The 70262-nt window shown below is 46.9% G+C and overlaps 6 protein-coding genes across 11 annotated transcripts; 4 read left to right on the forward strand and 2 right to left on the reverse strand.

Annotated features, from left to right (window-relative positions):
- Window positions 1-17919: 17919 nt before the first annotated feature.
- LOC125553480 lies at window positions 17920-18832 on the forward strand. Its single transcript, XM_048717257.1, has one exon. It carries the CDS (start codon window positions 18078-18080, stop codon window positions 18657-18659), a length of 582 nt encoding a protein of 193 aa, XP_048573214.1. The 5' UTR covers window positions 17920-18077; the 3' UTR covers window positions 18660-18832.
- A 4450-nt stretch (window positions 18833-23282) lies between these two features.
- On the forward strand, window positions 23283-26554 carry LOC125550494 (ribosomal RNA small subunit methyltransferase E). The gene is made up of 8 exons (XM_048713503.1): window positions 23283-23598; window positions 23889-23962; window positions 24850-24992; window positions 25123-25169; window positions 25246-25354; window positions 25515-25576; window positions 25672-25789; window positions 26226-26554. The coding sequence occupies exons 1-8, from the start codon at window positions 23425-23427 to the stop codon at window positions 26390-26392; spliced, it is 894 nt and encodes a 297-aa protein (XP_048569460.1). The 5' UTR covers window positions 23283-23424; the 3' UTR covers window positions 26393-26554.
- On the reverse strand, window positions 26393-29447 carry LOC125550493 (G-type lectin S-receptor-like serine/threonine-protein kinase At5g24080). Its single transcript, XM_048713502.1, has one exon. It carries the CDS (start codon window positions 29106-29108, stop codon window positions 26598-26600), a length of 2511 nt encoding a protein of 836 aa, XP_048569459.1. The 5' UTR covers window positions 29109-29447; the 3' UTR covers window positions 26393-26597.
- Window positions 29448-31161: 1714 nt separating this feature from the next.
- Window positions 31162-35343, forward strand: LOC125550497 (thioredoxin-like protein AAED1, chloroplastic). 6 transcript variants are annotated; one of them, XR_007301656.1, is made up of 9 exons: window positions 31162-31605; window positions 31892-31938; window positions 32062-32176; window positions 32507-32551; window positions 33920-33979; window positions 34079-34174; window positions 34286-34424; window positions 34651-34757; window positions 34825-35343. XR_007301656.1 is itself a non-coding variant. In XM_048713506.1 (8 exons), exons 1-7 carry the CDS (start codon window positions 31315-31317, stop codon window positions 34403-34405), a joined length of 774 nt encoding a protein of 257 aa, XP_048569463.1. In that variant the 5' UTR covers window positions 31162-31314; the 3' UTR covers window positions 34406-34424; window positions 34651-35343. The 6 variants fall into 6 exon arrangements, 2 of the variants coding, with proteins under 2 accessions (XP_048569463.1, XP_048569464.1); XR_007301658.1 differs by having other exon boundaries at window positions 34836-35343; XR_007301657.1 differs by having other exon boundaries at window positions 34684-34757.
- An 867-nt stretch (window positions 35344-36210) lies between these two features.
- On the forward strand, window positions 36211-40023 carry LOC125550496. Its single transcript, XM_048713505.1, has 5 exons — window positions 36211-36663; window positions 36757-36884; window positions 36979-37091; window positions 38973-39158; window positions 39744-40023. The coding sequence occupies exons 1-5, from the start codon at window positions 36326-36328 to the stop codon at window positions 39771-39773; spliced, it is 795 nt and encodes a 264-aa protein (XP_048569462.1). The 5' UTR covers window positions 36211-36325; the 3' UTR covers window positions 39774-40023.
- Window positions 39742-42491, reverse strand: LOC125550495 (probable zinc metalloprotease EGY3, chloroplastic). Its single transcript, XM_048713504.1, has 4 exons — window positions 41735-42491; window positions 41217-41639; window positions 40890-41128; window positions 39742-40705 (listed from the first exon to the last, which is right to left on the reverse strand). The coding sequence occupies exons 1-4, from the start codon at window positions 42293-42295 to the stop codon at window positions 40195-40197; spliced, it is 1734 nt and encodes a 577-aa protein (XP_048569461.1). The 5' UTR covers window positions 42296-42491; the 3' UTR covers window positions 39742-40194.
- Window positions 42492-70262: the final 27771 nt, after the last annotated feature.

Consider the following 70262-nt stretch of genomic DNA (forward strand, 5'->3'; position numbering starts at 1 on the left):
TCTATACTATTAAGTTCAAAAGAATAGAGTAACGCTTTAAGTAAGATGAAATGATGTAGAGGGATAAACTCGTGCAATATGATATAAACCCCATCTTGTTATCCTCGATGGCAACAATACAATACGTGCCTTGCTGCCCCTAACTATCACTGGGAAAGGACACCGCAAGATTGAACCCAAAGCTAACCACTTCTCCCATTGCAAGAAAGATCAATCTAGTAGGCCAAACCAAACTGATAATTCGAAGAGACTTGCAAAGATAACCAATCATACATAAAAGAATTCAGAGAAGATTCAAATATTGTTCATAGATAAACTTGATCATAAACCCACAATTCATCGGTCTCAACAAACACACCTCAAAAGAAGATTACGTCGAATAGATCTCCACGAGAATCATGGAGAAATTTGTATTGAGATCCAAAGAGAGAGAAGAAGACATCTAGCTAATAACTATGGACCCGAAGGTCTGAGGTAAACTACTCACACATCATCGGAGAGGCTATGGTGTTGATGTAGAAGCCCTCCGTGATCGATGCCCCCTCCGACGGAGCTCCGGAAAAGGCCCCAAGATGGGATCTCACAGGTACAAAAGGTTGTGGTGGTGGAATTAGGTTTTTGGCTCCGTATCTGGTAGTTTGGGGGTACGTAGGTATATATAGGAGGGAGAAGTACGTCAGTGGAGCAACATGGGCCCCACGAGGATGGAGGGCGCGCCTGGGGGGGTAGGCGCGCCCCCCTACCTCGTGCCTTCCTGGTAGCTTTATGGAGTAGGGTCCAAGTCCTCTGGATCACGTTCGTTCCAAAAATCACGTTCCCGAAGGTTTCATTCCGTTTGGACTCCGTTTGATATTCTTTTTCTGTGAAACTCTGAAATAGGCAAAAAACAGCAATTCTGGGCTGGGCCTCCGGTTAATAGGTTAGTCCCAAAAATAATATAAAAGTGTATAATAAAGCCCAGTAACGTCCAAAACAAAATATAATATAGCATGGAACAATCAAAAATTATAGATACGTTGTAGACGTATCAAGGGATCAATTAGACAGTGTTCACGAGCAGTAGCGAGATGTGTGAGGTAAGATACACCGCTGGCGCTTTTAATTTTTCTTATTAATTTGTTTGTTTCACCCTCTTATTAATTTTTCTACGTGGAGAGAGGTAAGGTGACTAAGGCTGCATTATTTCTGTACTACCAACACTGCTTTAAATCCCAAAAGACCTTACCACCAGAGCCACATGACATGATTATAATTTAAATCCCAATGACTCCCACTCAAAAAAAAAACACGGCATGCTTGTCACACGAATGCGGGAATGTATAAAAGGTTCCTCCATCGGAACGCGACGAAATTTTACAGGGTTGTTGTACACTCAATTCCGCACAATTCTGACGAAGCAATCATCAAAGCCACGCTCGAGGAGGCGGTGGCAGCGGATACAAGTTTGATGTCCAAAAAAACAGCACGGTCGTCTGAGGGCAATGTTGACGTTGAGCCCCCGAGCTCCATCGATGATTCCTCCATGATCTTGATAGAGATTAGAGTTGATGATGAAGGCCCTCGTCTGAACATAATGATCTGAGATAGAGTGCAATCCTCGGTCGAGCCAAGGTTACTAGTTGAGCCGGCGACAAAGATGCCGACATCGACAATAAAACTCCGTTCTGACACGTAAATCGCGTCGGAGATGAACTGAATTCCCATCGCACCGTGGAGGCTACCAGTAGGCTCTCAATGAAAGCACCAATGTCGGTTCTATATCTGGTGTATCTCATAGTAGGGGTCCTAAGCTAGGCGTCTTGGAACGATGGTAACATGGACACAGAGTTTTACCCAGGTTCGGGCTCTCTCGAAGAGATAATACCCTACATCCTGCTTTTGATTGTATAGATATGGGTGTAGTACAGAGTACATGTATCTACCACGAGATGATAGTAATGAATATGAGATTGTCTATTGACTAGCCTGGCCTCGCTTTATATATGCACCGTAGGCCTAAGGTTTAGAGGAGTCCTCGTCTTGGGCGCCAAGTCTTTGTGGAATCCTCCTTGTATTCGGCATGGGCTGCCCGAAGTGGCCCAATAGTGAACCGCCATGGGGGTCCTTGGCCCGACCCATAGGTCGGGAGACGACGTGGTGAGTACCCCCTAGTCCAGGACACCGTCAATGGTCATGGTGCAATGCACCGGCGATGATGGCGCGGAGGAGGGGGTTGACGCCGGATCGTCGACTACCATGTTATCCATTGGGACGTCGTCATCCTCCGGCTGCCTGCCGGCCAGCCAGTCAGCAGTAATGGCTGCCATCTCCTTGTGCTTCGTCGTCCACCCGTCCTGAAGAGCACTGGACCATGAGGAAGCCATGGTGGACAGTAGTGGTCTGGATAGGAAAAGGGAATGGAGGCGGATGACTGCGGCTATGGCCGGTGCAGCAGTTTATATAGCAATGGTGGGCAGCGGAGGGACGGACGTGTGGCGGCGGAGGGACGGACATGCGTATCATTAATGTGGGCGTCAGACGGATGGACGGACGGCACTTGTGTCGTTTGAAGGCGGAGCAATCGCCTGCACCAGGAAGCGGGGCGGGCGACGCTGACCGTTTCGGGCGGAAAGCGCGCGCGGGCGAGGGAGGCGGTCTGGGTGGGCCAGGGCAGTCAGAGTCGTGCATGGTAGCGGGTCGGTCCAGCAGCCGGACATGCTGGCTTGCCAGTGAGCTCGCCGAGCTGAGCATCGACAATTAGACGATGGACGTAGCTTCCGACGCCACTGTCCAAGACGGTTCATGTCGTGTTCATCATAGAGCAAGTGCGACCGCACTTCGACGCCCTAATGGTGGAAGAGCTACCAGCGCAAGAGGACCTGTGCTGCAACATCCATCTCCTCAACGAGCACCGGTGAACAAGCGAATGAAAATGTCATCGCAGACATGTGCCCTATGATCCTGTCTTCCCGAATGAGCAGCGGGCGCTGTATCAGACCATCCGTAGGGCCCGCGAGGCCCTCTCCGTCGTTCTTCGAGTTGTTGCGCTCACCGTGGCACCGCCGTCTCGCGTTGTCAACATGGTCAACGGACATGAGGAATGAGGAGATTACTTTACTTAGAGAGGATGACAGTGGGGACCCACCAGGGCCCTGGCCGCACATACGCAAGTGCCTCCTTATTATATACAACTATAATTTTTTTTGCTTCCTCCTGGTTTCCTAACATCACGATCCCACACCATTGTCCATCTATGTAGTCAATAAACGAGAGAATTGCACAAGGAGAGGTCGACAGCTGGGACCAAGCAGCTCGAGCAGTATTTGTGTTTTTGAGGTGTGAGCACTGCAGAGTTTTTCTTGAGCGATGTTTTCGTTGTTCTTCAGAGGAGAGCGGGGTATTAACTGGGCGGGTTGTGGCCCGTTTAACCCAGGCCAAATATCCAGCCCAGATATTAATTTTTTTAAGCTGAAAATGGCTAGCCCAACTATACTTTTTTTTAGGAATATCCAGGTAAGGTCAGCTTGTTATTCTCCGCCCCGCTAGGCTGCAAATCTTTCCAAGGAGGGTTGCATTAGGCTTAACAAGAAAATGGTCTTTAAGAAATAATAAATGAGATGTAATTATAAACCTGGGCAGTAACTATAGAAAAATGCACCAAACACGTAATTAGTTTATAATTTTTTTTGGATTTTTAAAATTTTAATTTCATTAATTGTTGCGCGCGCAATGGTTGGATTTTTACATAATACAAATTTATATTGAAATTGTATTTAATTTAACTAAAAATTTCAGGATAAAAATATTTCGGATCCCATCAAAATGTGGGATATTTTATTATGAACGGTTGATTGAAATCATTAATCATTGTCCTAGCTAGAAAATGGGCTATACTTTTAACAAACTGTAAATGGGCTGTAGTAAATTCCATTAGAATTCAAAAATGGGTTGTACATTCTTACAAATCACAAATGGACTATAAGTTCTCTGCCACACACTTGTGGGCCTACTAAGTTGACGCGCCCCCTCAAGAAAAAAGTAAGTTGACGCGTATGCAAGACTTTGTCAACTTATAGTCAACACACGGTTCTAGTAGCAGTGGCCGTTGGATGTCCATCCAACGGATGTCGTGCTTCTTCTTCAATCTCGGATATTCTAGCTTCAGCCGCCCAAAAAATGATTCGTACCCCTGACATCTGGGGCGCACTGTTTTGGAGGCTGACCTGTGGTCCTACTAAGTTGATGCGTACCAAGGGCTTTGTCAACTTTAGTCAATATAAACGATTCTAGTTGCAGAGACCGTACGATGGCCATCCAACGATCATAGTGCTTCTTCAACCTCTGGTCTTCTTGCTCCGGCCGCCCAAACCAACGCCGGTGGGACTGCCTGCTCCCGCCTCTCGTGGCCGGTTGTGCTGCCGCACAGGCTGCACCGCCCCACACTACTCCATTGCTGGCCAGGCCATTCCTCAACTCACCCACACCTCCTGTTATTTTCTGGCAACGGCAGCCAGGCCAGTAAACCCTCGTACTCCCCATCACGTGGGCAAACACTGTCGAGTCTTCCCCGGCTCCATGTCGTTCCCTACTTAGGCCTCGTCGTCGTCCACCGCCCTGGTGCTATCGGCGCGTCGTGGTCAACATGGTCAACGAACGACATCCATCGGACGTGGACTGTATGTGGAGAGGCTGACAGCTGGGTCCACGGCCGCACACAAGGAAATGCCTCCTTATTACGCGCAAAATAATGATTCCTCCACCTGACAGCAGGGACCCATGGACGGGACACCGTATTTCATGAAAAAATGTTCCCCCCTGACTTCTCGGACCCACCAGCTACATCTTCGCACGGAAGGAAGTGTCTGACAGTCAGGACCCACCTGGTCGAAGCATAAGTAGCATTGTCATTCTGGTCGCGAACATGTACGTACATATTGGTCGATGTAGAGACACGCACGTGTCGTAGTAGAGGCGCGCACGTAGCATGTACACGTACGTACAGCGGCCAGGGTGCAAGAAAGTAAATACGGCCACGTACGTACATATGGGCAGGGTCTCGAACGCCTACTCATGCATACGTACGACCAGGGCTCATGTACATGGCTGGGTCGGAATGGAGAAACTGCATCGTCATCGTGTTCATGGGGGGGCAACGGAATGCGCCTTGTTCATCGGGAGGCAACAGAACACGTGTTGTTCATCAGGAGCCAACTGGCTTGGACGGAACATCCGATGGAAACGAGGCCTGGCGTACCGCAGAACGGAGGAAACGGCCTTGTGTTCGACCGACCACGGTCGAAACGGGATCATGTTCATCGGGAGGGGTCTGGCGTACCGCAAAACGGAGGAAACAGACTTCTCTTGGACCTTCTACGGTCGAAACGGGGTCCTGTTGATCGGGAGGGGTGTGGCGTACCGCAAAACGAAGGAAACGGACTTGTGTTGGAGCGCTACGGTCGAAACGGGGTCCTGTTCATCGGGAGGGGTGTGGCGTACCACAAAACAGGACTCCACGGGATACTGTTCATCTCCACCATCGACCTCCTCCACGGGCTACTGTTCATCCACCGTCGACTTCCTCCAGCCTACACCTGCGACTATTCATCCACGAGCTCCTGTTCATCCAGCCTCCACCGCACTCTCCTCCACCGACTACTGTTCAACCAGCCCTCTACACGGGGTCCTGTTCAACCACCCCTCCACGGGCTACTGTTCATCCAGCCCTCCACCGGCTACTGTTCAACCAGCCCTCCACGGGGTCATCCTGTTCATCCAGCCCTCCACGGGGTCCTGTTCATCCACCCCCAACCGGCTCGATCGGGGTCCTGTTCATCCAGTGGCAACAACCTCTACTTCCACGGGGTCCTTTTCATCCAACCCCCCACCGGGAACTGTTCATCCAAGCCCCCCAACAACGCTCCATTATTCATCAAGAGGCAGCATCGATCGACTTCAGTTAGCAGCAGTAGCGAAGGAATCACTCTGGTTCGGTTAACAACAAGGGATCGATCGCTCAGGTTCAGTAACGCGTGGCCTGGAGTGCAATCGCTCGGGTTCAGTTAGAGCCCAACACCTTGCTCGGGTTTAGTGAGAGCGGAACGCCTCGCACACACGCGCGTAAGTATGAGAGAAACGCGCATCGCTCGGCCCCCGACCACCCACCGTAACCGGGAACTCCCCTGATATTTTCCTTGCCCTCGCTTCTACCACGGTTTTTTCCGTCATGCACGGCCCAAAGAATTTCATGCAGCTGCGTCTCCGGCCCGCCCAGGACGAAAAGCCCATTTTCTGTCATGATTCTTTGTCATAGAAATAGGAGCCACCACATCTACGATGATACCGGGTTTTGTCACAATTATTGTCATAGAAGTGTCATAAGCATGATAGGAAAAAATTCGTTCGGCCCAAAATGTCATGGATGTGTCTTTTTTTGTAGTGGGCCCAGGCGTGCCCAGGTGGGTTGTGCCCACCTCGGTGGCCTCCCGCACCCCCTCTTCGCCCTATAAATTCCCAAATATTCCAAAAACCCTGGGGGTAACCCTAGATGAGAAGTTCCGCCACTGCAAGCCTCTACGGCCACTAAAAACCAATATAGACCCCATTCCGGCACTCCGCCGGAGTGGGAAATCATCACCGGTGGCCATCTTCATCATCCCGGCGGCCACCATGATGAGGAGGGGGTAGTCCACCCTCGGGGCTGAGGGTTTGTACCAGTAGCTATGTGTTTAATCTCTCTCTCTCTCTCCGGTGTTCTTGAGATGTCACGATCTTGATGTATCGTGGGCTTTGTTAATATAGTCGGATCATATGGTGTTCCTCTCTATCTTGTTGTGATGAATTGAGTTTTCCCTTTGAGATTTCGTTTTATGAATTGAATACTTTTATGGATTTGAGAGCACTTGATATATGTCTTGCATATGAATACTCGTGGTGACAATGGGGTATTGTATTGATTCACTTGATATATGTTTTGGCACTCAACTCGCGGATCCCCGAGGTGACATCGGGGTAATCTACACATAGGGTTTGATGCACGTTCTTGTCTTTGTTTCTCCGGTAGAAATCTTGGGGCACTCTTTGGGGTTCTTTGTGTCAGATTGAGTGTTATGAATCTGAAATTATTTGGTGTTATTTTAGTATGAACTCTTGGATAGATCGATCGGAAAGAATAGCTTCGAGGTGGTTTTTGTTGGGGAACGTAGTAATTTCAAAAAAAATCCTACGCACACGCAAGATCATGGTGATGCATAGCAACGAGAGGGGGAGAGTGTGATCTACGTACCCTTGTAGATCGACAACGGAAGCGTTAACTTTGGTTGATGTAGTCGTACGTCTTCACGGCCCGACCGATCAAGCACCGAAACTATGGCACCTCCGAGTTTTAGCACACGTTCAGCTCGATGACGATCCCCGGACTCTGATCCAGCAAAGTGTCGGGGAAGAGTTCCGTCAACACGACGGCGTGGTGACGATCTTGATGTACTACCATCGCAGGGCTTCGCCTAAGCACCGCTACAATATTATCGAGGACTATGGTGGAAGGGGGCACCGCACACGGCTAAGAATATGATCACGTGGATCAACTTGTGTGTCAAGGGGTGCCCCCTGCCCCCGTATATAAAGGATCAAGGGGAGGAGGCCGGCCGGCCCTCTATGGCGCGCCAAGGAGGAGTCCTCCTCCTAGTAGGAGTAGGACTCCTACTAGGAGGGGGAAAGAAGTGGGGAGGGAGAGGGAAAGGGGGGCGCCGCCCCCCCTCTCCTAGTCCAATTCGGACCAGGGGGGAGGAGGCGCGCGGCTCACCTTTGGCTGCCCCTCTCTCTCTCCACTAAGGCCCATATGGCCCATTACTTCTCCCGGGGGGGTTCCGGTAACCCTCCGGTTCTCCGGTTTTCTCCGAAATCACCCGGAACACTTCCGGTGTCCGAATATAGCCGTCCAATATATCAATATTTATGTCTCGACCATTTCGAGACTCCTCGTCATGTCCGTGATCACATCCGGGACTCCGAACTAACTTCGGTACATCAAAACTCATAAACTCATAATATAACTGTCATCGAAACCTTAAGCGTGCGGACCCTACGGGTTCGAGAACAATGTAGACATGACCGAGACACGTCTCCGGTCAATAACCAATAGCGGAACCTGGATGCTCATATTGGCTCCTACATATTCTACGAAGATCTTTATCGGTCAGACCGCATAACAACATACGTTGTTCCCTTTGTCATCGGTATGTTACTTGCCCGAGATTCGATCGTCGGTATCCCAATACCTAGTTCAATCTCGTTACCGGCAAGTCTCTTTACTTGTTCCGTAATACATCATCTCGCAACTAACTCATTAGTTGCAATGCTTGCAAGGCTTATGTGATGTGCATTACCGAGAGGGCCCAGAGATACCTCTCCGACAATCGGAGTGACAAATCCTAATCTCGAAATACGCCAACCCGACATGTACCTTTGGAGACACCTGTAGAGCACCTCTATAATCACCCATTTACGTTGTGACGTTTGGTAGCACATAAAGTGTTCCTCCGGCAAACGGGAGTTGCATAATCTCATAGTCATAGGAACATGTATAAGTAATGAAGAAAGCAATAGCAACATACTAAACGATCGGGTGCTAAGCTACTGGAATGGGTCATGTCAATCAGATCATTCACCTAATGATGTGATCCCGTTAATCAAATAACAACTCCTCGTTCATGGTTAGGAAACATAACCATCTTTGATTAACGAGCTAGTCAAGTAGAGGCATACTAGTGACACTCTGTTTGTCTATGTATTCACACATGTATTATGTTTCCGGTTAATACAATTCTAGCATGAATAATAAACATTTATCATGATATAAGGAAATAAATAATAACTTTATTATTGCCTCTAGGGCATATTTCCTTCAGTTTCGTACCCTATAAATGATTTCTTCTTATGTTCTCCGCTAGATAGGAACTTTGGAGTGATTCTTCGTTGCACTTCGAGGGATGGTTATATGATCCAATTATATTAGCATTGTTGAGAGATTGCACTAGCGAAAGTACAGACCCTAGGCCTCATTTTCAAGCATTGCAATACCGTTTGTGCTCCGTTTTATCAATTGCTACCTTACTATTTTTTATTATTCTTATGACAAAAATCAATATCTACTGTCATTACTACGCTTTTATTACCATCTCTTCGCCGAACTAGTGCATCTATACAAATTACCATTGTATTCGGTGTGTTGGGGACACAAGAGGATTTTTGTTATTTGGTTGCAGGGTTGTTTGACAGAGACCATCTTCATCCTACGCCTCCCATGGATTGATAAACCTTAGGTCATCCACTTGAGGGAAAATTGCTACTATCCTACAAAACTCTACGCTTCTAGGACCAACACGAGTCTACAAGAACAAGTTGTGTAGTAGACATCATATATAAGATAGAAACTTGATAACCCAATTGACTTGGCTTGAGACAATATGAATGATGAAGATCTCTTAATTCTTCATGATGTAGCCAAGTCTCCAATGCCCTCCAGCAACACCTATTGATCACGTTTGAGCTAGTTGGCCCCCAACCAAGTTGGGTCCTAAGAGGTTAGTCACAATAGGCTTGGCTACCCAAATGGTTCTTTTCTTGACACCACTTTGGGTACCAACAAATTTTGCAAACACATTGCCAACCTTATCCTTCCCAAGGGAATACACATCATCAATTATAATAGGGTTGGATAAGGTACCATTCGTGCATGAAGAAGTGACCTGACCTTTCTCACGACATAGGTAGCAACGTCTACTCTTCACTTTCTTCTCACTTGATTTATCAACTTGAGAAGCATTAGCTTGAGTCTTCTTGGGAAAAGTCATTTCTTCAACTTGAGGTTGAGCATGAGAGTGAACTTGTGGCCGCTTCCCTTGTTGCTTGTCACTAATGGGCTTCTTCATCAATGGGCAAGATCTAACATGATGCCCTTCAACTTTGCACTTGAAGCAAACAATCTTGGCTGAAATCTTGACTTGTTCTTGGCCCTTCTTCTTGTTCATCTTGGACTTGTTCTTGGCCCTTCTTCTTGTTCATCTTAGACTTCTTCTTATTGGAGTTGAATCCAAGTCCAACTTTGTCATTGGGGGATTTTTGCACACTCAAGATATTGTTGAGTGTGGATTTCCCTTCATGACTCTTTTCCAAGTCTTTCTTCAAAGAAGTGAATTGGGCCTTGAGCTCTTTGATTTCCTCTACATGGTTAGTATCAACACAAGTACTAGAGGAAGTATAAGCTTCATCATTAGAGCAACAAGGCAAGGAAAGCAATTCATCACAAGATGTACCAACATTGTGAGTAGATGAATTACAAGGACTAGCACATGGCAATATAGCATTTTGACTAGAAGTAGTGCTAGTATCCACATGAGGCTCACTAGATGTTACCTTAGCAATCATGGCCTCATGAGCTATCTTTAGCACATTATGGGATACTAGAATATCATCATGAGAGCTTGAGAGATTTTCATGACTTTCTTCCAATTTCCCATAATTGCTAGATAGAAACTCAAGTTGAGCCCGTAGCTCAACATTCTCCTTTAAAATGGATGCTTCACAAGTAATAGAGTTAGTAGCACAAGCATCATCAATAATAGAAATAGGAGAAGGCAACTTGGCAAGCTCTTTTGAATATGAAGCTTTAAGTTGTGCATGAGACTCGGTGAGTTTGACGAGCTCACTCTTAATGACCCTTGAGCCATTTTCGAGGTGCCCAAAGTCCTCAAGGAGTTTAGCATGCGCAACTTCAAGCTTCTTATTTTTAGTTTCAAAATCATTGGCCACCTCAAGAGCTCTGTCATGAGATTACTTCACTCTAGATAGTTCTAGAGCTAAAGTCTCCTCAAGAGATTCCTTGGTGGTTTGTTCAAGTTCAAGAGCTTGAGAGAGATCCGCAATCTCATTAGCGTAATCACGCTCATGACCTTCCATTTTTTCAATGGTGACCTGATGCTCCTCAATATGAGATTCCAGCTCCTCAATATGATTCTTGCCCTCAATGGCAATGGATATGATTTCCATGAAGTTGGAACGAGCAATTTTATTTTTATGAAGAGCTTTAAAATCATTTCCCCCTTAATTTTTAAGTAGGCAACATTATCATTCTCTTCATCATTATCCTCATCACCATTAGCACTAACATCATCATCAAGAGACATATTGGTTTTCAAAGTAGGAGATACCTTTGAAGCCTTAGCCATAAGGCATAAAGCAATAGATGATGATGTAGGATCCCTTGAAGCACCATTTAAGACTACATCTTGTTCCATGGAGTGTCGAGTTTCCTCTACATTGTTAGCACAACAACTCGAGGAAATAGATACATGTTTATCATGCCAACAAGAGATAGCAAGCATATCATCATGAGATTTGAGCAAGCAATTTCTACATGATATGCAAGGACTATCAACACAAGCATGTGAAACATGTAAGGTGCTCGAAGTGTTAAAGTCCAAAGAAAGACCATTGCAATAAGATAATGATGAAGGATCACCAAGAACAAGAACACTATCATCATTGCAATGACCAACACTACTCACTATAGCATTACCTTGTGGTAATCCATATGTAGGTGAAGTAGAAGAAGTTGAGAAGGCAACACGGCCGGAGGTGGAGGGAGAACAATCATCCCCACAAATCTTGGATACACCATATTTATCTTGAAGCTTTGTCCACAACTCATGAGCATCCCGGAATGGCATGATTTGAAATATAACTACATTGCTCAAAGCATCGAAAAGCACATTAGAAGCTTGAGCATTGAGATAAGAGTTTTTCTCATCCTCTAAAGATAATCTTTGGGGATCCTTTGGAGGAGAAAAACCCATATCTGCAATTCGCTCTAAATTTGGGTCCATGACTATGAAGAGATTAAGCATGTGAATTACCCAAACATCAAAATTTGTGCCATCAAAACTAAGAGTGTCAGAGAATCCTAATCCCCTAGTCGACATCTTTACTCTCTAGGAGGTAAATCCTAATAAAGAGAGACGAGGCTCTGATACCAATTGCGAGATCGTGGATGTCGCCTAGAGGGGGTGAATAGGCGCTTTAAAATAATTATGGTTTAGGCTTGAACAAAAGCGGAATAAACCTAGCGGTTAAATTGTCAAGCAAAAAACCTACAACAACTAGGCTCACCTATGTGCACCAACAACTTATGATAAGCAAGATAAACTACTAGGTGATAGCAACATATATGACAAGAAACAATATGGCTATCACAAAGTAAAGTGCATAAGTAAAGGGCTTGGGTAAGAGATAACCGAGGCACGCGGAGACGATGATGTATCCCGAAGTTCACACCCTTGCGGATGCTAATCTTCGTTTGGAGCGGTGTGGAGGCACAATGCTCCCCAAGAAGCCACTAGGGCCACAACAATCTCCTCACGCCCTCGCACAATGCAAGATGTCGTGATTCCACTAAGGGACCTTTGAGGGCGGTCATCGAACCCGTACAAATGGCAACCCTTGGGGCGGTCACCGAACCCGTACACTTTGGAAACCCTTGGGGGCGGTCACCAGAACCCGTCAAATTGCTCGGGGTGATCTCCACAGCCTAATTGGAGACCCCGATGCTTGCCCGGAGCTTCACACCACAATAATTGAGCTCCGAACACCACCAACTGTCTATGGCGCCCAAGCACCCAAGAGGAACAAGCTCAAGGGTACCAAGCACCCAAGAATAATAAGCTTCTCAACTTGTAACTTCCACGTATCACCGTGGAGAACTCAAACCGATGCACCAAATGCAATGGCAAGGTCACACGGAGTGCCCAAGTCCTTCTCTCCTAAATCCCACCAAAGCAACAAATGCTAGGGAGGAAAATGAGAAGAAGAATAAGAAGGAGAACACCAAGAACTCCAAGATCTAGATCCAAGGGGTCCCCCCCATAGAGGAGAAAGTGATTGGTGGAAATGTGGATCTAGATCTTCTCTCTCCCCCCCCCCCAAAAAAAACTAGCAAGAATCCATGGGTGGACTGAGAGATAGCAAGCTCGAAGAAAGGTGAACAATGGGGGAAGAACACGAGCTCAAAGGATAAGGTTCATTAGGGAAGAAGACCCCCCTTTTATAGGTGGGGAAAAATCCAACTGTTATGCTCACAGCCCGCACGAAGCGGTACTACCACTAGCAGGACGGTGGAAGCCCTTCGAAAAACAACAGCGAGGAGGCAAAAGGCCAGTAGAACCGCCGGAGTGGTACTACCGCTCATCCTCACGGTACTACCACTAGGGGTAGCGGTACTACGGCCAAGGGTAGCGGTACTACTGCTTGCGAGCGGTACCAAAAAAATACATCCGTGCCTACCACTTCTGGACTTAATACGAGATTTTGGTCCGGAGCAGAAGTAGCCACGGTAGTAGCCGCGATAGTACTGCTCTGGAGCGGTAGTAAAAAATTACATCCCCTCCAAGCGGTAGTAGCCGCGGCAGTACCTCTGCAGCCTTTTAAGGACACCAAAACTGCCACAACTTCTGCAAACGGACTCCGAATTCAACAAAACCAAGTTTGTTGGAAATATAACGACATGGACTAACACAATCTTGATAGAAATAACAATAATAAGCAAATGATAAAAGGCCCATAAGAAAATGGTGAGAACCCTTCCTCGAATAAGACTGGTAAAACCTCCAACACCAAAAACGTAATGGAAGAAGCATATGAAATCCGTTTTCGATGTACTAGAGCTTGTCACGAAGATAACCACAAGCTCTAAAACCTCAAAAAGAGAAAATACAAATAAGAATCAAGAAGTATGATGCAAGGATGCAATGGTTTGAGCTCTCGACGATCGATATGATCAAGTTACTCACTTGAGAGCCCCCCTTGATAGTACGGCTATCGATCCTATAACCCGGTCTCCAAACTATCATCATGAGACTGGCAAAATAGAAAACCTATCAAGGGAAAACCTTTGCCTTGCACGAAGTCCACTTGAGCTAGATGATGAGGATCTTGACTCCCTCAAGTTGGACCACCTTTCTTGATTGCCTTCTCTCGATGAAGACTAGTTGATTGCTCCCCCATACTCCATTATGTGTGAGCCACTCCTTGGCACATCTTCACAAGTCCATTGACACCACAATGGATGGCGAGCTTCAAGGATGGTCTCTTCATGATGCTCCACTTGAACTCGCACCGCAATCTTGATGACGATCACCACTTGATGTCATCCTCCATGGGTTGTTTGAGATCTTCCTCTTGATGCAAACCCATGGAAACAAACCGAACCCCACACAGAACTCACACATAGATCATGGGTTAGTACACAAAGCGTAATGGACAATGCTTACCATACCATGGTATCACTTGATCCCTCTCGGTACATCTTCTATGCTTTGTGAGTTGATCAACTTGATTTACTCTTGACTCAGTCTTGATTAACCTTGAACCTTTCCAACACTCTTCATTTGGATGATGCCTTGAAGGTAAGCATTAATGATCACACAATCTTCTTCTTCAAGACATGCTTGCAATAAGCTCAACTCTCACATGACCAATCTTTGGATAATTCCTTAATATCACCTTGGTCAACACATAAACTCCTTGAAACCAACACATGGACTTCAAGAAATGCCTATGGACAAATCCTTCAAATATAACTCAATGCAACCATTAGTCTATAGAGAATGTCATCAATTACCAAAACCACACATGGGGGCACCGCATGTCCTTTCAGATGCCACTGTTGGGAAACTTAGCATGCAATTTAAAAAAATCATACGCTCACGCAAGATCTATCTAGGAGATGCATAGCAACGAGAGGGGGAGAGTAGACCGAAAACGGAAGCGTTTGACAACGCGGTTGATGTAGTCGAACTTCTTCTCGTTTCGACCGATCAAGCACCGAATGTACGGCACCTCCGAGTTCTACACACGTTCAGCTCGATGACGTCCCTCGGACTCTTGATCCAGCAAAGTGTCGAGGAAGAGTTCCGTCAGCACGACGGCGTGGTGACGATGATGGTGAAGTGATCCACGCAAGGCTTCGCCTAAGCACTACGAAGATATGACCGGAGGCGTAAACTGTGGAGGGGGCGCCGCACACGGCTAACAATTGTTGGTGTGTCTTCTAGCGGTGCCCCCCTCCACATATATATAGGTTGGAGAGGAGGAGAGGCAACCAGGGGTGCCCCAAGTAGGAGGAATCCTACTTGGGGTCCTTCCCAATTCGCCCCCCTTCCTTATTAACCAGAGGGGAAAGGAGAGAGGGGGGAGGGAAGGAAGGGGGAGGCCGAATCCTCCCCTTTCCTTCTCCCTTCCCCTCTTTCCTTCTCCTCCTATTTCGGCCCATATGGGGGCGCACCAGACCCTTGTGGGCCGGCCTGTCCCTCTCTTGACCCATAAGACCCATATCTTTGCCGGGGGTGCCCGGAACCCCTTTCCGGTGACCCGATACGTACCCGGTACCCCCGGAACACTTCCGATGTCCGAATACTATCGTCCTATATATAAATATTTACCTCTCGACCATTTCGAGACTCCTCGCCATGTCCGTGATCTCATCCAGGACTCCGAACAATATTCAATCACCAAAACACATAACTCATATAATACAAAATCGTCACCCAATCAGACCCCGTACTCAGTCCATATGTCCAGACTATTCGGCATCCCTCCAAACTAGCCCATAGGGTGGATTTGGGTTGCCCAGATGCGTCCATGAAGTAGCATCCAACACACCAGACCCACGCCAAATCCCCCAAAATCGACCACCACCCTCGCCATACATGCCCTCTTCCTCTTTGTTCTGTCATGTTTGTGTCGCCTCCCGCTCCCCCTCGCCAGCTCTGCCGATGTCCACATATGTTCCCAACCCACTGTGTCATCACCACCGTCCCCCGTCCGCCCAAGACGTCCTTGCCGCTCCGGACATGGTTACCGCCCCGATACATCCTACTCCGCCCGCCATACACCTCGTTTGCCATGTGTTTAAAGAAATGTCGAAGATATTTTTAGGTTCTTTTTCACATTTGTATGCAAATGATGGATTCATCAGACGGTGAGTTTGCTTACCTAGAGCTTGACGAGTTCATTTTCAAGGAGTTAATTGATTCATAGGATTTGAATATCAATTATGACCTTGATGGAGATGCGGTGGTGATGATTACCATCCTTGAAGAAATGGAGAAAGGAGAGGATCATGGTCTCAACTTGAAGGGTTCGATGCCTGGCAGATAGTTTGTTCCCAGGATATGCTAAAGGGCCAACGGGATCTCTACGCCGACTACTTTAAACCCAACTCGCTATTCCATAAGGTGTTTTTTCAGCGTCACTTCCGGATGAGCAGTCATTTGTTCTTGCACATAGTGGAGGGTGTGCGGGCATATGATCCTTATTTCACACTGAGGAAGGATTGTTGCGGCCAACTATCGTTCTCTCCTATTTAGAATGCACAATTGTTTCCGACGATGCTTGCATTTGGTTTAGCCGGAGATGCCATTGATGAGGTCGTCCGGAGGCAATGATGAAATTTACCTATATCGTGGTATAGATGTTTGGAGCAGAGTACATGAGAGAAGAAAATGCTGATGACAGGGTAATGCTATTGGCAATTGGATAGAGAAACTATGTTATTTTTTTCTAATTTGAACTATTACTGTTGTATTGTTGTGTGTTATATTCATTGTTCTATGTTTTTTGTTTCATTCATTCATCCGCGGTCATGTGTTTACATGAAAATTAAGTTTTGTAAATGGCAGTTGTGATTGGCTGAACGAACAAATGGGGGTTCGCCATCTTCTGTTTGTGGCCACGTCCACAAACATATAATAGAAAGCTAGAGTTTCTGCCTCTCGCCGGCGCCGCCGCAGGTCCGCCTCGTCTCCGGTGGCCCTAGGGCCATGGGGCGCGGTGGATCCTGCCAAGGGCCGGCGTGAGGGCTTCGTTTTCAGTCGTTTTTTCCTGTCTTGTTAGGGTTTGTGTCATGCTCAGGAAGGCGAGACGGCGGCGGCTCCCTGAAGATGGAATAAAGGTCTCCCCGCCTAGCCTCCGTTTCGACGGTGCATCTAGCATCGTTGGTGGGCGTGTAGAGGTGTGTCTCCGGCGGATCTATCTTTGGTGGATTTGCTCGGATCTCGTCGTTGTTCGTCTACGTTCGTGTGTCTTCGGGTTGAATCCTTCCAACCTACGTTATTCTTCATCGGCGGCGGTTGCTATTCTGGTGCGCTGGTCGTATGGGGCCTTAGCACGACAACTTCCCGACTGTCTATTACAACAAGTTGTGCCCGGCTCCGGTGATGGAGAGGTGATGACGGCGGCGCGCCTTCGGCTTGCTTCAGTGCTTGTAGTCGTCGCTAGGTGGTCTACGGATCTGGATGTAATTTTTATTTTTGGTGTTTGTTATACTGCCATGATTGAAGATGAATAGATTGGAAGTTTTTTGTAAAAAAAAATAGGCAAGTGAGATGCACGCCATCTTTTTCCGACAAGGACATATTTATACCCTTTTTTGTGATAATACGAAAGTTTTTGTAAGAAAAATAAAACCTAGGCTTCATCTCGTTTTGTTCCAGTCGAGGGCGACGTGATGCACAACGTTGACAACTGATCGCACAAGACGCAACCTAGTTAAGATGGCGATGCGTGCACAACGGTCCGTGACACGACGGGACGATCGATGTCCTGTGAGCACGTACGCACGGAGTCGACCCCTTGGATGCCCATCCAATCGAACAGAATTCCCGTGGATCCTCTCCGTATCCGCAATGATTTTGCACTTACGCCTCGTGTGTTCAGTGTTCCTGGCATCGGACCGTGACCCAAATCCACACGAGGAAGGCTTAATTTGGACGAGCACGCACACCAGTCCACGGCCCGAACAGTAAATAGTGGAGCACTATTACTACGAAGCCACGAACGGTGCCTGATATCCCAAAGGAACACCAACCAAAAGCCTCCACGCCTCCTTGTTCACGTGCCACGGCAAAGGGTGAGATCGCTCACGGGCTCGCGCAGAGCTCCTAGATAAAATGCGTCCACGACGGCCGTCAGGCTGAAACCAGCACACCTCCTCGTGCCTCCGTCGCCCTGAGGATCGATCCAAGAGCCGGAGAAGCAGACGAGCAGCGATGAGCCGCCGCACCAGGCGCGGCGACCGGCAGCAGCAGCAGCCGCTGGCTCGTTCCACGACCGTGTCCAACAATCCCATCTTCTTCGTGCACGACGGCCTAGACGATGTGCCCGGTGAGTTCGCCAAGCCGCTCCCGCTGCCCCCGAGCAGGGCGCACCTGCAGCCTGCAGGCTCGCGGCGGGCAGCCAGTTCCACTTGCACGTTCATGGCGAGCCGGCACGGGAGCGGCTGGGTCCTGAGGAGGGTGCACCACCACGACCCGTTCCTCGCCGCCTATGTGGCCTGCACCAAGAGCGGCGGCAAGGTCGACGCCGCCGCTGCTCCGCCGAAGAGGGAGCAAAAGAAGAATAAGAACAGAGGCGATGCCGCTGTGCAGGGGTGCGGCATTTGGAGCGGTTGGACGGCGGCGGGAGCGAAGTACGCCGGAGCGATGTCGTGTAAGTACGGCTGCGACGTTGCAACCGCGCAGGGCGACGATCCTGCCGCGTCCCCGACGCCCAGACTGCACCTGTCGAGGCAACTGGTGGTGATCCCGGCCAGGAAGAGGGCCCTGCAGCCACGGGGGCGGCCGCAGGGCTGAGCGAGGGTGCTGTCCTTGTGTTTGTTTCTGGTGCTGTGGTGCACCCCATGTATACATAGCCAATGTAACGATACTACTCTACTGCAGTGTGTAAAATTGTGCAGAAACATATATGTAAACTTGTATGTGTATATTGTGCTGTGATCCATCATATAGACGAAACATGAAATCAACCGAGTTTTGCTACATCCACGGAGGGTTCACGGGGAATTTACGGGTTTTTTGAATTCAACCCAGAGTACACGAAGCGTTTTTCTCCTCCCTTTCTCTCCATTCTGCCTCCTTCCATGCGAGATCATGGGTCCCCTCTCTCTCTCCGTCCATCGCATCAGCAATACGAGGGATTGGGACAGTTTCGGACCGGTAATGGCACGGTCATGCTTTTAACTTAGGTTCTGGTATTCAGTCGTCCGTGGTGAGGCAATGGTACCATCATCAACATGGAAGTCCTCCCCATCTCGTCCTTGTTGCCATGGTGCTTCTTGGCATTATTGGGAGACGTGGGGTGATGCCCTCATATTTGGTTCTTCAGGTTGTGTTTTTTCTTCTACAGATTTATCTTGGTGGAGCTGTCTTGCGGAGCGGATGATGCAGTTGTGTGTCTTGGTCATCCGGCTCCAATTCTGACTAATGAATGTTTGGCAATTCCGGCCTCGTTGGCGAACGTGTGAGAGTTGTGTTTCCAGACTCCGTTTGGTTGGCCTGCGACGTCATACATGCCCTCTCCGAGGCGTCGATTTGTTATGCGGACCGACGGCGGCGGTATCTTCTGGTCTACATTGACGACTTATCCAGCCACTGCTTCTGCAAGCTCATGCCTTAACAAGTTTGCCTTGCCGAGATTGAGTCCCAAAGGCGGCAACGAGATTCACCAATAGCGCGGCATCAATGGATGCAGAGGGAAGAAGACTTCGGTATCCCAATTATTTGGATGTGTTTTTTTATTTTTGTAAGAGCATTTATAAGGGCCTATGCTACTTAATATATGATATTTGATCTTTTCGCAAAAAATATACAGACGAAACATGGCCAGCTCACCATGATTGATAATTGTAACTCATGTTCAAGATCTTACTTTCGCAAGCGAGCTTATGTGTAAAATTGCATCGTCCGAGAGTCATTCAATTGTGGTAGCAGTCACATGGTGACCAGTGAGGGCATCAGAAAAATATTATTTGAGCACCCGCCTCGTCCATAGGATGACACGACTGGTTTCGAGCTGATTACTTGATGGTGAAGTCTTCGAACCTATCATCAAGATGGCAAACTGAAACACCATTTCATGTATGGGGTTGAAAATTCAGGATCTAGACTTGCATTGTCACCTTATTGAATGTTTCGTCTTTGTCTTTGTACCGATGTACTCGTCTTGATTGGTTTGACCTGTCATTTAAGGTGAAAATCTTCGTGTCAATGTCACAACTAGATTCGGCGATGTCGGGGCGGATGCATAATTACTTCTTATAGGCATTGTGTGCAAACATATCGACTTGTTGGAGGTGTTTAGTTGTTATATCTTGTAAAAAAAATCTTTACGCAAGAGAAGGTACGATCCATACGACGTCAAAGTGGCACAATCCATCAAAGCGTCAACCTAAACAACCTAAGAGCATCTCCAGCCGTTCGGCCCTCCAGAGCGCCGAAAAATAGCGGCCTGGGGGCGAACCGGCGCTAGATTGATCCCTGGGGGCGACCTAGCTCCCAGCCACGCCCCCAGGCGGCGCCTCCCAAGCCGCGGAAAATTCAAACATGAACATTCCCGCTCACAAAAGACGCCACAAGTTCGGCGATCACATTGGCCTAGTTCGGCGATCATCAGTTCGGCGATCGTACGAAAAGTTTGGCGTACAAAAAAGAAAGGACGCGCGTGCAACGCATCACACAGCGAGGTCGGCCTCCAGCGTCGGTGAAGTCGGCATGCGCAGGCTTGACGGTATCGGAGCTGCTTCGGTGCTGGGCGGCGTCGGCGCGGCTTCTGTGCCGCTGGGCGGCGTCGGCGCGGCTTCTGTGCTGCTGGGCGGCGTGGAGGCATCATCGCTCGGGCTTGGCGGCGGTGTCGGCGTGGGCGTGGGAGTTGGCGTCGTCGTCAACGGTAGCCGTTTCAGGATGAGGCCGCGCTCCGCCAAGTACCACGCCTTGACCGCCTCGTCGTTGCTCTGGAGCATGTCGGCCCCGCCCAGCAGGAAAGCCAGGTCGGTGTTCCTCTTCTTCGCGGCGACGTTCGTCCGGAGTAGGTCGAGCTTGACGGCGCTGCTCGTCATCAACGCCGACCACCGCACCTCGATCTTCTCTTCACGCCGGGCGGCCCGGGCCTGTGCGTCGGCGAGGCAATGCTCGATGGACTCCTGCGCGCGCGGTAGCCGAGTCGGCGTGTTTCCCCTTCTTGGCCCTTTGTTGCCTTCGGGGCGCCCTCGCCCGCGCCCGGCGTCGGCTCGTCCGGCTTGTAGGTCTCCTTGGCCTTGACAAGGGTGTGCCGGACATCTGCCCACTTCTCGCACTTCTCGATCCGTTTGAAGACGCGAAGGTACTTGAATTCTTGGTCGCTACTGTCCTAGCGATACACGGCGAACATGCGCAGCAGCTGCGCCGAGGAACAAACAGTTGGCGGGGACTCAGGGCGAGAAGAAGTGGGAGGCCGGCGTGCCATACCTGATCCTCAACGCTGGCGCCGCTCTCCGGGCGAGCCGCGATCTCCTCGACGATCCCATGCCATCTGTTGCACGCCGACTGGATGAGCCCCCAACGGTTCGCCATTTCCTTCGACCCGCGCTGCATGAAGACGTCTTTAAAGTCGGGGTCGACGAGTTTGCGCTCGTCGAACTCGGCCTTGATGTGCTCCCAATACGTGTCGATGCTCTGGTTCGTGCCGGTGATCAGGTCGAGGCAGACGACTTTCCACGTTTCGGCGAGACATTCCTGCTCCTTGGACGACCACTTGATGCGTGGCTCGCCGGTCCTGGCCGCCCCCTTCTTCTTGAGTCTCTTCGCCGGAACCGGCGTTGGCTCCTTGTCCTCCTCCTCCTGCTCGTCCGGCTCCTCCTCGCCGTACTCGAGCTCGCCGTCCATGTCGCCGTCGAGGCCAATCGTCTCGTCCTGGGTAGTGAACACGGGGGACGCGGCGGCGGTGGCTGAGCCTGCCGTGATGATGTCATCCATGTCGGCTTCCGTCGCGTCGGTGTCGCCAAGGTGCGACGCGGAAGCTTGTGAGAAGGGCAGCGCGCCACGGCGAAGAGGGGGCGTCGGGGACGACGCGTAGGCCGGCGATGAGTAGTTGTATGGAGGGTACTGCACGCCCGCGAAGGCGAGCGACGGCGTGCGCTGAGCCGGGTGACCATGAGGGAAGATGATGTTGGGGTTGAACCCACCATGTGCGTCCCCGTCGGCATAGCCCGGCGACGGCGTGCATCCCCAGGGTTGTGGCGACGACGAGAAGTCGGCTGGAGAACCGACGCTTTGCTGGCTCCAGGGCGTGTACTGGGCGTGGCCCCCGGGAGGATTCATCATCCCCACGCGAGCCGCCTCGGCTTGTTCGGCCGCAGCCGCAGCCGCGAGCGCCGCGTTGTCCCTGGCCTTCTTGGGGTTGGCCCTGTTCCGCCGGTCGGTGGTACAGCCTCCCGACGCTGGACTTCCGCCCTCCAGTCGGCGTTGGACATGCCTGGCGGCTTGGACGGCGGCGCCCTCGGCTTCCTCTGCTTCGGCTGGGCGGCGACGGTGGTCGCAGCCGTCGCGGCGCGGGGGATCACGTATTTCTTCGGCGGCATGGCGGCCGACGAGGGGAGGAGAAGGGAGATTGGCGGGAGGAATGGAGAGAATGAGAGGGAAGCCAGGAGGAAAGCGGGAAGAAACGGCGGGAAAAGGCCCCCCTCTCACCGACAGAGCAGCCTCACTCCCCTTTTCGCTTGTAACGGCGCCCCCCAGCGCGCCGGGTTCAGCTCGGGTGCATTGACTGTTATTTCGGCCCAACCCAATAAAAAACAGACTCATGGAGGCGCGACTGGGCCGATTTTTGCCTGCCGACACTAAAAAAACGTCTGGGAAGGGCCTTTTGGGAGCGCGGCTGGATATGCTCTAAGAGCCGTAAACCCAAGAGGCGGCGATCCGTGACCTGAGACGACCAAAAACTGCCAAATGTTTATTTTATGTAGTTTGCCAATGCTTTCTTGTTTTGCATGTACTCTGCTTATTTCTTAATGTTTTGGCTTCAATGTTTCACATATGCTTTAAGAAACTAATAAGGTGAACGTCTGTGTGTATCTACATTGCGAAAAAAACTTCTTTTTACTTAAAAACTACTCCCTTCATTTTAAAATAGATGACTCAACTTTATACTGAGGGAGTACTTGCCATTTTGTAGTTTTTTCCCCTTTGAGAACAGTCATTTTTATTTAGGGAGGTTTAAGGACAGTCCTTTTTTTTCGAGAATCGGACAGTCCTTTTGTACGCTGGCGCCTCAGCCGAGCCAAGCCTGATATACCGCCCAACTGGGCCTCAACGGGTCGGAGTCAGTCCAAACCGGCTGAACAGGCCGAATCACATTGGCACCCCTCAAAAAACAAAAGGCCGAATCACATTGGCGCGAGCCTGCAGGTCCAAGGCCGACGTTGCCTAAATGCGGCCCGCAACTGCCTCCTCGTTCTCTTCCCTCCCCGGTGCTCACTTGGCTCCTGCTCCGATATCCACCTCGTCCGGCGCTTCCACCTCGGACCGGACCGACCACCAGCGGCGCAGGCCCGGCTGAGCCGCACGCGAGGACACTGCCGCAGCGATGCCACCCGCCGCCACCTTCTCGTCGTTCTCCGCGTTGATGCGCCGGCCTCCGCCGCCGGCCCGGCGCCTCCTCGTCCCCCCCGCCGCCGCGCGCGCGCACAGCACTGCCGGGGCAAGCCGTGCTCGCGGCGGCCTGCCGCGGTTCCACTCCCCCTCTCTCCCCTTGTCCAAGGTGAGCGCACTCGTCTTATCCCGTTCTCTTCCGCGTAGGCATTTCGTCGAGCGCTTTGCGTTCGTTTACGAAACCTGTAATATTTGTTCTCGGTAGCTTATGTTCTGGGAGCAGAAATGTCCGTGTTCCTCAATATGTTGTGGTGGCAAGACGACGTCTGTGGGATGAAACATTTTTCTTCCCATCTTGTAGACATTTTGTCGAGCAGCCCTCTTGTGTTGGGTTATTTGTGATGTGTGGTGTTCGGTGGCTTCATACTGATCGTAGCGGTTATTGATGTTAATCTGCAGGGTGAGGTGGTTCGCATCCAAGGCGACGAGTTCTGGCACATGACACGGGTGTTGCGCCTTGGCATCAATGACAGGTTTCACTGCTTCCATTTATTTATTTTTCTTGTGTAACTTCTATGTAATACTCGATGATGTCAAGCTTAATTTTGTTAAGGGTAGAATTTCCTAGATATTCACTTCTTGATATACCATGGAACCTACTCCACTATGGAGTAGAAGCTATAGACCAGAGAATTAGTTTTAAGATGTACCAGAAGGCAGAAGCCCTCTTTGGTTAGTTTAGTCCTTCTCCCCAACTTCTTGTATATGCAAAAGCTCCTTTGTGGTGAACCTTTTTGATTTACGACACCATTCACACACATGTAATGACTTTAGGAGATTCCAAAAAATGCTTTAGCCGGTATGCCCATGCACATAGTACAATTGTGTCTAGTATATCATTTTCTGGAAGACCAGTGCTATTTTTGGATATAATATAGGCTCCAGTGTGAATTAGCACTTTGAATCCGATACATTGAGATATTGAAAAGGGGCAAATGCTTCGTAAACAAAGCCATATGATGAAATGTTGTTTTTTCTTCCTGACAAATACACCGAACAGAAGATAAAAGGTAAAACATGCCTTGACCTAGATGTAAATCTTTTTAGACATTTTGTAAACTTGAGCATGTGCTTTTCACGCTTTATTTTGAGATTTGGACAAAAGTGCTTGTTTGAACATGATATTTCCCCTAGTGACATACAGTGAAATCTAATATTTCTACTTGTGATGAATACCTATTCACTTAAATTTCAGATTTCTACAGAAGTCTTCAATGGCACATGATATTTTACCTAGTCATCTAGCACGAAATCTACTCTTCGCTGTATCTTCAGTGGAATTTTACTCCCATTTACATGTTTTATAATGATTCTACAAAGGATTCTGCACATGTTAAAACTTTGAAACAATCTTTTGAAGGGTCGAACTATTTGATGGGGCCGGTGGCTTAGTTGAAGGATCCATACAAAAGGTTGACAAGAATGGATCAGATGTTGAGTTATTGGAGAACGCCAGGCTCATTGCTCCTCAAGGCATTCAATGGCATGTCTTTGCTGCATTTGGTGAGCCACATAAACTTTTCAGAGTTTTTCTTTTTCTTTTGAACTTCCGTAGATTTTCCTGAGTTGATCTGTACATCAGGAAAGTTTTTGCTACTCCATTCCTTGACAATTTCATAATCCCAACCCCCAGGGACGCTGAAAGGTGGACGTGCAGATTGGCTTATAGAGAAATGTACTGTATGTTATGTACTGCTTTATCTGTCCAGTTTCTTGTTTATCTACTTCTAAATCAGTTTATACTTCATCTGTGTAGGAACTTGGCGCTTCCAGTGTTACGCCTCTTTTGACTGAACGATGCCATACGATAGCGGAAAATAGAGTGGACAGGTTGCAACGGCTGGTGTTAGCTGCAGTTAAACAATGTAAGAAGTTTGAGCATCTGTCTATCTGTTCGACTGTTATATGCTGAATGGCTATATGGTAGCTGTTCAGTGTCAAGATACCATTTGTGGCTAAGATTTCAGTGCAGATGTAATAAATTGAAGTATAACTAACTAACTGCATTGCTCTTGTACTGTTTAGGCCAGAGAGTGCATGATATGTCACTGAAGCCCCCAATTCAGATACATGATCTTCCGCTGGCTGTAAGCACTCACAATCCATTCTTTGTGACCTTGCGCGTAACACCGCAACCAATCAGATACTCATGCATTGAGTGCTTGGAATTTTCTGTTATCAGGTGTCGCAATCAAAGCTTGCTTTCTTAGCATCTGCTGAAGCGCCTCCTGTTTTGAGCGTTTTGCCAAAGTGCAGCAGCGAGGAGGAAAGCGGGCTTTTAATCATTGGACCGGAAGGAGGTAACGTAGTAAATCTTGCGTGCTTTATATCCATCCATCTATCAAGGTGTTTCAACGAAAGTGACACCTGGTCAGTATTAGCATAAATCTTGCATGATTTGTATCTATCTATCTAAGTGTTTCAACGAAAGTGACAATTGGTCAGCATTAGCATACTAGCATTTTCACATAGATGCTTAATTACAACTTGCTTATCCCAAACACGCACTTATGTTTTTCATCTGATATGGGCTACTTGCACTTGCTGAACAAAATGGTTTTATGCTATGCAAAATAGCAACCCACATATAATGAACAATAGCAAGATCATAGAATTTTTTTTTGTAGTTCACCCATTTGTCGATTCCAGAGGTCGAGAACAGTTGAACACACGATGTAATTGCATTCAATTGAACTTGGTTAGTTTCAAATATGGCTGTTTTCCACGTTTGGTCAGACTTTACGGAGGAGGAGGTGAAGGTTTTGAAGGCGGCTGGTGCGGTCCCTGTTGGTCTCGGTCCATGCAGGCTACGCGTGGAGACAGCTACCATCTCACTCCTTTCTGCGCTCATGCTGTGGTCAGACGCCGCTCAGCACCAAGAAACTCAGCGGCAACGCGGATAGTTCGTACTAATTTGTATAACCATTTATAACATGTGGTTGGACTTGACTTTTCCAAGAGCATGCATGCATACGTAGTCCAATCAGTCAGTCAACTGAACTGGATCTGAGATGGTATAATACTCTAGTATTATACACGTAACTAACCACTTGGCTTTGTTTTTATATTACTACTAAAGTAAAGCAAAGAGAGAAGAAGACTTGTTAGTTAGTCGTCCTGGACGCAGAAGATGGTAGGCTTGACGGGGTCGGTGATCTCGACGGTGCCCTCGAGCATCTTGGCGACCTTGCCCATGGAGGGGCGCATGTCGGCGCGGTCCTGGAGGCACCACATGGCGGTCTTGACCATGCGCTCGACGGTGGCGACGCTGTCGGCGTCGTCGTCGACGGCGAGGAGGATGCGGGGGTCCATGATGTCCTCGATGCGCCGCTCCACGTACACCTTCTCGTACGCCCACTTGGGGAAGTACCAGTCCTCGCTGCCCACCGACTCCTGCCGGAAGCCGTAGTTGCGCCGCCCGGACACGATCTCCAGCAGCACCATGCCGAAGCTGTACACGTCCGCCTTGGCCGTGATGGGCTCCCGGTGGATCACCCACTCGGGCGCCATGTACCCGCGCGTGCCCCGGATCCGCGACATGGTCACCTTCTCCTTCTTGCTCGTCAGCTTGGACAGCCCGAAGTCCGACACCTTGGGGCAGAAGTCGTCCTCCAGCAGGATGTTCTCCGGCTTGATGTCGCAGTGCAGCACCCACTCCAGGCACTCCTCGTGCAGGTACGCGATCGCCCGCGCCACCCCCAGCGCGATCCGGTACCGGGTGTGCAGGTCCAGCATCACCGGCTGCTGCCCTTGCTGCGAGCTCTCCTCGCCGTCCTCGCCTTGAGCGTCGCCGCCGGAGGGCGCCGCCGACGAGGAGCTGGAGAAGAGGTACTTGTCCAGCGAGCCGTTGGGCACGTACTCGTACACCAGCATGCGCTGGTCCTTGTCGGCGCAGAACCCCCACATGCGCACCAGGTTGAGGTGGTGCATGCGCGCGATGATGGTCACCTCCGCCCAGAACTCCGCCTCGCCGCCGCCCACGCCGTGCAGCTGCTTCACCGCCACCGCGCGCCGGTCGGGGAGCTCGCCGCGGAACACCGTGCCGTACGCGCCGCGCCCCACCACGTCCGTGAAGTCCTTGGTCGCCGCCTTGAGCTCCGCGTACGAGAACCGCCGGGGCCCGCCGGCGGGGAGGTACTCCAGCCCCAGCGTGCGCGCCATCTCCCGGTACTGCGAGTACTTGCGCAGGAACGCCCAGAAGGACAGCACCCCCGCCAGCAGCTCCGCCGCGAACAGCGCCGTGATGATGGCGATGTTGCGGATCGTCGTCGCCTTCTGCTTCGGCGGCACCGGCAGCGCCAGCTGCACCGGGCACACCGTGTCGATCATGCTCGTCATCCCCGTGAACGGGTTGCTGTCCCTGTCCGCCTCCGCCACCCGCACGAACGTCGACATCTCCGTCCCCGGCGACCAGTACCCGTCCACCAGCCGCGACTTGTACAGCAGGCACGTCCGGTCGCCGCCGAACTTGTAGCCGAACGCCGGGCAGCCGGGGTCGTCCCGGCACATATTCCTGCACACCGCCAGGTTACTGGGCGGCTGGATAGACATGTACGGGCCAGGATCGGAGGAAGATTTGGGCGCGCCGCTGGAGAAGGACACGAAGTCCAGCCGGACGAACTTGCCGCCGGCGCCCGCCACGCTCTTCTTGGCCTCGCAGCCGTCGTCCCCTGCACCGGTCCTGTTGCGGAAGCCGGGCGGGCAGACGCAGGTGACGCCGTCGGCGCCCTTGGGGACGCAGATGGTGTTGTTGCCGCGGCAGGTGCCCTGGATCCTGCACAGCTCCTGCACGAGCTCCCACACGACGCGCCACTCGCGCCTCGCCGGGAGCAGGCTGTAGAGGCGCAGGTTGCCGTCGTCGTCGAGCGTGAGGCGCCGCAGCCGGTCCCTGGCGCCCTTGTCGGAGGCGATGAGCGTCGTCGGGTTCCCGGCGCTGAGCTTCAGCTCGCCCTCCGTGGTGAGGTTCAGCAGCGTGCCGCCGCCGCTCATGTTGGCGTAGATGGAGCCCGAGGGGTCGGCGCCGCGCTCGCCCGAGTAGTACTTGAGCGCCATGGAGTTGACGAGCCGGTAGCGCCCGCTGGCGGACCGCAGCGTGGTGACGTCGGCGCTGTTGTTGTTCCCCTGGGGTATGTCCTGCCCCGGCATGAGCGTGTCCGTGGGCTCGCCGAAGCTGGACCAGGACCCGAACACGAGGCTCCCCGTGTCGTTGAGCGTCAGCCTGGGAGCCGTGGCGTTGGCGGTGTTGGGCAGGGTCCAGATGGTGCTGCTGGCCCCGGCCCAAGTGAGCACGCCGGCGGCGTCGACGACGAGGGTGGAGCTGCCGTCGGCCTCGACGACGACGCCGTTGGAGGCGTTGTGCGCGTACCATATGATGGTCTTGCCGTCTGCGCGGGAGGAGACGTTGGCGACCCAGACGGCGAAGCGGTACTTGCCGGCGGACGAGACCGACGGCACGAAGCCGGCGGCCATGCCGCGACTCGGCGAGACGAGGATGCGGCTGGCCTCCGTCGGGAGCCAGGGCCTGGCGTCGTTGGCGGCGGGGAAGGAGGGCATCTGCTGAGCCCGGGCGCCGGCGAACGCCAGGAGGAGGAGGAGGCATGGGAGGAGGGCCATGGCCATGGGGAAGGAATTGGGGGGGATTCGATCGGAGCCGACCGACTGCGGCTGGAATGGAAATGGATGGATGAATCTGGTGGAACTCGGCTACTTCTAGTGCTAATCCCCAACAGTTAACTAGAAGCACCAATTGTCCAATTTGGAGTAGTATATTGGTTGTGTTGAGAGTTGACTATTCCTAGTCTTTGTCTGCGCGCGAACGGAACGGAACAGGACCGAGGAAAATTGATTCCCCGGCGAGCGATGGCTCTTGACGAGATTGGTCTTGGACGACCTGGCATGGCTGCTCACTGATTTTGCAATTCGCGCCGGACAAGATAGCAACCTGTGATGTGACCCATTTTGGCTATTCATTCTTCTTCACTGGGGCAGGAAATGGGTTGTGCTAGATTTTTGAACACGAGAATGGGTTGTCGAAAGGGACGAAAATGTGCTGTGAAAAGTGACGGAAATTGATCAGATATGGGCAGAGCTGCCAGTTTGTTTTCGTATTTTTTGAAATGGGTGATGCCCTGAAAGTGAATGAGCTATAACGAAGAGTCCCTTGAACCGTGCCGTGGGTCCCCGGTCTAGCTGACCAAAGCCTCTCTATGAGTGTTATGACTTGAAAACGAAGAGTATAATGTTCTCACGATCAGTGTGTCGCTGATGCACAGAAAACTAGTATCATAGAAAATGTCCATAATTACCGAGTACTCCCTCCGTCCGAAAAAACTTGTCCTTCAAATAGATGTAAGGAAGTAAAACTTAACGAAACTACTTCACAGCCGACCCACCATGCACGATGCATGGACGATTGACCATCTGATGGGTGTGATGCACTTGGTTCCTTCATCCGATGGCTGGATGTGACCATCGTGCGCAAATCATGCATTAAGTATCATGTTAGCAGCGTTGAAAACTTAATACCTTGCTAGTAAAATGCCCGTGCGTTGCTACGGAACCACAATAAAACTAGTTCAGCTATGTCTTGAAGTTTGATAAATATTTTCCATAATTAAGCGAGTTATATGAAGGGGACATATATGTGGATGATCAACTCAAATGTCCAAATACAGCCCTTTTGATTGGCATTAGTAGTTGGAGTGCACTCAAATACTGCATCTTAACACCAAATAAAATGAAGATGACATATACACCCAATGATACGGACATACGGTCTTAAGTATAATGATTATTTATGGGGAATCATGTGATCTGTTTTCATATTTTACCAAATGTATAATACTTCACGACACAAAGTTTGGACCAGATTATGAAAAATTCCCTTTATGAAAGATGGTTACAGGTAAAATGAAACATATTGCCAACACAAGTTGCACTCGGTCATCAAACGCATCAACACAGATACAAACCTGGCGGTGCATATTTCATTCAACACCTATGGCTCGTCTTCCTCCTCTCACCTCATATGCTCCAGCGACATCGTCGACCCTTCTCACCCATGCCTCCTTGCTCTAACCCCATCCTATGGTCACCTTACAATAGTGAAAGAAGAGGTTAGTACGGTAGCGGAAAGAATAGTGAACGCGCATCATAGTGGTTGTCTTCGAGAGTTGTGTTTATTATCAAGAAAAGATTCCACACATAAATATATTGTTGTGAGAGTAAGACCTCACACCCATGCATGTTTAAAAAAAATAGTGTTTACACCCAAAACATTGTTAATGATCCGATTGAAAAACTGAAATTTAATTCGTTAACGAGCGTTTGTTGTAGTGTACATTCTCTAGTGGCTTCGATAACTCGGGGTCATCTCTTGAGGAAAGACACGAAAGCCTTTTGCTATCTATACCGGATTTGCGTCACACTGCGATCAAAGCAAAGCTCGGTATGTGATGGTTAGCGCCTGTTAATGGCGGGCCTACGCTTCAAGTACACTAGAGTTTTGTCTCGGCTGTGACGGCCAACCTTAAATGTGAACGTCGTCTGTTTCACTCCTTTCTTAATGGAAAAAAGGAGTTTTGAGCAATTTTTATTTTTGAAACTTTGCAAATTTTGAGTGAGTAAGGACTAAGGACTATAGATATGCACTTCACTCGAATTGAAAAAGAAAAAGAAAAGATTGCACTCTCCGTGACGAATCTGTGGCCACGCCGCCCGTCCCGCCACCGGGAAACCCATCTCCACCGCATCGGCCCGCTTGCTCTTGCTCGGCATCCTCGGCCGGTCTTGCTCTCGGACAGGGTTTCGCCGCGTACACCTAGCCATGGCCACCTCGCTGCCACGCCTCTCCCTCCCGCCGACGGCCGCTCTCCCTGCCGTCGCCTCCTCTCGCTACCGCCCCGATCTCGCCCCCGTCCCCAGCCGCCGCCGCCGCCTCGGCCTCCGTCTCCACCGCTCGCCGCTGGCACCTGCAGCTGCCGCGAGCTCGCCGTCCGTTCCGTCTTCTTCACCGGAACCAGGGTCGGGTATCGGTGATGCCCTCGGTGGCGTCGCCATCTTCTCCGCGGCCACCGGCGAGCCCGTCCTGATCAGGGATCTGTGGGACCAGAACGAGGTAGAGATGCAGATGCTCACCTTTTTCTCCGATTAGCTTAGTCTTTGTCTTACGAGGAGATGTAGCATAGGAAATATTATACTGTATCTAGTTTGAGGTTCAGGTTTGCCACTCAGAGGTTCTTGTCAGAACCAGGGGCGTCCATTTGTTGCTTTGCTTGAATAAATTGTTCTCCTTCTGTAGGGCGAAACACTAAATCCCATTTAGCTACGAAATCATTTGATTTCCCTTTTTAATTTGCTGCGGTACATAACTAAATTGGGGGAGTAATTCGCTGCTTGTGCAGGGAATGGCTGTGGTCGCGTTGCTAAGGCATTTCGGATGTCCTTGCTGGTAAGAGAGCACCCCCCTCCTTCTGTAGATGAATTGTGTCACCTGGATATAGTTTGTGCGTGTTGGTTTGATTTCTTTTTCTGAGCTAATCATCAACTCTACTTGTGACCGTGTCCTCTGCAGCTGGGAGTTGGCCTTGACGTTGAAAGACGCGAAAGAAAGATTTGATTCTGCTGGCGTCAAACTAATTGCTGTTGGTGTTGGCACTCCTGATAAAGCCCGTATACTTGCTGAGCGTGTATGTAATACACTTCTATTTGTAGTTTATCTCGTACCCCCTCACCACACACTGCGAACTTTGGTGATCATCTATAATCTTATTCTAGACACAGATTTTTTACCATTTGACCTTCAACTTGTTTGTGGGTATGTGCCCACCAATAATTGCAAAGATCATTGCATAATTGCACAATCCTGCTGATGTTTTAATCTAACTTATTCACCTCGTGTGGGACTTGCTAGACAATGGATGTCTTAAAATCCCAATTGTTCATATATGCTGTATTTACTGGTGATATTTGAATATTTTCAGCCCTAAGTAACTTTGTTTAAAATATGTGCAATGCAGTTGCCCTTTCCATTGGATTACCTCTACGCAGATCCTGAGCGCAAGGTACTAATTTGCGTGCTCATGCCTTAATGTATCTACTGGATATTGCTATACTGTATGGTCACATCATATACTGCTCACATTCACATTTTATCTGTTAAAATTGTTAACATCTTCTTGCCATTGTCTGCATTGTACTAAGTCCTAGCAGGATTGACCCCATAGGAATGTGTCTATTTTGGAGAAAGAGTGTTGGAAATTATCTTACTTTTGGGCCAGTGATCATGAGAACTAGACAAAGTGGCGCGCTCTGCTGCGCCCGGCTATAGGCGAGTAGTTTGTACGCGATTTTAGATGGTGTGAGCCTCAATGATGCGTTGAGTATTGTTTTTATTTTATTCTTCAGCCAAGCGCAGATAAACTTCCTCCCCCCAACAAAGCTGCAGCAAAAGAACAAACCCTAAAAGAACCAGCGGCCATGGAAGAGCTGGCCTAGGACAAATCCTATTCCATGTGTAATGAGTGGAATAGCTACGTAGACACGCCCCCGCGTTGTTTTCAAAATTCATTCGTGTTTTTAAAACTTGGGACAATTTTTAAATGTAGGAACATTTTAAAAATTCGAACCTTGATTCTTAAATTTGTGGGCAATTATTTAATTCTGAGACATTTTAGAATTCATAAAATTTTCTGCGCGGAGGACAAAGCAGACTGGTTTTCCTAAAAAAAAACAGATCCTGGTCACCAAACATGCGACGAAAGGATAAACATAAACACAGTCAGCTTTTCTCTTTAAGAAATCGTAAACACGGCCAGCTAAAACCCCACAACCGGGCCCACATGTCATTTAGTACATCATTTCTTTTTTTGAGGGCGGCCGTTTAAGTCAGCTGCCCCTAAACTCCCAGAAATCAACAGCACACCCGCCCTATCACCGGCTGTGCAGCTAGTTCACGGCCTATCCAGCAGGCCGACTTTCCAGTCAAAAACAGCTAGGAGTGGGCTGACCGAACTAACACAATTAGTCGCAAAACCACGCACCAGCGCTGAGGCCTCCCCTCAAAAAACAAAACAACATTGAGGCCCACATGTCAGCGACTGCGAACCACCTGATAGCCACAGCGTTAGCCAATCTAGCCACGCATAAATTTGAAGGAGATATGTAATGATAAGTTTTTCATTTGGAAATGGTCCTTGTTGCTATGGTGGTTCTCCTTGATAAGTGTGTGTATATACATTTTGCTCGTTTCTTCAAACTTAGATGTAGTCATGTAAATAGGTAAATGAGATAGACACATGGATATACAATATTTGGTACATGAGGATCAATGATCTCATCGTCTATGGATTGGAAATTTAAATTTTATTATCCATAAATTTTTATTTATTTATCCTGTCCCCAAGTGCATGACATCCTTTAAACCCTTTCAGGCTTATGATCTCTTGGGCCTATATTTTGGTGTTGGTCGCACATTCTTCAACCCAGCCAGTGTAAGCATCATTTTGTAGCAGTGATTTTTCATTTGTGTAGTTGTTTTATCATGAAAGTTGTGTGGACATTGTCCTGAACAAGAACGCATATCTTTGAAGGTGAAAGTGTTTTCTCGGTTTGATTCCCTCAAGGAGGCAACAAAGAACTATACAATCGAAGCCACCCCAGATGACAGGCCAAGTGTCCTGCAACAGGTTATATCATTTACCCATAGTCAACTGCTTCTGCCACTATACTCTGAAGTCTGAACATTGCAGAGTCTTTGTTGATCAATGGACCGCCATTTTGTTTGTTATGTTCGTTAGGGTGGAATGTTCGTGTTCAAAGGGAAAGAACTGTTATATGCGCGGAAGGACGAGGGCACAGGTGATCATGCACCATTAGATGATGTCCTGAGCATCTGCTGTAAAGTTCCAGTAGCCTGATGTTGAGTCCTATGAACGGGTACGCCAGATTCTGCTTTTTTATTCCCATCATCACACACAACAATAGAAAATTAAGTGTTCTTTTTTTGGGTACATAAAAAGAGCAGTTTAAGTTTTTTTTATGTCAGCCGGTGCCAAAAGAAATAAGCATATACTTTGGCTTTCTATTCTCTTCACACCCCCCCCCCCCCCCCCTCCCTCCTTTCTCAGTCATGAAAGATTCTCCCGTTTATTTGTCCGTGCAGGGTCCGTTCTTACTGCATAACCGTACTGCGCAGGTGCTTCTCATACAGACATTTCATAAGCTTGGTGGTATCAGATGACTTTCGAAATACTGGATCCTGATATAAAGGTAGCGTCCCCTGCATGTATATGTATTAATATTTTTGACAAACTTTCTAACACCTTGTTAATTATAGGAGCTTAGCAGGGTTGGTTTTTGGTAGATATATGTAACTGATCATGAACACTGCACAGTGCTCTAAAATATAGCGATACGTTATCTTCGGCTTGTGTATTGGCTTTATTAATTTAAAGCCGGGTGCTTCTTGGACCTTTCTTCTAAAAATTTGTAGCAATACTGTTTCTCATGGAATACTGCATATATCCACAAGTGTCCAATTTCTTGTCGAATGCTGCATACCTGCACATCATGCGATTGGGCTGCACATCAAGGAGGGCAGATGCATAGAATCTCAAATGGTTAAAACCCTAGCCTCTGACCCACCCACCCCGCGGAGACCAAGGAAGCTGCTACGCTGGAGGCCTGGAGCAAGGTTGCAGCACACCAAACGTGACACGGCTTTGCTCTTGGTTTCAGAAATCTTGCCGGAGCTACTACTCTGTATCTAAAAGGGCGTGTACAATAATATTATCTTAACGAGTGTCATATATTTTGATACACTAGTTAAGACTAAAAGATAACCCATCGTACATCATATTTTTATTGACATCTCTAACATATGTGGGAAATTTAAAATAAAATTGTCTTATCAACCGCTGTATAAGCGCTAAATGGACCGGAAGGATACGCATGCCCGTTTCTTCGTACGAAAGACTCTGGCATCTGAGATATACTCAAAGAGCTGAATTCTTCTGCTAAGGAGAAACCTGTTCCCTTGTAATTTGGTTTTTGAATCCGGTTCTTTATTATTTCAAGCCTGCTATTTCCTGTTCTGGTTGAGCTGTAAAAGCAATGCAAATCGACTCTCTTGGAGAGATAGAAATTTCACACGTACGCAGGTCATGGCCTCTTTGATTCAAAGGATTTTCATAGAATTTTTGAAGAATTAGAATCCTTAGAAAATTTCCTACATAACTCATTTGATTCGTATGTTTGAATCATGTACTCCCTCTGTCCCATAATATAAGAGTGTTTTTTACACTAGAGGGAGTAGATTTTATCCAAAAAAAATCATTTGTACTCCTACATTCTATAGGAAATCTACTATCCAATCAGTGACTCAAACCACTTAAAAAAAATCATTTGTTCTTTTTTCTGCGGTGTGATCAAATGACTCAAATCATGTACTCCCTCCGTCCCATAATATAAGAACGTTTTTTACACTAGTGTAGTGCCAAAAACGTTCTTATATTATGGGACAGAGGGAGTACTAGAATTTAAATGGGCATTGCATTCCAATCATTTTCAATTTTTCATACTTCTACGTTTTAAAAATCCTGAGTCAAAATCAAAACCATGCATACGAAATGAACCGTGAGTCGTGACCGGCGCCCTCCGCCCGCACCCGAGAGGCCGAGCCAACGATTAGCCCGGGCCCACCGCCGCACCGGGAAGCAAAATTTAGGCCACCCAAACCCGGGAGGAAACCCATCCATTCCCGTTCAAACCCAGCTCACCTTCCTCCCCCCTTCCCACCCGCCGCCGGCGCCACCGCCACCGCCGCCCCGGGACCAACGATGCTGCTGGTCAGCCAGGCCGCCAACGGCTCCCTCTCCGCGCGGCGGCTGCCCTCCAAGCCGCTCGCCAGCCGCCGGGGCGCCAACCCCTACCCCCTCTTCGCCGGCCCCCGCGTCGCGCGCCGCCGCCTCGCGCTCTCCGGCGCCGCCGACGCGCGGGACGCGCCCCGCCGCGCCTCCGCCACCCACGCGGCCGCGGGCGAGGGCCCCTCCGGCTCCCCCGCCGCCGAGGACCCCGTCCTCCTCGGCGTCAGCGACGACCGCGTGCCCCTCGAGGGCGTCATCCAGGTCGAGAGGCCCGGCCAGGCCGACGCCCAGTCCAAGCTCGTCTCCTACGCGTAATTCCTTCTCCCCTAGCCAATGCGCCATTCCCCGCTTGTGCCTCTGTTTTGGTTTGATTTGGTCCGTTCGCTGATCCCTTGCGTTCGCAGGAAGATAGGGCTTCTGGCCGGAGGGGATCTGCTCTGCCTCCTGGTCTTCTCCGCGATTGGGAGGCTCAGCCATGGCCTGCCCGTGCTTGACGCCGAGACCTTCAAGACGGCCGACCCGTTCATTGCTGGTCAGAGAAACGTGTCCCCCTCTTCTTCTTTTTCCCTCTGATGATGTTCGTCCGTTGGACGAAGGGGTTGCTAACGGAATCGGGTCTTCTGCAGGTTGGTTGCTTAGCGCCTACCTCCTTGGCGGGTTTGGTGATGATGCCAAAGGAAGCAATGGTGTTGGGAATGCTGTAACTGTTGCAGCGAAATCCTGGGCTGTTGGTATACCGGTAATTTGTCTCCTATTAGCACCTGTACTCAAAACCCAAACAAGACCTTCATTTTATAATTAGAACGGCGATAAATCCACTGATTTCGTAATGTGTATTTATAGGTTGCGAGTTCATGTTATGAACATTGTAGAGTGTATACCCATTTACTTAACAGATAATCAGCTGTTGCCTGTTGGCCCGGTTCCATCACGCTATCCATGTCCATTCTGCTGAGCATGTGTTCTATCGTGGATTCTTCATAGTTCATTGTGTCTGATACGTTTTACCCGGCCTTTATCAATACATCTATTGGATGCATATGTCAATTTTTAATGAGGAATAGTGGAAAACCACCCCTTGTCGGCAAAGATAGTATACTGTTTTGGTTCCGTGGCTTTTGAAGGCAAGTTAGGTAGACAGTTTAAACATAGTATATGAGAAAGCCTGTATCATCAGTTTTAGCAATGAAATTGGGGGGAACCCCTTAATTCGAAAATAAAAATAACTATATGAGAAAAGTTAAAAGAGGATGGATTCATCTTAGAGAAAGGGCACAAGCAAAAAGTAGCATGGAGTTTTTTCCCAATAACCTAAAAATTCCCTGTTTTTTTAGCTGTAATGCACTGTAGAAAGGCTCCTGCAGTCATATATTAATCAAAGGTAAAATGAGGTTACATGATATGTAGTACAAGGTACAGGGTCTTTGACCCTAATCCATAAGGACTACACTTATGTCAGGGAACAGGAGTTCTAGGTAGTTTGTTGCACAAGGGTGGTTATAAAACCCTCCAGGTCAGGCTTAGCCCTATGTCTCAAGAGTGCAAATCTTGCTTGAATCTAGACAGCCAGGACCTATGTGAATATGGAATCCTTTGGAAATCATATTGTTTCTTCCACATTTGACTCAAAATTTGAAGTATATATAGTCAGATAAGCTTGTTACACATTTGACTACCTTTTAGTAGCCCAATGAAGATGCATTGCTTGACAATTTTTTTATTGGCGCTACCAAATAGACAAATACATCGCCTTACTAAACAAACTAAGAATCTTCTCTATGGCTCTATCGACCGAGTAATGTGTCCAAACCTCTAAAATTGATTGTTGCCTTTGCTATCCTGTGGTAGTGCTGATGTAAAAAAAAACTAGTCAAAATTTTATGGTTCTGCAATCATGGGGAAGCAAATGCTGGCATTCTTTTGTGCTTGCGCACTTGATACATGCCTCACCTCAATAATGGCTTATGGATATAAAGATGGTGTTCTGTTTTGTGTTTAACTTGTGCAATTTACTGCTATATCTCATGGTTTATCTGTTGTGCTAGTTTCTTGTTATGCCAATATTTTTTGGGGGATGGTAATACCTGAAGCACAACACGACAGGTCTTGTATTTATGAGATTATAACTAAAGAAAGAAGCAACGATGACGGCATGACATGCATTTGAGCATCTGTGGTTTTTGACATCCATAATGTGGTGTTAAGTCTATGATTTCTATTTGTTTGGATCACTTTATAAGATTTTAGACATTTATGCCAATTTATTGCTCAAGACGTAGGCTATGCTAGGAGATTATTTGTTTCAGAGTGTTGAACCATACATAATTTTGTTAGATTTCCATGAACAAGACTAGGAAATTCTAGGAAATCTTACACAAACATAATTGAACTTGGTCAGTCTTCTGAAGCTGGAGAGCCGTTGTTAACTTGCGTAAGTCTGCATTTGCATCTATGTGTGTTCTGAACTCTCTAAAAACATGTTGATAATCATGTTTCTTATTATGTGACTGTTCTCACTCTTGTTTGTTTGATGCCTTCATTAGCATAGAAGCATCTGATGATGATGTGTCTGCTGGTTTTTGATGTCTGGTGCTGACTTCAATTTGCTATCTCCTTTCAGTTAGGAATTGCCATTCGTTCAGTGACCGCTGGTCATATTCCACAAATTCCTTTCGTCTTTGTGGCCATGGGAAGTACCGGGGTCTTGTTGACTGCATGGCGTGCTCTGATTTCCCAGGTTCTTTCCGCTGGACAGAGCAAGAAGGATGATGTATACAAAAAGGGAAATCCTTTTGAGCTTTTTGAGGTTAGAAGTTTTTATTTATTTTAAACATACCACAGCATCGTTGATTCATGCAGATGTTTCCATCGAAGGCCATTTTGGCTCAAATTTTTCTCTGAAATGTATCCTAGTACAATTGATTAGCCTATTAATAAACATGTCCTAACATATGCTTCCTTCTCTTTTGGCACATTTTTTCAATTGATTGCAGCTAGTTTGTCCGAAAAATGATATTCTAGGTCTTTGTTTGTTGTTTTGCAAATATTTACACATAGAGCAACACTTCATCCTTCGCTGTTGTAACCTTTTCGGTATAATTTGGCATGTTTTTCCCAATTGACTACTTCCATCAAATCATTTTGAATTAAACTTGTCATGGAAGGAGAATCTCATCTTTGTAACAAGGTCGAAAAGCTCTTAAAACAAATGCAATGACGAAGATTGCATTATATTGCTTATTTCCTAGGAGAAACTTTGCCCTATGCAAAGGCTTTGTGCTTCTTGGTTCCCATCGCAAGTCATCTTCGTTCCTACTGTGGATTGTTATCTTTCAAGCACTGACAATGGCTGGCTTTTACTTATGCCAACTTACTTCCTTTATCCTTGCAGTTGCTCACATCGCTGGTGCGGAGGTGGTGAGGTCTGAAGCTCAAAAAGGCAAGAATTACCACCAACCTTGTGTAAGTACAATTTTGAAGGCCAAGGGCCCAAGATGGAATAGAACATAGTCGGATCATATGCAGAAACTGCTTGACAAGATCGCACAGAGGCAATGCCCCGGATTCTAATATTAAGAAGATGTAGCTGATCAATCCCTTGTAATTACTGTATGCAGCCTGACCTAATCATTCTAATACTAATGAATAAACTGTGCCTTCTTGGTCCTGAATTTCTTCTGTTTCTTCCTACTTTATGCACAAACGCTTGTTGCTTCATGTTTTCAGATCCAATTGCCTGTTCTGCACCAATGTTTCCTCGCTGAGAAAGAGCACAAATGCTGTGGCTTCAGAGTAACGGTGCATTTTATCTCCCTACTACTTCTACGCTACTAGGATCAGGTCTAGATGCCGCCCCTGAAGAAGGGCTCGCCGAGGAAGGAGCTGGAGTAGGTGCCGCCGCCGTTGGGAAAGAGCGTGAGGAGGCAGACGACGGCGAGCACGAAGCCCCACGCGTAGCGCTCGCTCCCCAGCGGCGTGATCTCGTCCTGCGCCGGGATCTCCTCCCCGCCGCGGATGAAGGTGGCGAAGAGCCCCCACGCCAGGCACAGCACGCTGCCGCCGACGGCGCCCGCCCCCAGCAGCAGCGACGTGCCGAACGACAGCAGCGCCGCCGTGCGCCGCCCGAGCAGCGCCTGCGCGACCCGGCCGCCCTCCAGCCGCCCGACCGGCAGCAGGTTCAGCGACGTCACCACGATCCCCAGCAGCCCCGCGAACGCCAGCGGGTCCACCGGCACGCCCACGCCCTCCACCGCGTTGGGCAGCACGTTCCCCAGCTCGTCCGCGTACGGCCCGATCACCTGCTGCACGAACGACAGCAGCGGGTTGTTGTAGAAGAACTCCGGCCGGATGAACCTGCCACCGCCGCCAACGAAAACGTCGTCAGAGCTCTTGCTGGGGTTAACAATGGCGCCGAGATGTACTCCATCCGTTCGGAATTACTTGTCACGGAAATCAATGCATCTACTAGATGCATTGATTTCCGTGACAAGTAATTCCGAACGGAGGGAGTAGTACGTATGGTTGTGCCGCTACTTACAGGGCGTTCTCGCCGCCGTTGAAGCTGCCGTCGGCAATGAAGGCCGAGACGGCCAGCACCACCGACGTCAGGTACGCGCTGGCCGTGCGGGCGACGGGGATGTCGAACAGGGCCTTCTTGTTCGGCAGCAGCGACTCGTAGTTGTTCATCACGCCCAGGCATCCCGTCCAATTCGACGGCACCAGGAACGACGGGCTCAGCTTCACCCCGTACCTCGCCGCCGTCAACCTCGTCGCGATCTGCCATGGAATTGTTGTTCCCAAGACCATCATTACCATCTGGTGAGCATTTATCCAAGAAAAGCTTAATGAGCAGACGATGGAGTACCTCGGACACGCCGAGGATGGAGAGGAAGCCTCCGAAGAGGGGGAGGACGTCCGAGACGTAGTCGTCGAAGGAGGCGCCGGGCTTGAGGAAGAAGCCGCTCATGAGTGCTATGGTCCCGAAGGTCGTGACGGCCAAGGCCACGGCGCTCAGGTAGCCCCACGGCGTGCTCAGCCTGGTCACCTCGAGCTGCAGCTCGATCTCTGCTTTCGGCTGCACCATGCACACCTGCTTGGTGACGTCGTCGTTCCTCTCCTCCATGAACCACAGGGTGACCTCTGTCCCGGCCGCCTCCGCGATCTTCTTCTCCAGCCTCGGCCTCACCTCCTCGATGGGCTTCCTCAGGTTGCCGATGAAGATGCCGCCGTCGCCGAACCTCCGCACGTCCACCGCGAAGAACGTGTCGTACCCGAAACAGCTCTTGAGCTGCATGCACCATTTAATTCGCGCGCCCAGAGATCAGCAAATCTTCATCGATTTCCCAATTCCCATGGTTTATCTGAAAATTCAAAATAGATTACCTTGTTGAGGTCGAGCGCCTTGAAGGTCTGCTCGGCCTCCTCCAGCCTCTGCTTCTCCCGTTCCAGCGTGCCCTTGATGAACCCACGGAGCAGGCCGCCGACCGGGCTGCCGTCGGGCTCGCGGTCGAGCTCCCGGAGCTTCCGGTCGGCGCGCTTCTTCTCGAGCTTGATGGCGGCCTCGATGGACGGGTTGCCCATGAACTTCTTGAACTCCTCGTCCGACCTCCAGTCCACCTCCTGCTGCTCATCCCTGCTCTTCTTCTCGCCGTCCTCGCCATCACCTCCTTCCTGGTGATCTCCTGCCCCTCCTCCTCCGGCATGATGCGACGAGACCTTCTTCGCCTCCTCAACCTTTTGCTCGTCAGGAGCAACGGCAGTGGAGGAGACCGGCCGGTTCTCCGTCGCCCGATCTTGCTCCCGCAGCGAGCACCTGACGACGGAGCTTCTCCTGAGAGGTGGCCTGTGATGGTTCTTGCAGAAGCTTCTTGGTAAGGTTGCTCTCCTACTAGTGCTGCTGCTGCTGCTACACACGATAGTTGCAACGAGAGAAGTGGAAGCCATTACTGGCGGCGAGCTGTGGAGCTTGGTTTATGGTGCCTGCTGCCTGTTCGATCTGGTGCTTTGATTTTGGTGTGGAGATCCTGGGAGCTCATGAGGGGAGCTTAAAATGGTTCGGAAGGAGGAGGAAGGCGAGCGTTCTAGAAGGTCGGAGAATGCGCCGGGAGGAGTCGTGAAGAATGCGACGGCCGGAGCAGCAGATGTGATGGAGTAGTGGCGGGTGGCGACGAAGGAGGTGAAGGCCCCCGGCTTATCCAATTGGTCAGGAGAAATGTACACTTGGCGGCAGCTCGCCTTGCTAAAGCTTCTAGCATGGCCCTGCCTGCAAAGGCTTTTCTAACTTGGGCCAAATTTGAACATTTTAACTAGTAAAATATATTTGTATGGAGTAAATATTTAAAGTTACATATTAAAACTCTGGTCTGTGTCCAAACCATTGTTTATGCTAGATGATAGCCCGCACATTGTTGCGGGAGCATACGGAAGTGTGATAGTGTAGGAATTCATAGCCGCCAAAATGTAAAATCACTGGATGGAAAATTGGTGGCATGTTTTTCTTTTTGCATGAAAAATGGGTAAGTTATAAATTAACCGTGTTATATTCATATGTTGGTCACAACACAGGATAGATACATGCACGTGGTATTTATAATACATTTACATATCTCCAAGGCAGTTCTTGTAGGTATGTTAACCCACGAAATTTCACTTCCATGAATATAACAGTGACATTTCCCAACAAATCGCATGTATTAGCTTCACCAAATCTTGACATCATTTGCAAGTTATATATAGGAATGGAAAATGAAGTAACCTGATTACTTACAAAAATACTGAAAAATGTAAAAGATGAAGTACTGACCCAGTCAACTTTTTATTGCCGCATCTGTCTATTATTGTACATAAAAAAATGAAAATCAGTAACATGTGGTAGCAACTTTATACCACATGGCATATGTGGCAAACTACCAACATATCAGAAAGGAAAAATGGTAGCAACTTTATTTTATATATAGAAAATACCAGCGAGGGAATACCCGGTGGTGTGTCCTATAGGGCACAGTGGAGGAGGCTCGCGCGTACCGATGACAGCATACATAAGAGTATCTTCAACAGTCGCGCCAAATATTGCGTGCAGGGAAAAGTTAGTTTTAGCGCACGTGGAGCGGTTTCGCGCACTCCAGCAAGCGCGGGAAATTTCGACGCGCAGCAAAAGATCGCGCGCGCGCGAAAAGCGGCCTGACGCGCGCTAGTTTTGGCGCGCGACGTCCGGCACGCTTTATAAAACGCGCACGCCTGATGCTGCCAGCCGCACACTCGAGCGCTCCTGCCGTCCCCTTCTTCCCCTCGCCGCCCCTTTCTTCTTCGCATCCGGCGCCCCGCCGCCGCCGCGCCCTTCTCCTGTCGCTGACTCCCCCGCCGCCGACATGCCGCCGCGTCGCCGAAGCAGCTCAGGCTACCGCGGCGTCCGCGTCCACCCTTCCTGCACGTTCTACGCGGAGATCCACTCCAGCAATGTGCGTCTCGGTCTCGGGACGCTCGAGACCGCGCACGAGGCCGCCCGCGCGTATGACGCTGCGGCATGGCGCCTCTCCAGGCCTCGCTCGCAAATGAACTTCCACGACGCGCAAACGTGTCAGCAGGCGCAGGACCTCACCGTCGCCGCGTCTGGTAACGGACGAGGACCATCAGGAACACCGTAGACGCCAGCGCCGCCTCCTCATCGCCTAGGCGGACGAGCTAGCCATTGGCGGAGTGGCGTCAGCGCTACCCGCAAGACGTCGCCGACGAGAACGCCTTCTGGACGAAGAGGAGGGCCAAGCACCGCGCGGACCGGGCGGACAGGCGTCGGCGGAAGGCACTGGCGATATCGCAGTGCGATCTGGAACGGGCGTCGTTCTTTGACGACAATGATCCTCGTAAGGAAGACGCGTTTCTTGATACCTCGAACGACATCAACAAGGATGAGAATATCTCGGAGTAGTTTCTAGTTGCAACATAGTTTTTATCTATTTTATTGTATCAGACTAGTGTCTTTTTTTTAATCTATCTATGCTATAAACTATCTACGTATCATTTTTTAATCTATTATATTTATCTATGCCTATGTTTATTTATTTGTTTGGAGTGCATATGTTGTTAAAAGATGAGCGTGCGCGCTGTTTTTTTTGCAGCGCCTGCTGAAGCGGCTCGGGCGCGCTATATTTTGCAGCGGCCGCTGGAGCCAGCGCATCGCGGCGCGCAAAAGTTGACGATTCCAGCGTTATAAACTGTTTTTTAGCCGCGCGTTGCGCTATTGTTGAAGATGCTTTAATGATGCTTCCGGCGTAGCGGTATGGCGAGGCGTCTGTCGCGTTGCGCAGGAGGTAGCTCGCGTGTCCGACAGATCATGAAACATAACTTGGTATTGTTTCAAGGCTATAGCAAAAATTGCAACCTGGAAATAAACATGAAAAAGTCAAAGTTGAGGTGAAGAAATCAGTAGCAACAAGGACCTGCATAGGCATGAAGCAGCAGGGGAATAAAGCGGAGGTAGAAGTAAGACCACAATGGTATGAGACGAACGCCATGGAGACCTGCTAGGAAGGAGATGAACAATCTTTCAGGCCTAATAGGAAGGAGATGAACATATGAGAATCCTATGCACTACAAAAAAAAGAAACATCCATGACATTTTGGTTCGGACAAAAACTTTTTCTGTCATGGTTATGACACTTCTATAACGATAATTATGACAAAATCACGTATCATCATAGATGTGTGGGCTCCTACTTCTATGATAAAATCATGATAGAAAATGGGATTTTTGTCCTGGGCGGGCGGGGAACGCATCTGCATGACATTTTTTGGGCCGTCCATGAGGGGGGGAAATCGTGGTAGAAGCGAGGAAGAGGAAATATCGGGGAGTTCCCGATTATGATGGGTGGTCGAGGCGGAGGATGCACTGTGGTTTGCGCGTTTCTCTCGTGTACACACGTGTGTGCCAGACGTTGGCTAACTGAACCTGAGCGATCGCACTAGCTACGTTACTGAACCCGAGCGATCGCACTAGCTACGTTACTGGACCCGAACGATCGATCCCTTGTCTGTTAACTGAACCCGAGCGATTCCTTCACGCTGACTGAATCCGAGCAATTTCTTCGCTACTACTGCTAACTGAAATCGATCGACCATGCCTCTTGATGAACAGTGACCATTGTTGGGGATTGGATGAACAATTCTTGGTGGGGGTTGGATGAACAGGACCCCGTGGTAGTAGGCTGTTGCCGCTGGATGAACAGGACCCCGAGGAGGCCGCCACAGCCGAGCCAGTTGGGGGTGGATGAACAGGACCCCGTGGAGGGCTAGTTAAACAGTAGCCGGTGGAGGCTGGATGAACAGTAGCTCATGGATGAACAGTAGCCCGTGGAGGCTAGAGCAAGGCAGTAGACGGTGGATGAACAGTAGCCCGCGGAGTCCCGTTTTGCGGTACGTCACACCCCTCCCGATGAACAGGACCCCGTTTCGACCGTAGGCGCTCCAACACAAGTCTATTTCCTCCGTTTTGCAGTATGCCACACCCCTCCCGATCAACAACACCCCATTTCAACCATATGAGCTCGAATAGAAGTCTATTTCCTCCGTTTTGCGGTACGCCAGACCCTTCCTGATGAACATGACCATGTTTCGACCGCACACGGTTGAACAGAAGGTCGTTTCCTCCGTTCTGCGGTACGTTAGACCTAGGTTCGGCTGTTCCGTCCATGCCGGTTGGCTCCCGATGAACAAGATGTATTCCGACCCAGCCGGTTGCCTCCTGATGAACACGATGTTGTTTTCTCCGTTCCGACCCAGCCGGTTGGCTGTGGATGAACAAAACATCAAGCGTGCTTCGTCTACTCCCCTCTTGATGCAAAACCTACACAAGGTTGAATGCAAGGAATGTAGCCATGAAGTAGGTAATGATACTTGTTACCGAGAAAGCATTGGAATGAAGTAGTAGATAATTGTTCATTGATCATCCTATCTTGACTCCAGTAAGCATATGGCGACAACACCTTCCTTGTGAGTGACCCGATCATCCAAGGCACCTCCAATTGTTCCTAGAACAAAAACACAAACAAAATGGTACCCAAACTCATTGGGACCAAAGAGTTAGAAACACCAATACATAGGACAAACTCCACATAAATATGTGAACATGGATAAGAAATTGAATTTCATGCACATCTTAGTCAATTAGAGACTTGGTGGAGTTTCCCCAATATATTGGGTCAAAGAAATAAAGCATGACAAAGGAAGTACATATAGTAAATATGCATGCTCAAGACTTTCAAGAACCGGCATCAATTGAAAAAGAAATACCAAGTGAAAAGGATACCAAACAAAAAAAATCATCACTTGGAAGATATCAACTAAAAGATACATCAAGGAATGAGATATCCATTGATACACGCAAAATGAAAGATATCGAACTCCCAAAAGAGAGGATGGTTCCAAACAAACCGAGCCATCTACAAAGTTTCATGATGGCACAAAGTATCAAAAAGAAACGGCTTGCCTTCCTCCAACACACGCTTGATAAGGATCATAAGGTGAGTGTTCTAAAGAAAATTTGATAGCTCCCCCAAGCGTTGTGCATTATAGAGAATTTGCATTTGAATACAAAATGCACAAGATGGGTTCACCACTTTCACTATATCTAGAAAAACACTAGACAAGATCAAGAAATTAACAAGATCCACAAGTGGTATGGAAGACAATGGGAGTTGACACAATCCTTGGCAAGAGATAAGGCAAAAAAAACAAAAACCAGCATAAAGATGATTAACAATTTCTACCACATAAATGAGTACCAATTGTCAAGAGACAAGAAGTATTCGGAAATAATTCCCGGTGGTAGATAGCAAAGATATCCAACATCATCTTCACACCAAACACATAAGAAAAATGTAACTTGCAGAGATAACATGCCACCTAGCAACAAGATAATTTACAATATCAACTCTAGGTGACAATATCTCAAATGTACACATTTTTTAGGCTTGTAATATACATAGCATATTACTCCCCCATAATGTGATACCAATGGGAACTTAACAAGAGGCGAATAAAAAGATCCAACGAGAGATAATTAATGGACTATTTAGAATTTGATTTTCTCATGAGAATACATACCACATAGAGACTACATAATCTTGAAATATTAATAGTAGGTGATATTCCTCATGTACACACATTTATAGGATCGTGAAGTGCACAAAGTACATCACTCCCCCAAAAATGGGATGTTCCATTAATCTCTCACAATATCCAACTAAGATACAAACAAGATTCACAAAGGCTCAACACAAAACTCACTCGTACATGATGTGCAAACCAACATACACATGATTGATTACTCAAGATAAGAAAATTGGAAACACAACATATACAAACACATGCAAGGGAACAAAACCAACACATGCAAAGGGGCAAGTAACTTTCAATGTAAACAATTTAAGTACAAGTTACCACAAGAAGGCACATTGGATATAAGATAGAAACTTGGTAATCCAAATGACTTGGCTTGAGACTAGATGAATGATGAAGTCCCCTTAATTCTTCATAATGTAGCCAAGTCTCCAATGCCCTTCATCAACACCTATTGATCAAGTTTGAGCTTGTTGGTCCCCAACCAAGTTGGGTCCTAAGAGGTTAGCCACAATAGGCTTGACTACCCAAATGGTTCTTTTCTTGACACCACTTTGAGTACCAACAAATTGGGGAAACACATTGCCTACCTTATCCTTCCTAAGAGAATAGATATCATCAATTAGAATAGGGTTGGATAAGGTACCATTCGTGCATTAAGAAGCGACGTGACCTTTCTCACCACATAAGTAGAAACATCTACTCTTCACTTTATTCTCACTTGATTTATCAACTTGAGAAGTATTAGCTTGAGTCTTCTTGGGAAGAGGCCTTTCCTCAACTTGAGGTTGAGCATGAGAATGAAATTGTGTCCGCTTCCCTTGTTGCTTGTCATTAATGGTCTTCTTCTTCAACGGGCAAGATCTAACATGATGCTCTTCAATTTTGCACTTGAAGCAAATAATCTTGGCCAAATTCTTGACTTGTTTTTGGCCCTTCATCTTGTTGCTCTTGGACTTCTTATTATTGGAGTTGAATCCAAGTCCACCTTTGTCATTGGGGGATTTTTCCACACTCAATATATTGTTGAGTGTGGACTTCCCTTCATGACACTTTGCAAGTCTATCTTCAAAGAAGTGACTTGGGCCTTAAGCTCTTTTATTTCCTATACATGGTTAGTCTCAAAAACAGTACTCGAGGAAGTATAAGCTTCAACATTAGAGCAACAAGGTAAGGAAAGTAATTCATCACAAGATGTATCAACATTATGAGTAGATGAATTACGAGGACTAGCACATGGCAATAAAACATTTTGACTTGAAGTAGTGCTAGTATCCACATGAGGCTCACTAGATGTTACCTTAGTAATCATAGCCTCATGAGCCATCTTTAGCACATTATGGGATACTAGAAGATCATCATGAGAGCTTGTGAGCTTTACATAACTTTCTTCCAATTTCCCATAGTTGCTAGATAGCAACTCAAGTTGAGCCTTTATCTCAACATTCTCCTTAAAAATGGATGCTCCATAAGAAATAGAGTTAGTGGCACAAGCATCATAATTAACAACAAGAGGAGAAGGCAACTTGGCAAGCTCTTTTGAATATGAAGCTTTAAGTTGAGCATGAGACTCGGTGAGTTTGATGAGCTCACTCTTAATGACCCTTGAGCCATTTTAGAGGTGCTCAAAGTCCTCAAGGAGTTTAGGATGTGCAACTTCAAGCTTCTCATTTTTAGTTTTGAAATCATTGGCCACCTCAAGAGCCCTATCACGGGGTTCCGTTATTCTAGTTAGTTCTAGAGCAAAAGTCTCCTCAAGAGATTCCTTGGTGGTTTGTTCAAGTTCAAAAGCTTGAGAGAGGTCCGCGACCTCATTAGCGTAATCACGCTCATGATCTTCCATTTTATCAATGGTGACCTCACGCTCCTCGAGATGAGATTCCAACTCCTTAATGTATTTCTTGCCCTCAATGGCAATAGACATGATTTCCATGAAGTTGGGGCGAGCAATTTTATTCTTATGAAGAGCTTTAAAAATCATTTCCCCCTTAATTTTTAAGAAGGCAACATTATCATTCTCTTCATCATTATACTCATCCTTATTATCATCAACATCATCATCAAGAGACATATTGGGGTTCAAAGTAGGAGATACATTGAAGCCTTAGCCATAAGGTAAAAGTGAGAAACAATAGATGATGATGTAGGATCCCTTGAAGTACCATCTAAGACCACATCTTGTTCCATGGAGTGTTGAGTTTCCTCTACATTGTTAGCACAACAACTCGAGGAAATAGAGGCATTTTTATCATGCAACAAGACATAGTAAGCATATCATCATGAGATTTAGTCAAGCAATTTCTACAAGATATGCGAGAACTATCAACACAAGCATGTGAAACATTTGAGTGTTCGAAGTGTTAAATTCCAAAGATGAAGCATTGCAATAAGATAGTGATGAAGGATTATCAACAATAAGCACACTATCATGATTGCAATGACCATCACTACTCACCATAACATTACCTTGTGGCAAACCACATGTAGGTGAAGTAGAAGAAGTTGAGAACACAACACGACCGAAGGTTGAGGGAGAACCATCATCCCCATAAATCTTGGACACGCCACATTTATCTTGAAGCTTTGTCCACAAATCATGAGCATCCCGAAACGTCATGAGTTGAAAAGTAACTACATTGCTCAAATCATAGAAAAGCACATTAGAAGCTTGAGCATTGAGATAAGAGTTTTTCTCATCCTATAAAGATAATCTTTGAGGATCCTTTGGAGGAGAAAAACCCATATCTACAATTCACTCTAAATTTGGGTCCATGACCCTAAAGAGATTAAGCATGTGAATTACCCAAACATCAAAATTTGTGCCATCAAACTATGAGTGTTAGAGAATCATAATCCCCTAGTCAACATCTTTACTCTCTAGGTGGTTAAGCCTAATAAAGAGAGGCGAAGCTCTGATACCAATTGAAAGATCATGGATGTCACCTAGAGGGGGGAGTGAGTAGGCGCTTTAAAATAATTACGGTTTAGGCTTGAACAAATGCAGAATAAAACTAGTGTTTAATTTGTCAAGCACAAAACCTAAATCGACTAGGCTCACCTATGTGCACCAACAACTTAATAATCAAGATAAACAAATTAAGTGATAGCAAGATATATATCATGTCATACTATGGCTATCACAAAGTAAAGTGCATAAGTAAAGGGCTTGGGTAAGAGATAACCGAGGCATGCGGAGACGACGATGTATCCCGAAGTTCACACCCTTGCGGATGCTAATCTCTGTTTGGAGCGGTGTGGAGGCAGAATGCTCCCCAAGAAGCCACTAGGGCCACCGTAATCTCCTCACGCCCTCGCACAATGCAAGATGCTGTGATTCCACTAAGGGGCCCTTGAGGATGGTCACTGAACCCGTACAAATGACAACCCTTGGGGGCGGTCACCGGACCCGTACACTTTGGCAACCCATGGGGGCGGTCACCGGATCCCGTACAAATTGCTCGAGGTAATCTCCACAACCTAATTGGACACCCTGACGCTTTCCCAGAGCTTTACACCACAATGATTGAGCTCTGAAGCACCACCAACCGTCTAGGGCGCCCAAGCACCCAAGAGGAACAAGCTCTAGGGTACCAAGCACCCAAGAGTAAAAAGCTTCTCAAACTTCACTTCCACGTATTACCGTGGAGAACTCAAATCTATGCACCAAATGCAATTGCAAGGGCACATGGAGTGCCCAAGTCCTTCTCTCCCAAATCCCACCACAACAACTAATGCTATGGAGGAAGATGAGAGGAAGAACGAAGATGAGAACACAAAGAACTCCAAGACCTAGATCCAAAGAGTTCCCCTCACATAGAGGAGAAAGTGATTTGTGGAAACGCATATCTAGATCTCCTCTCTCTTTTCCCTCAAGAACTAGCAAGAATCATGGGAGGGATTGAGAGATAGCAAGCGCGAAGAAGGTCAACAATGGGGGAAGAACATGAGCTCAAAAGGATGGGGTATCATGGGGAAGAATACCCCCTTTTATATGTCCCCACGAATCTGCTCGTTATGTGCAGAAAACTATAGGACCGGTACAATCGATCAGAGCAGGAAAAAACTTACATGTAGGAAAAGCACTAAGCGGTATAACTGGCTAGGGCACCGGTAGTACGGGTTAAACTGGAACTAACCGGTACAACCGGCCCACAACCGCCCAAGAACCGCTCCACAACAGAACCCAGTCCAGTGGTAGAGCGGTATAGGGCCAGTACAACCATGGACCAAGCCTGGAATGGTACAACTGCCCCAAACACCGGTAGTACCGGTCAACCGGTACAATCGGTGTAAGAACCGGTACAACCGGTCTATGTAAAACAGGTAAGATCAAAACAACCATAACTTCCGCATACGAGCTCCGAATTGAGCAAACTCATGCTTGTTGGATAGACGGTGACAAGAGCTATCCAACAACGATTGGATAAATTAAGAACAAGCAATGGAGAATAAATGCCACTAGGATATGGAAGATGACCTTTCCAAGTAATATCCGACAAAATCTCCAACACCGAAAACACAAATATGATGCATATGAAATCCGTTTTTAATGAGCTTGAGCTTATCATGATGAAGTCCAAAAGCTCCTAAACTCACAAAGTGAAAAGCCAAACAAGAACCAAGAAAGATGATGATGCTAAGAATGCAACGGTTTGAGCTATCACCGAACGATATAATCAAGCTACTCACTCGAGAGCCCCCCTTGATAGTACAAGTAATGATCCTATAACCCGGTCTCCCAACAACTACCATGAGAACGGTAAAATAGAAAAGCTATCAAGGACAAACCTTTGCCTTGCACATAGTCAACATGAGCTAGATGTTGGCACGATGAAGACTAGTTGATTGCTCCCCCATACTCCACTATGCACGGGTGAGCCACTCTTCGGCACATCTTCACAAGTCCATTGCCACCACAAAGGATGGCAAGCTTCAAGAACTTGATCTCTTAGTGACGCACCACTTGAACTTGCACAACGCATTCTTGATGACAATCACCACTTGATGTCATCCTCCATGGGTTGTATGAGATCTTCCTCTTGATGCAAACCCATGGAAACATACCTAACCCCACATAGAACTCTCACGTAGACCATGGGTTAGCACACAAAGTGTAATGGACAATTCTTACCATACCATGGGATCACTTGATCCCACCCGGTACATCTTGTACACTTTGTGTGTTGATCAACTTGATTCACTCTTTGAGTTTAGTCTTGATCAACCTTGAATCTTTCCAACTCTCTTCATTAAGATGATGTCTGGAAGGTAAACATGAATGTTCGCACAATCTTGTTCTTCAATACATGCTTGCAATAGGCTCAACTCTCACATGACCAATCTATGGATAAATCCTTGAATAGCACCTTGGTCAACACATATTCTTCTTCTAGTAACCTTGAAACCAACAAATGGTCTTCAAGCAATACCCATGGACAAAACCTTCACATATAACTCAAAGACAACCATTAATCCATAGAGATTGTCATCAATTACCAAAACCAAACATGGGGGCACCACATGTTCTTTCACCAAGCTTGGTGATACGTCTCCAACGTATCTATAATTTTTGATTGTTCCATGCTATTATATTATCTGTTTTGGATGTTTTATATGCATTAATATGCTATTTTATATTATTTTTGGGACTAACCTACTAACCTAGAGCCCAGTGCCAGTTCCTGTTTTTTTCCTTGTTTTAGAGTTTCGCAGAAAAAGAATACCAAACGGAAGGAAACTTTCGCGATGATTTTTCTTGGACCAGAAGACATCCAGAGGGCTTGGAGTGCATGTCAGGAAAGCCACGAGGCGGCCACAAGGTCGGGAGGCGCACCTAGGGGGGTAGGGTGCGCCCCCACCCTTTTGGGCCCCTCGTGACTCCACCGACCTATTTCTTCCGCCTATATATTCCAAAATATCCCAAAACCTTCTAGGGGAGCCATGAAACCACTTTTCCATCCCCGCAACCTTCTGTACCGGTGAGATCCCATATAGGGGCCTTTTTCGGCCTCCTGCTGGAGGGGGATCCGATCACGGAGGGCTTCTACATCAACACCAACGCCTCTCCGATGAAGCGTGAGTAGTTTACCACAGATCTACGGGTCCATAGCTAGTAGCTAGATGACCTTTTCTCTCTCTTTGATTCTCAATACAAAGTTCTCCTCGATATTCTTGGAGATCTATTAGATGTAATACTCTTTTGCGGTGTGTTTGCCGAGATCTGATGAATTGTGGATTTATGATCAGCTTATCTATGAATATTATCTGAATCTCCTCTGAATTCTTATATGCATGATTATATATCTTTGAAAGTCTCTTCGAACTATCGATTTGGTTTGGCCAACTAGATTGGTTTTTCTTGCAATGGGAGAAGTGCTTAGCTTTGGGTTCAATCTTGCGCTGCTCGATCCTAGTGACAGAAGGGGAACCGACACGCATTGTATTGTTGCCATCGAGGATAAAAAGATAGGGTTTTCATCATATTGCTTGAGTTAATTCCTCTACATCATGTCATCTTGCTTAAAGCGTTACTCAGTTCTTATGAACTTAATACTCTAGATGCATGCTAGAGTTTGATTCCTATGTAATAAAAACTTTCATATAAAGTGCATTGAATACTATGAGAAGTTTGATTCCTTATGATTGTATTGAGATATAATTATGGTGATATCAGAGTCATGCTTGTGAGTAGTTGTGAATTTGAGAAATACTGGTGTTAAAGTTTGTGAGTCCCGTAGCATGCACGTATGGTGAACTGTTGTATGATGAAGTCGGAGCATGATTTATTTATTGATTGTCTTCCTTATGAGTGGCGGCTGGGGACGAGCGATGGTATTTTCCTACCAATCTATACCCCTAGGAGCATGCGTGTAGTACTATGTTTCGATGACTAATAGATTTTTGCAATAAGTATGTGAGTTCTTTATGACTAATGTTGAGTCCATGGATTATACACACTCTCACCTTTCCGCCATTGCTAGCCTCTCTAGTACTGCACAACTTTCGCCGATACCATAAACCCACCATATACCTTCCTCAAAACAGCCACCATACCTACCTATTATGACATTTTCATAGACATTCCGAGATATATTGCCATGCAACCTTCCACCGTTCCGTTTATATGACACGCTCCATTATTGTCATATTTCTTTGCATGATCATGTAGTTGACATCGTATTTGTGGCAAAGCCACCATTCATAATTCGTTCATACATGTCACTCTTGATTCATTGCACATCCCAGGACACCGACGGAGGCATTCATATAGAGTCCTATTTTGTTCTAAGAATCGACTTGTAATTCTTGAGTTGTAAGTAAATAAAAGTGTGATGATCTTCATTATTAGAGCATTGTCCCATGTAAGGAAAGGATGATGGAGACTATGATTCCCCCACAAGTTGGGATGAGACTTCGGACGAAAAAAGAGGCCAAAAAAATGAGAGAAGGCCCAAGTAAAAAATAAGAGAAAAGAGAGAAGGGGCAATGTTACTATCCTTTTACCATACTTGTGCTTCAAAGTAGCACCATGATCTTCATGATAGAGAGTCTCCTATGTTGTTACCTTCATATACTAGTGGGAATATTTATTATAGAACTTGACTTGTATATTCCAATGATGCGCTTCCTGAAATTGCCCTAGGTCTTCGTGAGCAAGCGAGTTGGATGCACACCCACTTAGTTTTCGTTTTGAGCTTTGATACGTCTCCAACGTATCTATAATTTTTGATTGTTCCATGCTATTATATTATCTGTTTTGGATGTTAATAGGCTTTATTTTACACTTTTATATTATTTTTGGGACTAACCTATTAACCCAAGGCCCAGAGAAAATTGCTGTTTTTCCCATTTCAGTGTTTCGCAGAAAAGGAATATCAAACGGAGTCCAAACGGAATGAAACCTTCGGGAGCGTGATTTTTGGAACAAACGTGATCCAGAGGACTTGGAGTGGACATCAAGAAACGAACGAGGTGTCCACGAGGCAGGGGGCGCCTACCCCCTTAGCGCGCCCTCCCCCTCGTGGCTCAACCGACCTACTTCTTCCTCCTATATATGTTCACATACCCAAAAACATCCATGAGCACCACGAAACCCTATTTCCACCGCCGCAACCTTCTGTACCCAAGAGATCCCATCTTAGGGCTGTTGGGGAACATAGTAATTTCAAAATTTTCCTACGCACACGCAAGATCATGGTGATGCATAGCAACGAGAGGGGAGAGTGTGATCTATGTACCCTTGTAGACCAACAGCGGAAGCGTTGTGACAACGCGGTTGATGTAGTCGTACGTCTTCACGATCCGACCGATCCAAGCACCGTTACTCCGGCACCTCTGAGTTCTTGGCACACGTTCAGCTCGATGACGATCCCCGGGCTCCGATCCAGCAAAACGTCGGGGAGGAGTTCTGTCAGCACGACGGCGTGGTGACGATCTTGATGTTCTATCGTCGCAGGGCTTCGCCTAAGCACCGCTACAATATGACCGAGGTGGAATATGGTGGAGGGGGCACCGCACACGGCTAATGAACGATCACGAAGATCAACTTGTGTGTCCATGGGGTGCCTCTTGCCTCAGTATATAAAGGATGGAGGAGGAGGAGGCCGGCCAAGGCTTGGTGCGGCCAGGATGTGGAGTCCTACTAGGACTCCAAGTCCTAGTAGGAGTCCACCAAGAGGGGAGGAAGGGAGAAGGAAGTGGAGGAGAAGGAAAGGTGGCCGACCCCCTTTTCCCTAGTCCAATTCGGACTAGAGGGGAGGGGGGGGGGGGCGCAGCAGCCCCTTGGCCCTTTCTCCTCTTCCCACTAAAGCCCATCAAGGCCCATTGCTTCTCCCGTAACTACCCGGTACTCCGAAAAATACCCAAATCACTCGGAACCTTTCCGATGTCCGAATATAGTCGTCCAATATATCGATTTTTACGTCTCGACCATTTCGAGACTCCTCTTCATGTCCCCGATCTCATCCAGGACTCCGAACTCCTTCGGTACATCAAAACTCATAAACTCATAATATAACTGTCATCGAAACCTTAAGCGTGCGGACCCTACGGTTCGAGAACAATGTAGACATGACCGAGACATGTCTCCGGTCAATAACCAATAGCGGGACCTGGATGCCCATATTGGCTCCTACATATTCTATGAAGATCTTTATCGGTCAGACCGCATAACAACATACGTTGTTCCCTTTGTCATCGGTATGTTACTTGCCCGAGATTCGATCGTCGGTATCCAATACCTAGTTCAATCTCGTTACCGGCAAGTCTCTTTACTCGTTCCGTAATACATCATCCCGCAACTAACTCATTAGTTGCAATGCTTGCAAGGCTTCAGTGATGTGCATTACCGAGAGGGCCCAGAGATACCTCTCCGACAATCGGAGTGACAAATCCTAATCTCGAAATACGCCAACCCAACATGTACCTTTGGAGACACTTGTAGAGCTCCTTTATAATCACCCAGTTATGTTGTGACGTTTGGTAGCACACAAAGTGTTCCTCCGGCAAACGGGAGTTGCATAATCTCATAGTCATAGGAACATGTATAAGTCATGAAGAAAGCAATAGGAACATACTAAACGATCGGGTGCTAAGCTAATGGAATGGGTCATGTCAATCACATCATTCTCCTAATGATGTGATCCCGTTAATCAAATAACAACTCTTTTGTTTATGGTTAGGAAACATAACCATCTTCGATTAACGAGCTAGTCAAGTAGAGGCATACTAGTGACACTTTGTTTGTCTATGTATTCACACAAGTATTATGTTTCCGGTTAATACAATTCTAGCATGAATAATAAACATTTATCATGATATAAGGAAATAAATAATAACTTTATTATTGCCTCTAGGGCATATTTCCTTCAGTCTCCCACTTGCACTAGAGTCAATAATCTAGTTCACATCGCCATGTGATTTAACAGCAATAGTTCACATCACCATGTGATTAACACCCAAAGGGTTTACTAGAGTCAGTAATCTAGTTCACATCGCTATGTGATTAACACCCAAAGAGTACTAAGGTGTGATCATGTTTTGCTTGTGAGATAATTTTAGTCAACGGGTCTGTCACATTCAGATCCGTAAGTATTTTGCGAATTTCTATGTCAACAATGCTCTGCACGGAGCTACTCTAGCTTATTGCTCCCACTTTCAATATGTATCTAGATCGAGACTTAGAGTCATCCAGATCTGTGTCAAAACTTGTATCGACGTAACTTTTTACGACGAACCTTTTTGTCACCTCCATAATTGAGAAATATTTCCTTATTCCACTAAGGATAATTTTGACCGCTGTCCAGTGATCTACTCTTAGATCACTATTGTACTCCCTTGCTTAACACAGTGTAGGGTATACAATAGATCTGGTACACAGCATGGCATACTTTATAGAACCTATAGCTGAGGCATAGGGAATGACTTCCATTCTATTTCTATCTTCTGCCGTGGTCGGGCTTTGAGTCTTACTCAATTTCACACCTTGCAACACAGGCAAGAACTCTTTCTTTGACTGTTCCATTTTGAACTACTTCAAAATCTTGTCAAGGTATGTACTCATTGAAAAACTTATCAAGCGTCTTGATCTATCTTTATAGATCTTGATGCTCAATATGTAAGCAGTTTTACCGAGGTCTTTCTTTGAAAAACTCCTTTCAAATATTCCTTTATGCTTTCTAGAAAATTATACATTATTTCCGATCAACAATATGTTGTACACATATACTTATCAGAAATGTTGTAGTGCTCCCACTCACTTTCTTGTAAATACAGGCTTCACCGTAAGTCTGTATAAAACTATATGCTTTGATCAACTTATCAAAGCGTATATTCCAACTCCGAGATGCTTGCACCAGTCCATAGATGGATCGTTGGAGCTTGCATATTTTGTTAACACCTTTAGGATTGACAAAACCTTCTGGTTGCATCATATACAACTCTTCTTTAAGAAATCCATTAAGGAATGCAGTTTTGTTTATCCATTTGCCAGATTTCATAAAATGCGGCAATTGCTAACATGATTCGGACAGACTTAAGCATATATACGAGTGAGAAAATCTCATCGTAGTCAACACCTTGAACTTGTCGAAAACCTTTTGCGACAATTCTAGCTTTGTAGATAGTAACACTACGATCAGCGTCCGTCTTCCTCTTGAAGATCCATTTATTTTCTATGGCTTGCCGATCATCGGACAAATCCATCAAAGTCCATACTTTGTTCTCATACATGGATCATATCTCAAATTTTATGGCCTTAAACCATTTTGCGGAATCTGGGCTCATCATCGCTTCCTCATAGTTCGCAAGTTCGTCATGGTCTAGTAACATGACTTCCAGAACAGGATTACCGCACCACTCTGGTGCGGATCTCACTCTGGTTTACCTACGAGATTCGGTAGTAACTTGATCTGAAGTTACATGATCATCATCATTAGCTTCCTCACTAATTGGTGTAGTAGTCACAAGAACAGATTTCTGTGATGAACTACTTTCCAATAAGGGAGCAGGTACAGTTACCTCATCAAGTTCTACTTTCCTCCCACTCACTTCTTTCGAGAGAAACTCCTTCTCTAGAAAAACTCCGAATTTAGCAACAAAAGGCTTGCCTTCGGATCTGTGATAGAAGGTGTACCCAACTGTCTCCTTTGGGTATCCTATGAAGACATATTTCTCCGATTTGAGTTTGAGCTTATCGAGATGAAACTTTTTCACATAAGCATCGCAACTCCAAACTTTAAGAAACGACAACTTTGGTTTCTTGCCAAACCACAGTTCAGATTGTGTCGTCCCAACGGACTTAGATGGTGCCCTTTTAAACGTGAATGTAGCTGTCTTTAATGCATAACCCCAAAACGATAGTGGTAGATCGAAAAGAGACATCATAGATCGCACCATATCTAATAAAGTACGGTTATAATGTTCGGACACACCATTATGCTGTGGTGTTCCAGGTGGCATGAGTAGTAAAACTATTTCACATTGTTTTAACTGAAGGCCAAACTCGTAACTCAAATATTTTACCTCTGCGATCATATCATAGAAACTTTTATTTTCTTGTTACGATGATTCTCCACTTCACTCTGAAATTCTTTGAACTTTTCAAATATTTCAGACTTGTGTTTCATTAAGTAGATATACCCATATCTGCTCAAATCATCTGTGAAGGTCAGAAAATAATGATACCCGCCGCGAGCCTTAACACTCATCGGATCTCATACATCAGTATGTATTATTTCCAATAAGTCAGTTGCTCGCTCCATAGTTCTGGAGAACGGTGTTTTAGTCATCTTGCCCATGAGGCATGGTTCACAAGCATCAACTGATTCATAATCAAGTGATTCCAAAAACCCATTAGCATGGAGTTTCTTCATGTGCTTTACACCAATATGACCTAAACAGTAGTGCCACAAATAAGTTGCACTATCATTATTAACTTTGCATCTTTTGGTTTCAATATCATGATTATGTGTATCACTACAATCGAGATCCAACGAACTATTTTCATTGGGTGTGTAACCATATAAGGTTTTATTCATGTAAACAGAACAACAATTTATTCTCTTACTTAAATGAATAACCGTATTACAATAAACATGATCAAATCATATTCATGCTCACCGCAAACACCAAATAACACTTATTCAGGTTCAACACTTATCCCGAAAGTATAGGGAGTGTGCGATGATGATCATATCAATCTTGGAACCACTTCCAACACATATCGTCACTTCACCCTTAACTAGTCTCTGTTTATTCTGCAACTCCCGTTTCGAGTTACTAATCTTAGCAACTGAACTAGTATCAAATACTGAGGGGTTGCTATAAACACTAGTAAAGTACACATCAATAACATGTATATCAAATATACTTATGTTCACTTTGCCATCCTTCTTATCTGCCAATCACTTGGGGTAGTTCCGCTTCCAGTGACCAGTCCCTTTGCAGTAGAAACACTTAGTCTCAGGCTTAGGACCAGACTTGGGCTTCTTCACTTGAGCAGCAACTTGCTTGCTGTTCTTCTTGAAGTTCCCCTTCTTCCCTCTGCCCTTTTCTTGAAACTAGTGATCTTGTCTACCATCAACACTTGATGTTTTTCTCGATTTCTACCTTCGTCAATTTCCGCATTACGAAGAGCTTGGGAATCGTTTCCGTTATCCCTTGCATATCATAGTTCATCACGAAGTTCTACTAACTTGGTGATGGTGACTAGAGAATTCTGTCAATCACTATCTTATCTGGAAGATTAACTCCCACTTGATTCAAGCGATTGTAGTACTCAGACAATCTGGGCACATGCTCACTAGTTGAGCGATTCTCCTCCATCTTTTAGCTATAGAACTTGTTGGAGACTTCATATCTCTCAACTCGGGTATTTGCTTGAAATATTAACTTCAACTCCTGGAACATCTCATATGCTCCATGACGTTCAAAACGTCTTTGAAGTCCCGATTCTAAGCCATTAAGCATGGTGCACTAAACTATCAAGTAGTCATCATATTGAGCTAGCCAAACGTTCATAACATCTGCATCTGCTCCTGCAATAGGTCCGTCACCTAGCGGTGCATCAAGGACATAATTCTTCTGTGCAGCAATGAGGATAAACCTCAGATCACGGATCCAATCCGCATCATTGATACTAACATCTTTCAACACAATTTTCTCTAGGAACATATCAAAATAAATACAGGGAAGCAACAACGCGAGCTATTGATCTACAACATGATTTGCAAAATACTACCGAGACTAAGTTCATGATAAATTTAAGTTCAATTTAATCATATTACTTAAGAACTCCCACTTAGATAGACATCCCTCTAATCCTCTAAGTGATCACGTGATCCAAATCAACTAAACCATGTCTGATCATCATGTGAGATGGAGTAGTTTCATTGGTGAACATCACTATGTTGATCATATCTACTATATGATTCACCGACCTTTCGGTCTCCGTGTTCCGAGGCCATATCTGTATATGCTTGGCTCGTCAAGTATAACCTGAGTATTCCGCGTGTGCAACTGTTTTGCACCCGTTGTATTTGAACGTAGAGCCTATCACACCCGATCATCACGTGGTGTCTCAGCACGAAGAACTTTCACAACGGTGCATACTCAGGGAGAACACTCCTTGATAATTTAGTGAGAGATCATCTTATAATGCTACCGTCAATCAAAGCAAGATAAGATGCATAAAAGATAAACATCACATGCAATCAAAATATGTGACATGATATGGCCATCATCATCTTGTGCCTTTGATCCCCATCTCCAAAGCAGCGTCATGATTTCCATTGTCACCGGCATGACACCATGATCTCCATCATCTTGATCTATATCAATATGTCGTCACATGGTCGTCTCGCCAACTATTGCTCTTGCAACTATTGCTATCGCATAGCGATAAAGTAAAGCAATTATTTGGCGCTTGCATCTTATGCAATAAAGAGACAACCATAAGGCTTTTGCCAGTTGCCGATAACTCAACAAAACTTGATCATCTCATACAACAACTTATATCTCATCACGTTTTGACCATATCACATAACAACATGCCCTGCAAAAACAAGTTAGACGTCCTCTACTTTGTTGTTGCAAGTTTTACGTGGCTGCTACGAGCTTAAGCAAGAACCAATCTTACCTACGCATCAAAACCACAACGATAGTTTGTCAAGTTGGTGCTGTTTTAACCTTCGCAAGGACCGGGCGTAGCCACACTTGGTTCAACTAAAGTTGGAGAAACTGTCACCCGCAAGCCACCTATGTGCAAAGCACGTCGGGAGAACCGGTCTCGCGTAAGCGTACGCGTAATGTCGGTCCGGGCCGCTTCATCCAACAATACCGCCGAACCAAAGTATGACATGCTGGTAAGCAGTATGACTTATATCGCCCACAACTCACTTGTGTTCTACTCGTGCACATAACATCAAACCATAAAACCTAGGCTCGGATGCCACTGTTGGGGAACGTAGTAATTTCAAAATTTTCCTACGCACACGCAAGATCATGGTGATGCATAGCAACGAGAGGGGAGAGTGTGATCTACGTACCCTTGTAGACCGACAGCGGAAGCATTGTGACAACACGGTTGATGTAGTCGTACGTCTTCACGATCTGACCGATCCAAGCACCGTTACTCCGGCACCTCCGAGTTCTTGGCACACGTTCAGCTCGATGACGATCCCCGGGCTCCGATCCAGCAAAGCCTCGGGGAGGAGTTCTGTCAGCACGACGGCGTGGTGACGATCTTGATGTTCTATCGTTGCAGGGCTTCGCCTAAGCACCGCTACAATATGACCGAGGTGGAATATGGTGGAGGGGGGCACCGCACACGGCTAAGGAACGATCACGAAGATCAACTTGTGTGTCCATGGGGTGCCTCTTGCCTCAGTATATAAAGGATGGAGGAGGAGGAGGCCGGCCAAGGCTTGGTGCGGCCAGGATGTGGAGTCCTACTAGGACTCCAAGTCCTAGTAGGAGTCCACCAAGAGGGGAGGAAGGGAGAAGGAAGTGGAGGAGAAGGAAAGGTGGCCGGCCCCCTTTTCCCTAGTCCAATTCGGACTAGAGGGGAGGGGGGGCGCAGCAGCCCCTTGGCCCTTTCTCCTCTTTCCACTAAAGCCCATCAAGGCCCATTGCTTCTCCCGTAACTATCCGGTACTCCGAAAAATACCCGAATCACTCGGAACCTTTCCGATGTCCGAATATAGTCGTCCAATATATCGATTTTTACGTCTCGACCATTTCGAGACTCCTCGTCATGTCCCCGATCTCATCCGGGACTCCGAACTCCTTCGGTACATCAAAACTCATAAACTCATAATATAACTGTCATCGAAACCTTAAGCGTGCGGACCCTACGGTTCGAGAACAATGTAGACATGACCGAGACATGTCTCCGGTCAATAACCAATAGCGGGACCTGGATGCCCATATTGGCTCCTACATATTCTACGAAGATCTTTATCGGTCAGACCGCATAACAACATACGTTGTTCCCTTTGTCATCGGTATGTTACTTGCCCGAGATTCGATCGTCGGTATCCAATACCTAGTTCAATCTCGTTACCGGCAAGTCTCTTTACTCATTCCATAATACATCATCCCGCAACTAACTCATTAGTTGCAATGCTTGTAAGGCTTCAGTGATGTGCATTACCGAGAGGGCCCAGAGATACCTCTCCGACAATCGGAGTGACAAATCCTAATCTCGAAATACGCCAACCCAACATGTACCTTTGGAGACACCTGTAGAGATCCTTTATAATCACCCAGTTACGTTGTGACGTTTGGTAGCACACAAAGTGTTCCTCCGGCAAACGGGAGTTGCATAATCTCATAGTCATAGGAACATGTATAAGTCATGAAGAAAGCAATAGCAACATACTAAACGATCGGGTGCTAAGCTAATGGAATGGGTCATGTCAATCACATCATTCTCCTAATGATGTGATCCCGTTAATCAAATAACAACTCTTTTGTTTATGGATAGGAAACATAACCATCTTCGATTAACGAGCTAGTCAAGTAGAGGCATACTAGTGACACTTTGTTTGTCTATGTATTCACACAAGTATTATGTTTCCGGTTAATACAATTCTAGCATGAATAATAAACATTTATCATGATATAAGGAAATAAATAATAACTTTATTATTGCCTCTAGGGCATATTTCCTTCAGGGGCCTTTTCCGGAGCTCCGCTGGAGGGGGCATTGACCACGGAGGGCCTCTACATCAACTCCATGGCCCCTCCGATGGTGTGTGAGTAGATACTTCAGACCTTCGGGTCCATAGTTAGTAGCTAGATGGCTTCTTCTCTCTCTTTGAATCTCAATACAAAGTTCTCCTCGATCTTCTTGGAGATCTATTCGATGTAACTCTTTTTGCGGTGTGTTTGTCGAGATCCGATGAATTGTGAGTTTATGATAAAGTCTATCTATGAACAATATTTGATTCTTCTCTGAAATCTTTTATGCATGATTGGTTATCTTTGCAAGTCTCTTCGAATTATCAGTTGGTTTGCCCTACTAGATTGATCTTTCTTGCAATGGGAGAAGTGCTTAGGTTTGGGTTCAATCTTGCGGTGCTCAATCCCAGTTTTAGAAAGGGAAACAACACGTATTGTATTGTTGCCATCGAGGATAAAAAGATGGGGTTTATATCATATTGCTTGAGTTTATCCCTCTACATCATGTCATCTTACCTAAGGCGTTACTCTGTTCTTGTGAACTTAATACTCTAGATGCATGCTGGATAGCGGTCGATGTGTGGAGTAATAGTAGTAGATGCAGGCAGGAGTCGGTCTACTTGTCACGGATGTGATTCCTATATACATGATCATGGCTAGATACTCTCATAATTATTCGCTTTTCTATCAATTGCTCGACAGTAATTCATTCACCCATCGTAATACTTATGCTATTTTGAGAGAAGCCACTAGTGAAACCTATGGCCCCCGGGTCTATTCTCCAATATATTTTTGCTTTGCAATCTTTACTTTCAATCTATATCATAAAAATACCAAAAATATTTATCTTATCATTATTATCTCTATCAGATCTCACTCTCGTAAGTGACCGTCAAGGGATTGACAACCCCTTTATTGCGTTGGTTGCGAGGTTCTTATTTGTTTGTGTAGGTATGAGGGACTTGCGTGTGGCCTCCTACTGGATTGATACCTTGGTTCTCAAAAACTGAGGGAAACACTTACGCTACTTTGCTGCATCACTGTAAGTGCATCTAGTGCCACCCCTAGTTGGTTTTGGAGTATTGACGACAAACCTGGTTGAGGGACTAATGTGTTTGTGAGAATTGCAAGATAACACAGGTAGAAGTCCCTCATTGATTCGGTTTTCCTACCGGAGATGACCCCTAAAAATGTATGGAGACATTGATGTCAAAGGTGGTATGTGAAGACATTCACATTGAAGACAATGACAAGAGAAGACATCGCGTGAAGACTATGGAGCGCGAAGACTTAGTTGTTTCGTCGTTCTTTTTCTTCTTTGTTGAGTCATAGGAACCACCGTACTGTTAAGTGGTGTCCAAGTGAACCAGTCATAATGACTGAAGTGATGCTTAACCAAAATCCTATGTCTTCGAGTGAAGACTATGATAGCAAATCTTATCCAGATCTGGATAAGTCAGCTTTGCTTGTAGCTCAAGTAAAGTTGCCGTGTGTGTTTGAAATCTGACCGTTGGAACACGTGTCAGTTCCTTAGTGACCCAGGGTCATTTCGGACAAATCAGGTCGGGTTGCCTAGTGGCTATAAATAGCCCACCCCTTACACCATAAATTGGTTGGCTGCTTAGAGTTAGTGCACGACTTTTGTCGTTTGAGAGCAACCCACCTCGAAGCCTTTGAGAGAGAAATCCTTGCGAGGACAAATCCCTAAACACCCAAAGCCAAAGAGTGTTAGGCATCACTTAAGTCTTCTTGTCTGTGTGATCTGAAGACTTATTACACTTGAGGACTGTGAATCCTCCAGCCGGTTAGGCGTCTCGTTCTGAGCATCCAAGAGTCATTGTGGATCGCCGGTGAACGAAGTCTGTGAAGGTTTGGAAGTCTACCTTGAAGACTTACCAGAGTGATTGGGCGAGGACTGGGTGTCCTTAGCTCAAGGGGAATAAGGTGAAGACACGGTCTTCTGAGTTAAATCTCAGCCTCCCTAACCAGACGTACAATTGTCACAACAACTGGAACTGGTCCAACAAATCATTGTCTTCAACGAGCTACTGGTTCTATCCTTCCCATCTCTTTATTTGTAGTTGGTCCTTGTGATGTCATTGCCTGTCTGCATTATCTTCTGTCTTCACTGAGCGACTGCTTGTTCTGATTGGCTTCATACTATCTTCCATCCTGATCCATACTGCCTAATTGCTATTAGTCTTTATGCTTTCACTTCATTGAATACTTGACTATGGCTTGCCTAGTGTAGTCTACCTTCCGCTATATGGTAATAGGTTTATTTCTATTGTTTGTCTTTGAAACTTCCATGTTTTGAAGACTTACATAAAAATCGCCTATTCACCCCCTCTAGTCGATCACTAGCACTTTCAACTGGTATCAGAGCAAGGTACTCCCTTGTTCTGTGTGATTCGGTTTAACCACCTGGAGTTTTAGCTATGTCGACTGCAGGGATAATCAAATTCTCCGCTGTGTGCCCCGTCTTCGATGGAACTGAATATCCCTACTGGAAGAATAAGATGCGCATGCATCTTGAAGCCATTGATGTCTACCTCTGGTATGTCGTCAAGAATGGCGTCCCCAAGGTTGGTGAAGGTGTCACCACTGCTGATGTCAAGAAGTTCGTTCAACTGGACTCCACTGCCAAGAACATCATCTGTGGTCATCTGACCAAAGGGCAGTATGGCCGTGTGAGTACTCTGGAAACATCTAAGCTAGCCTAGGACTGGCTCTCCAAGGTCAACGAGGGCGTCTCAACCCAGAGAGATCAAAGGATCAGTGTCCTTCGCAACCTCTTAAACCGCTTCAAGAGAAACGACAATGAGAATGTTCAGCTCACATTTGATCGACTCACTAACATCACAAATGAGCTTCACGCTCTTGGTGCTACTGAGATCACCAAGCATGAAATCGTCAAGACACTCCTGAGATCACCTGACAGCTCGTTTGACACCCTAGCCCCGATGATTCAAGAACGCCCTGACTTCAAAAGCCTCGATCCATTTGACATACTTGAAAGGCTCAACACATATGAGTTTCAGCTTTCTGAGAAAAGAGACATCTACGGTCCCAACTATGGGCGAACTCGTGCTCTGAAGGCAAAAGATGTTTCCTCATCCGAAGAAGAATCTGACTGCAGTTCTGATGATCCTGAAGACATTGGAAAGGAGCTTGCTATGCTTGTGAATAAGTTCCAGAAATTCACCAAGAAGAAAGGCTTCAGAAAGTCCTCACGATCCAGCTCAAGGAATGATGAAGCTTCTGCTCATGACTACAAGAAGAGAACATGCCACAAGTGCAAGAAACCTGGTCACTACATCTCTGAGTGTCCACAGTGGGACAATGAGAACAACAAGAAGAAGAAGAGCAAGGAATATGATTCTGACGACAAGAAGAAGAAGAAGAAATACTCAAAGTCTTCTTCCAAGTCTTCCTCAAAGTCTTCATCACACAAGAAGAGCTCATCTGGCAAGGCTCGTGCGTTTGTTGGGAAGGAAGTGGATTCAGAGGAGTCTGCTTCTGAGGAGGCGGAGGTGGAGTCTGAGGAGGAGTCCGATTCTGGCGTTGCAAGTCTGGCTATAGCCTACGTTGCCAAGTCCATATTCAACACTGAAGACAATGACTTCGTCACCGACGCCGATGCTGATGATAAGGACAACTCCGCTCCCACCTACTACTTCATGGCACACGGTGCCAAGGTAAACTCACGCACTACTCACTATCAAACATCTAGTGAAGATGACTCTCATTGTGGTTCCAAACCCAGCTACAAAACACTTGCTAAAATTGCTACTGAACAACAGAAAGCTATTGAACATATTCAAAAACTGTTAGACAAAAGCGATGACCTGTTAGACGCTGAAATGACTCGATCTCAGTCCTTAATTGAAGACATTAAAAATCTTCATGTTAAGTATGAGGAACTTGAAAGTCGTCATGAAACGCTCTCAATAACTCATGAAAAGCTTTCCTATGATTATCTTCAAAGGAAGCAAGATCTTGAGAAATTGAGAGCGGCTCATGAAGATCTTCAAAAGGAAAACGAGTCACTTCGCGCCAAACAGATCAGTTCCGCTCAGGAAGGATTTGAACCACCATGTCTTAAATGCATTGAGCGTGACAACGCTACTTCTGTTGCTGGATGTTCTACTGCTGCTACTATTGCAATATCTTCAACTGTTGATGTGGTAACTAACCCCTCTGCTGAGGATACCACTGCTATTGCTGATGAAAATGCTAGGTTGAAGACATTGCTTGAAACAGGGATGTACAAAAGTCTCAAAGGGCATCAGACACTATGTGATGTCCTCAAAAGGCATATCCTGAACCAAAACCCTAGGAAAGAGGGTGTTGGCTTTGAAAGGAAAATGAATGCTGATGGCTCTTACTGGAAACCTGAGCAGTACCCCAAAACCACATGGGTTGCTACAAAGGAACCTTCAGTGGATCCATCCACCCTATCTGGCTTCACTTGTACTAATCCCATTGTCATTGATGAATCCTTTGATGCAAACTATAAACTGTTTAAGAATCAGAATGGTGAAGTGTTTGCCAGGTATATTGGTACTAACTGCAGGAATGGGCCACCTATGAAGAAAGTCTGGGTGCCGTAGAAGTGTCTGGAGAATCTTCATGTGAATGTCGTCATGACACGACAAGTGAAGAAGACAAACCCTAGACCACGGGCTTCATATGGTCCAAAGGCTTCATACAGACAGAGGACTCACCTGAGTCGCACTAACGCAGATGTTTTGCAGGGAAACCATACTCGGGCCTATGAACATGAGCGTGTTTCATCAAACCGCCATGTTCATAAGACCAAGAACTACTCTGCTTATTCTTATGAGTACTATTGTCCACCTGCAAGACTATTTGCTAGGGCTCCAAAGCCAAAGTTCTCAGATGCTGCACTTAGACTCATTGCTTCGAAGCCACCCTTGAAGATGTGGGTGGCTAAGAAAGCTTAACTCTCTTTTGCAGGGAAGGGTCTCCAGCCGAAAATCAAATGCGTCTGAAGCTATTGCTGGGGACCTTAAACATCTTGTAGGGCGCAAGATCAAATGCCCAAATGGTCTTATTATGTATTTTGTTCCTGAGTCGCTTGCTACTTGCCCTATCAGTCCTAACCTCGATCTAAGCTTTCATAATCCACTTGCTCGTCAAATGTTTATGCTTCACAATTCTCTTCAGGAAGCCTATCCCCCTAACTGCACTGTAGGGTATGACACCGGCTGCTTCAGAATGGATTATTGATAGTGGATGTACTAATCACATGACTGGCAAGCGAAGTCTTCTCATGGACTCAACCTTACGTCCATCTGACAAAAGTCACATCACATTTGTTGATACTGACAAAAGCAAGGTATTGGGTCTAGGTAGAGTTGCAATCTCAAAGGATCAGCACATGGATAAAGTGATGCTTGCTGAATCCCTTGGCTTCAACTTAATGTCCGTATCAATGCTTTGCGATTTGAACATGATTGTGATATTTGGAAAATATCGTTGCCTAGTTCTAATGGAATCTGACAAGTCTCTAGTCTTTGAAGGGTATCGGAAAGATGATTTGTACATGGTAGATTTCTCAGCAGGACCACAGCTCGCCGTATGTCTTCTTGCAAAAGCTTTAGAATGCTGGCTCTGGCATCGGAGGCTAGGGCATGCTGGCATGAGGAATTTGCACACTCTTGCAAAGAAGAAGCATATCATAGGCATCGAGGGTGTCAAGTTCAAGAAGGATCACTTATGCGGTGCCTGCGAAGCTGGAAAGATGACGAGGGCCAAGCATCCCTCGAAGACAATCATGACAACGACTCAACCCTTCGAACTGCTACACATGGACCTCTTTGGTCCTACTCACTATTCAACTCTTACTACTACTGCTTGTCTCCATGGCTTCGTCATTGTTGATGATTATTCAAGATATACATGGGTGCATATAATTCTCTACAAGACTGAAGTGCAGGATGTTTTCAGACGCTTCGCAAATCGAGCCATGAATAACTATGGTGTCAAGATCAAGCACATCCGAAGTGACAACGGCGCTGAATTCAAGAACACCGGCCTCGACACTTATCTTGATACATTGGGCATCACTCATGAGTTCTCAGCCCCGTACACG

This window comes from Triticum urartu, chromosome 4, assembly GCF_003073215.2.
Source record: "Triticum urartu cultivar G1812 chromosome 4, Tu2.1, whole genome shotgun sequence".
NCBI classification, from domain to species: domain Eukaryota; kingdom Viridiplantae; phylum Streptophyta; class Magnoliopsida; order Poales; family Poaceae; genus Triticum; species Triticum urartu.

What these genes read in the sequence shown, in the direction of transcription:
- LOC125553480 (XM_048717257.1), top strand. Translation starts at nt 18,078, where the DNA reads ATGAGCCGCCGCACCAGGCGCGGCGACCGGCAGCAGCAGCAGCCGCTG.
- LOC125550494 (XM_048713503.1), top strand. Translation starts at nt 23,425, where the DNA reads ATGCCACCCGCCGCCACCTTCTCGTCGTTCTCCGCGTTGATGCGCCGG. An exon ending in CGCCTTGGCATCAATGACAG is followed by an intron (nt 23,963 to 24,849) that starts GTTTCACTGCTT and finishes AATCTTTTGAAG; the next exon opens with GGTCGAACTATTTGATGGGG. An exon ending in TACATGATCTTCCGCTGGCT is followed by an intron (nt 25,577 to 25,671) that starts GTAAGCACTCAC and finishes TTCTGTTATCAG; the next exon opens with GTGTCGCAATCAAAGCTTGC.
- LOC125550493 (XM_048713502.1), bottom strand. Translation starts at nt 29,108, where the DNA reads ATGGCCATGGCCCTCCTCCCATGCCTCCTCCTCCTCCTGGCGTTCGCC.
- LOC125550497 (XM_048713506.1), top strand. Translation starts at nt 31,315, where the DNA reads ATGGCCACCTCGCTGCCACGCCTCTCCCTCCCGCCGACGGCCGCTCTC. An exon ending in CATTTCGGATGTCCTTGCTG is followed by an intron (nt 31,939 to 32,061) that starts GTAAGAGAGCAC and finishes TGTCCTCTGCAG; the next exon opens with CTGGGAGTTGGCCTTGACGT. An exon ending in CATTCTTCAACCCAGCCAGT is followed by an intron (nt 33,980 to 34,078) that starts GTAAGCATCATT and finishes ATATCTTTGAAG; the next exon opens with GTGAAAGTGTTTTCTCGGTT.
- LOC125550496 (XM_048713505.1), top strand. Translation starts at nt 36,326, where the DNA reads ATGCTGCTGGTCAGCCAGGCCGCCAACGGCTCCCTCTCCGCGCGGCGG. An exon ending in TCCAAGCTCGTCTCCTACGC is followed by an intron (nt 36,664 to 36,756) that starts GTAATTCCTTCT and finishes TTGCGTTCGCAG; the next exon opens with GAAGATAGGGCTTCTGGCCG. An exon ending in ATCCTTTTGAGCTTTTTGAG is followed by an intron (nt 39,159 to 39,743) that starts GTTAGAAGTTTT and finishes TTATCCTTGCAG; the next exon opens with TTGCTCACATCGCTGGTGCG.
- LOC125550495 (XM_048713504.1), bottom strand. Translation starts at nt 42,295, where the DNA reads ATGGCTTCCACTTCTCTCGTTGCAACTATCGTGTGTAGCAGCAGCAGC. An exon ending in AGGCGCTCGACCTCAACAAG is followed by an intron (nt 41,640 to 41,734) that starts GTAATCTATTTT and finishes TGGTGCATGCAG; the next exon opens with CTCAAGAGCTGTTTCGGGTA. An exon ending in AACGGCGGCGAGAACGCCCT is followed by an intron (nt 40,706 to 40,889) that starts GTAAGTAGCGGC and finishes CGGCGGTGGCAG; the next exon opens with GTTCATCCGGCCGGAGTTCT.